Below are 72,089 nucleotides of genomic sequence, written 5' to 3' on the forward strand. Positions count from 1 at the left end.
ATTCTTTACCACTGAGCCACCTGGGAAGCCCCAGTTAATAAGTAGGTCATGTCAAAGATCATGCAGTAAAATTGATTTGTGGTAAAATGAATTTAAATATTAACACTTTATAAATATTTTTATTCTATGAGAACCATGATTAATAAAACATGCTAGTATTTATTTTTGTTTACTTAAGAAACACACGCATAACATGTCCATCAAGCCTCATACTATCTGGGTTCCTCTGAGTAAGAACTGTATAAAATATTTAATAGAAAAAAGTATAGTCTACCTGTTTGTCCAGGGAAAATAACAATTTCTCCTGCTAAATAAAAGCTAATGATTAATTTAACACAAATTTCAGACACTCTCTGTTTAAGGTCCTAGGACATGTAGTAGGCAAAGGGAATACAGAGAGCAATGAGAATTAAACTCTGTAATCAAAAGATATACTATCCATGAGAGAAGAAGAGACAAATGTAAAATTAACAACAGTGCAATGTCATTTTAAATAAATTGCAATGTGGCAACTGAGCTGAGGCTTTAAGCACTTGGAGATGTTTCCTCTCTGATTACTTGTTCAAACTTAACAATTCAGAAAATATAGAAAAGCACAGGCAAGTTTAAGGGGGAAAAAAAAAAGCACAAGTTCTCCCACCAGGGGGGAACCACCATTCACATTTTAGTTTATTTTTTATTACATGCTTTTTGGTTTTGCTTTTTAGATTTGCTTAAAACAACACATGCATATGGCAAAAAGTTCAAATTGTAAAGAAAGGCATACCATTGAAAAATGTAAAACGTTCACTCCCCAAAGATATGTCCAAATAAATTTCTAGGCCCAAGATGGAGTTGCTCCTGCTGGGGGTGTCACGTTAGCAAACTTAAAACTTCAAGTTCCTGTAAAAGGTCACCTTGACCAGAAACTCAGTACACCCAGTCAGTCAATCTTCTCAAACGCCATACTTTTTAGGCTGTATACCTATTTCCTTGTTCCTTAATCTTTCTAAATAAGGTCAGATACACAACCGCAGGCGATCAAACTCTTGATTGCCTTGCTGCTTTTAATGCTGTATTAAGCTCGTTCTTGCCCAAACTCCCTGGGGGAGTGCGCCACTGCTTGTGAGTCACCGTACTCTTCCAACCATGAATTGTTTTCACTCGAGTAAAGGACATTACACTCGTTACTAAATTGTCTTGATTTTTGCCATCTGACAGGTAGACAGTTTCCTTGTGAATCTGAAATTAAGAATTAATTCGAAACTAATGCATAAAACTATTCACAAATGCATATATTCCTTAAAATGTATAGAGTATCACATTCTCTAGATAAGTGTTCTGCAATCTTGCTTTCCCCAACTACACAGAGAAATATCCTTTATTCCTATTCCTAGCACAGCTCGCCCTTATTGCATTGCGTGCTCGGCTGCTAACCAGAGGGACTGCAGTGCAGACGACGCCAGTAGGTGGGAGACAGGATCGTTTCAGGATGCGGAGAATTAAGGGACCCGATTGTGGGTTCGGGCGGGGGAGAGCTAGCCAGTTGAACCAATTTGGTTGGCATATAGGGTATTAGAAAGTGAGATGATGATACTGGATGCTTGGGGCTGGTGCACTGAGACGACCCAGAGGGATGGTACGGGGAGGGATGAGGGAGGGGGGTTCAGGATGGGGAACACGTGTATACCTATGGCGGATTCATGTTGATGTATGGCAAAACCAATACAATATTGTAAAGTAATTAACCTCCAATTAAAATAAACAAATTTATATTAAAAAATAAATAAATACACTCCCTCAGCCTCACCACTTTGGGAAAAAAAAAAAGTGAGATGACTTGGGGCCAGAGGACGAATGCTGTAGTATCCCAGGCCAGTATTTTAGACTTTATTTACCTTTTGCAGTGGAGAGGTGAGTTAAGTCAGTTGTTTTGCGTGAGTTATGGGTTGTTTGAAGGGCTTGACAAGCTGAGAAATGTCCAGAAAGGAGCTCTAGGGTTGGAAAAACTGCAGGGCTGGTTTGTATTCTAGCTTTTAGTGCTCCCTCCCCAGTCAAAGAAAAAAATTTTTTGTCCACCCCGCGGGCTACAGCTTTTCCTTTTACCTAGGCCGGGAGCTAGGGCAGACCTTTCGGAAGTCTACCAAACCAGACCCGGCAATCTTCATCCGCCCCGCCCCCTCCCCGCCCCCTCCTCCCCGCGCCGCGGGAATTCCGAGATCCGGGTGGGCCTCCTTCTAGGCGCTCTGAAGAGTAGGGATGGGATCCTGAGACCGCCAATCAGATATCTCGGATACCCGGATGTGAAGCGGTGAGCCTTACAAAGGCAAGTTTCCACCCAGAGCTTCGTCAGGGTACAGTGGCCAATAAGCATGTCTCAGAAGATAAATGACAGGAAATATAACCAGTTACAAACTAGTTTCTCCCACGCATGTGGAAATTCTCTAGATTAGTCTAATCCACTACTGATTGTGATTGGATAGAATTGTGAAGAGCGGTAGAACTGTCTAATGAGAAGCGGGAGCGAGAAAACTCGCAGCCAATAGGAGGATTCTCAGAAGAGGGGCGGGCCTAGGCCTTCGCCTCGGCGGCAGAGGAGACTCGGGGGCCATTTTGTGAAGAGGCGAAGACTGAGCGATTGCGACCGCGTTGCCGACCTCGAGCAGCAATCGGCTTCTTCACGTAGAACCCAGGGGTAGGAGATTCAGAATCGAATCTCTTCTCCCTTCCCCCTCCTGGTAAGTGGAGGGAGCGGAAGCAGAGGAAGCGCTGGGTTCTTTGGGGAGCGCGAGGTGGAGTGGGAGAGAGGACGAGGGAACCTTCCCCTCGGTAGAGTAAGCAGGCCCCCATTTATTCTCCGGTTTGGGGGATTAGATCTTACGCGGAGAGTTTTCTAGGCCGCAGCCCTTGAGTAGATTTTTAACCCAGTGTTCTCTAGGCCACAATCGGCAGGGAAAATGCTGTTTTTCTTTTTCGCTTTCTTGTGTTAACGGCTGTCCTTTAATTTTCGGTGACCATGAGGACTCTGAGATTGTGAAACGGATGATCAAAGATGCTCATGAATGTAGTTCAAGTTAATGTAGTGCCGATGCTTCCTGTTAAATTTTAAAATTAAGTGGGGGATGGGGAAGGGTTATCAAGCAGAAATTTTTTGTACCGCAAGCCTCCAAATTCTGGAGCGTACCGCAGGGTATAAATATGAAAACAATAGTTTTAATATTTTACTGATTACTTTTTAGTTTACGCCTCTCTGAACAAATGATGGACCTCGAAATATTTTCAGTTTTATTTAAAAAATTGTAATCTGATTTACATATTAACAGTAATAATTAAAGCTGGATTTTTATCTGCAGGTTACAAATCACTTGAAATATATAAGTTAGTGGAACTTGCTTGAGGTAGGTATACTATCTTTCTTAGACAGAAACCGAGGCATGAGTGTTGATTGCCTGGGCCATATTAATCAGGCGAACTAGTAAGGAATTTGGTCTCCAGGTTAAGTCAAGTGGCTTTACCTCCCCGTTGAAATCGTAGATGTTAAAAGTAATTACAGCAAGGACTAGCGGTAACTGGAAATACCCAAACTGCTCTTGGGGAAAAGATTATGAGTATTGCGTTTATTAATGTGACGTCCTAAGATTTTGTGAAGTTTGATTTTCGGGATATCTGGCATTAATTTTCCGGACCATCCCAAAGTTGGCAAAAATGCATAATTATATGCTTTTTGTTAAGCAGGTATTATGGTGGTTACTATTTGCTAAGCCCTGAAAATTACTAAACAGTTTTTGCCAGGTTTTTAAAAATTACATAAGTTTCAAAGTATCACATTCACTTATCCAAGAAATCGCTTTTTTTTCATCTTTGTGTAAGATTTAGGTGATTTTGTTTTTCATAATGTGTTAAACATTCACAAAAAGTAATGTTAAGTATAGTTTAAGCCCATACTGGGTAAATTTGTCCCTTAGGAACAGAAGCTAAAACTGTTACTGTAGGTAGCTATGTATCGATCCCTTAGCATATAGATTTTGTAATAGAATCAAAAGCTTTGCCTTAAAAAAAATAGAAGCTTAAGCATTTAGATTGTCACATGGACTTTAAAAGGGCAATAATTGGTTAATTTAGGAAATCATACGCCTAATATTGTTGGCAAATAAAGAGAAATGTAGGAAATCAGTATTTAAGAATGGTTAAATTCTTAGATGGAAATAAAATTATTTGAAGTGCACTTTTCTTGTCTTGAGGTGTTAGAAATGGGTTCCTTAGGATCAGCATGTACCAAGGTAACAGTTTAATATCACTCATCTGGAATGATTTGGCCACAAATCAATCTGAAATAACTGTAGGTTTGATTCAAATAGATAGGCATTAGTAACATTTTCATGTTGGCTGGAGAAGAGGGATTTAAGAAGGATGGCTTAAGCTGGAGGACTCTGTTTCCCATGCTCATGCCTCCTGCTGTTTTCTTTGGTAGAGGATATAAACACACATTATTCCTGATTAGGTCTCTAGAGGGTTTTGCATAGTTGTGTGACCTTGTTTTGGATGGAATTGCTGTTAGAAACACAGAATAAGCTCCAAAATAGCTAATTTTTCTAATCTTAAAGATTAATTTATATTAACTGGTGGATGTGTGAGATGTCAAGTGGGAAGTGTGACAGTTGAAAAAACCCTGGTCTAGGAGTTAAGAGAACTGGATTTTTCCCCTCCTGCTGCTTATAAAGTCAGTTAAACTTTATGAAATTCAGTTTTATATTTATAAGGGGTCTTAACAAGAGCCCTGGGGCTTCAGAAACTCAAGGGCAAGGCCTCCAGCCCAGCCTGCCCTGTTGTCACGGGGGTGTGTGAACCCAAAGCCTCCTGTCTTACTCATGTATACCCCTTTAGCATTCCCTCCAGAGAGGGTCCTCCTGCCCCCAACCTAGGTAAATGCAAGATCCGCCTTTCCCACCAGGGCTGCCAAAAACTGGCCTGCTTTCCCCACCAGAATGATGTTGTTATTGCGAACCAGGGAAACAGGAAAAAAGGTACAGTCTCTATCCTCACGGAGAAGGCGATGGCACCCCAGTACTCTTGCCTGGAAAATCCCATGGGCAAAGGAGCCTGGTAGGCTGCAGTCCATGGGGTCGCAGAAGAGTCAGACACGACTGAGCGACTTCATTTTCACTTTCATGCATTGGAGAAGGACATGGCAAACCACTCCAGTGTTCCTGCCTGGGGAATCCCAGGGACAGGGGAGCCTGGTGGGCTGCCATCTGTGGGGTGACACAGAGTCGGACACGACTGAAGCAACTTAGACTTCTTACCTCTTAATGTCTATTTTCTGTAATTAAAGTGATTTTTTGCCAGAAGGCTAAATAGTGTGCAGAAATAGTTTTATTGTTGACAGCAGTTTTTGTATATTAGTAATTACTGTTTACTGTCTTAATAACAGTATTTCAGTCTTCAGATCATTTAATTAGTTGTCTTTGGGGAACATTATTTGCTCATACTTAATATATACTCATTCATTCTCATTGGGACCAGGGAGGCTTAAAATTTTGTACAGAATAGATTTACTAGATAGTTGACTATGGTGAAAATCAGAACTTTAAGATGTAGCATAGCTGCATGTGTTCTCTTAGACATTGGAAATCTGAGGTTTATAAAGGGAAAAGGGATTTCTGTAGGGCTTTATGGTATAGCATTTAGTGTGGTAGGTTATAATTTTCGAGTTACTATGTTTCGATCCTAATTAGGGGATAGAGATTCCTTATTAAACTCTACACAGTGGTTCTTAAACATGAGCAGACATTAGGACCAGCAAGAGGGCTGGTTAAAACATTGTTGGGCTCTCCATCACCACTTTCTAATAAAGTCAGTCTGGGGTAGACCCTGTTAATGTGCGTTTCTAGTATGTGCCGCGCTATCTTAGTTGGCAGCCCTCACTTTGAGAATACCGCTTTAGAAGAAGGTATGCAAATCTCCTAGAGATTTGACAAAGTATAAACTACAGGTGTACTATTAATTGCAAAAGTTACAATTTGGTGTTAACTTGGTTAATCATTTTTATGAGGGGTAGCTCATCAATTAAGCATAGTATCTTGGAAGACATCTTAAGTTCTTAAATTTGAAAGATGTAAATGTTTTACATTACTTTCTAATCTTATAACATGTTTGCAGAGGATTTGTTTGTAGCTGAACCAGTTATTTAACACCCTGACGTTATTGAGTACCAAATTCAGGCTGTGATTCCAAAGAAGAAAACTGAATGTCTCACCATAACTGAACATCCCTTACACTTACACATTCAAAATGTATATTTGAATGTACATTCAAATAATTGTACATTTTCTGTAACTTTTTTTAATAGTTTGTACATTTCTAACATTTAACACATCAGTTAAAATTTAACACAGTCTAAGCGTAAAAGTAGCTTATTTGGTTTGCTACTTCTCAAAAATAGATTTAATAGTACCTTTTCCATTGCTTTAGTCATTAATTTGTAATTGACTTAAGGAACACTTTTTAAAAGCTCAGCTTACTTTTTTTTAGTTCACTGACATTTGGAAAGGAGAATAAAACCTCATGGCTGAATATTAAAATGCAAGTACAGTCATTCTTATTGCTCAAAGACCTACAATCTAATTGCAAATCTTAGCCAGTCTGTTGTGACGGTATGTATCAGATTCTTAGAATTGCTGTCTTGGAATTAGCAGTATGTACTATTTGTAAACAGTGGGACCACAAAGAAACAAACACCTTTTTGCCTGTTTTTTTTTTTTTTAACATTGTGTAGTCAGTAGCCATAATAATCTTTTTTCCTTCATCTGACTTTTCATTTTGTTACTGAGTGGATTCATGTGCTCTTGATTTAAACTGTTTCCCTGACAGATTTCCCTGACAGGTTTTACAGATTGACCACTCATTGGTTTTGAGACTACATGTCATCTTTAGTATGTATCTTCAGAGTAGACCCTTCCCCTTCAGTTTGTATGGTAGGAAGAGCTACCTGGGCCTAAAATTTAAAACACAGATCTGCTTTCCGATGTTTGACATTTGCTCACTTCATCTCTGTTTATCTGGTTTTTCTAAATTCTTTTTGGCCAAACTGATTATCAAGAGGAGTGTTTGAATGTGGATATTTTTTTGAGACCCTTAAGGGAATACAGGTGCATATGTAATTAAAATAGTCACCTACTGACATTGAAGAATTGTGAAGCCAGTCACTGGTAGAGGTGATAATTCTATAGAGGCTCTCCCCATCCAGTGGGATGTTATGTTTTACCAGAATGTTACATGAAATGGACAGATGTTTCTGTCTTGGGGGTTTAGGGCACAACATTTCTGAGGAACTCTGACTCAATCTGTCCCTTCTCCTTTCACAGGGCAGCAAGGCGAACCCCATCCCTACTCACTGGAGCTCAGCTTTGATTTTTAACCTCCCTTCCCCACCCTTCCAGAACACACACATTCCCATTCCAAAATTGATTTTATAAAGACATTTTAAACATAATGATGCAACTTGGTGTGCACTACGGCAAATTTACAGGTGGTTTTTTTTTTTTCAATTGTTTCCAAAAACGGGACTTGGATTTAAGATGTAATTTTTAAATTTCTATTTCTATTTTTTCTGCAGCAATTGGGTTAGAGGAGGAGGAGCCTTTTAGCCTCTCATAAACTGACCTCTCTACTTCCTCGTGTATTTTTAAGATTGATTGATGATGTGGAAAGGGCTTTGCTTGTCTGCTACTGAGAACTTTACCCTTGCGGTTTTTGTGGAAACTGCTTTTGGAAAGAGAAAAGAAATGAGCTTTACTGACTTGACATTTTTGCACCTCCCGTTTTTCTAATCTGGGCTATTTTTATTTTTGTTTTTTTACAGTGAGATTTTTTTGATCTTCAGCTACAGTAAGTTATTCCAATTTTTTTTTTACATTTTTCCTGACTTTCCGCTGATTTCCTTTTTATTGTTGTTACTAGTTACTATTATTTATTATACTTAATGATGGTGATGATGATGATGATAATGACACTGATGATTTTTAACCGGATTAAAATCGAGTTTTTCTGAATGTTCATTAAGAATTTCTCCGGCCTCCTGATTGACTTTGGAGTTTTACATCTTGGGAGAGAAAGTGAAGGCATTAGCATTTTTAAGTGGATTGATCACATGAACCTTTTCTCTCCCAACCCTCCCCCCTTGCCCTTATCCCCTTCCCCACGCTCGAAAGAATTTTACTGGCTGTTAAGTCTGTGACCTTATTTTTCCTGATCTTTAACTTAACTGTTTTAGAGCATCTCTGGACGTCTGTATTTTTTATTTTTTTATTTTTGTTTTTTTTTATTTTTAATCTTTCATTTGTTAAATTTTTAAACTGTGCTGCAATAAAATGTGTGTGGTATTACTTAACACCTATGATGGTGATGGCATTTTCTCAGAAAGCCATCCCCCTCCTGTTTCCCTTGAAATCCCATCCTGCTTTTCCTGTACACTACCCATCATCACAAACCACAAGCTGCAGCAACATGGATGCCCAGCCTGGAGCAGCAGCAGCCAGGATGACCTGGAGCCAGGGGGGCCTTCGGAACAGATGCACACCCTTCCTGGGTGATGGTAAGAGGTGTGAGGTCCACTTGGTTTCATTGGAAAGACTAGGAAATAACACCTGTTTAAGTTGATGCGGTGCAGGTGATAGCTTCTGGAAATGTTTAGGTTAGGCTTTTGTGTGTGCATCTCAAAAGATGCTTCCTAAGGAAGGACCCTTCAGGGTTTTTATACTAATGGAATTATGAGTGTCAAACTTGGGGTGCTGAGGGTTTTTCATAAAACAAAGAGCAGCTGAAGTTTACATATATTTTAGAATGAAAATGACATGTTTTAGTGATCAGCAAGACAAAAAAGTTAGGTGTTCATTTTTTCTTAGGTTATTGCAAATTAGTAAACATTTTCTGTCATTTAGAGTAATCTTTAGATTGTGACAATAAATTTGGATTCTATTCTATTTAGGCTTTTTTATCATTAAAATTCAGCATGAATCAACCCACAAGAAACATGCTTTGATATTGAAATGCTATCTGACTGGAAGATTTTTTTAAAAGAAAAGGATAAATAGACTTTTTAACCTCAGCAGGAAAATCTGTATAATCTCTGTATCCAAACCAGGAAAGATCAAGGATTGACCTGTTTTTCAGTGATTACTTCTGGCCCAGCTACATATTAGGGAATCGACTGTGTTCCAAAGGTTAATGAGACTGAATATTCACAAGAAAAATGCAGAGATTAATAAGGATGTGGATAGTCAAAGTGTTAAAAATAATAGCAACCTGTAGAAATCGCAGAGAGTAGGATACAGCTGAGGGACTAACATACAGTAATATTTTACTGACAACGGTGAAACGCTTTGATAATTCACTGGAGAGTTGCTTTAATATTGAGCTGGGGTAAGGCCAGGGGAGAAGTAGAGTGGCTTTTAAAGGTATACTTAGCTGTGTGTACAGGAGTGGATCACATACTTGACCCCTCCCCTTACTCCTATTGAACGTAAAATCTAGTTAAAGTGAAAACTGAAGGCAGCCTCAAAGGAAAGCAAAATGGGAGAAAATTAAGTAAAATGTTGTGAGGTTACCTGGAAGAGGAATGGAAAATTTTCTTTTAGGTCCAGGTTTTATTGATACCCTTTTAGAAATCCATTATTTTACGGGTCATGTTCTTCTGGTTTGTGGAATGCAAAAAAGTATAATGGTTCTTCAGGGACTCATAACCTTTTGAGAGAGACGGATGGATGATATAATGTCACTGTGGTTAAAGGTAGGCACAGAGCCTATAGAACTGTGCAATAGATGGGCACCTCATTGACTCTTAAAAGAGGTCAGGAAAGGCTTTTAGAGAGTTATGGCCAGATTATAAAAATTTTAATACCACGCCAAGAAATTTGTACTTTATCCAGAAACTGATGACTATTAAAAGATTCTGAACTGAGGAATGATATCAGATTTTCATTTTTAGAAATGTCATTGTAATAGCCATGAGGAAATGGCCATAGAGAAGAATGAGATTGGAGTAGGTGATAAGTAAGAAACTGGAATAGAGGGAAGAATAATGAACTGGCTTTACTGGCCAGTTCACTGGGCAAATATCACTGCCAAAAGCAATGGTACTGGGATTAGGAATCATTAAATTTAAGATTTGGTGGTGGCTGTGATATGAAGAGTGACAGATTTGGGAAGATTCCCAGCTTTCAAGTTAGAAATGTTGTTTATTAAACATTTGCGTGCTTATCTGAAAATCACCACTAGGCTTGGGCATATACAGGTGAACAACACATACTGTCTCTTGCCCTCTTGAGTATTATAGACCATTGAGAGGAGAGAGAAAAGAATAGCACTTTCACAGTCTAGACCCATGAAGGAAAAGAGATGATAGTTCAGGGAGCCAGATACAGATACGGCAGTGAAAGGGTGCTGCCAGCAAAGAGACCTTAGGAGCTGGCTTATGTTGAAATTGAGGTCAGAAGTTGGATTATCTTAGAAAGCCCAGATGGGTGAGGGTGGGTTGGGTAGGAGGGAGTTGGCCTCAGTGCAAGAAATCCTACTATAAAATAAGTCACCAGGAATACAGAGAAAAGACATGAAGTTGGAAAGGTAGGTGAGAACCAAGCATAGTATATGGGCCCATGTTTAATATCTAGATTACTTCAGACACAATAGGAATTTGTTTGAGGACTTTGGAGATTGGAGAGATCTGGTTACTTTATTGAAATTTCCTTTTGGCAGTTGTGTGGGTAATGTTAGTAATGAAGACTAAGTGTAAGTAGGACTAAAGACTAGGTTAGAAGACTTGTTAAAATAGGCCACCATCTATTCATCTTTTGAAGAAGATAGTAATCCTAGGCCTGAGGGTACTTGGCCTGGTTTTTCAAATGAGATTTCTTTGTGTGTATTAATGAACAAGAGTTTGAAGAGGATATTTAGTTAGGCTTTAGAAGGTTATTTCTCTAACATCCCTGTTGAGTCAGACCTGACATAATAGCTTTCCTATTTGAAAGGAAAAATGCAATACAAAAACTTCAGTTTCTTGAAAGTGGTAAACGGGAAACTTAACCATTTGTCCATTACTGTTAAAGTTCCTGTGTTAACTTAATTATCGTAACCTTATGTAAATATTACTGTCTTTAACATTTTGGAGATGAGACTATTCGAGCACAGATTTGCATAATTTGCCCAAAGCTAGACATACCTAATAAATGTCAAGTGAGGTATGGATTCAACCCAAGCAGTTAAAACTACAGATACCAAGTCTTAATCATACTAGACTGACTACTTGACATGTGAAGTATTCTAGAAAAACATCTTTAATTTGATTAAAATGCCTAAAACAAAAAACTGCTCTGGACTTCTGTTTTTAGCAAGTTTTAAGCAAAATGTCATTGTTAAACTATTTTGTTCAGTTTACAACAGTTTAAATAGCATGAAGTATCCAAGGTAATTATTTGGGTAGATACAGGCTTGTAGTATAATTCTGAAGACTCTTTGGTTGTAGCAACATTCTTTAGGGAAATAATAAACATTTAAAAGTGAGTTTCAGTTGAGAGAAAAAAATAATCGTATAATTTATGGTTTTTAAAAATGTGTAACCCAGAGGGATTTGCTAAATCCAGTGGTCCTTTCAATCCTTATCATGCTTTTTGGTATGATTTAACCAGTAGAGCTGCCACTTTAAAACTATTTTTTACTTAGCTTCCAGGTTTTATTCTCTTTCTGGCTATTCCTTCTCCCACTTAGCTCTGTGGTTCAGTTCTTCCACTTCCCTGGGTCATTTCATTCAGTCACATGATTTTCTATACTATCTATAAGCTGATGATGCCCAAACATATATCACCAGCCTGGACTTCTCTTTATTGTCTCTATCCAGTTACCCACCTGACAGCTTCCGTGAGTGTTAAGTATGTATTAGTTTAAAAGTCCAAAACTGGGTTCCTGCTCTTTTCTCAAACCAGTTTCTTCTGCAGTGTTGCCCATTTCAGTTAATGAAACTGGCGTTTTCATGTCAAGCCAGACTTTGGTTAGCCATCCTTGACTTTTTTTTTCTCTCATACCTCATCTTTGGCATTGTAGAAAACACTGTCATTTCTGCCTTTAAATTATAACCAGGATTCACCACTCATTCTGCTGTGACTTGATCCAATTTCAAGTCATCATTTGTCTTTGGCACATTATTGCAATAGATTTATATTTCTTTTATACCTCCACCCCAGTGTGTGGTAGCTAGATTGATCCTGTTAGAATAATAATGTTTGAAAAATGTATTGCCTGAGTTTCTGGTTTGAAACTCACTTAATAGCTGCCTAGTTCAGCATTCAAGTCAAAATTGTATTGTGATCTACAGGATGTGCTGTATGATGTGTTATGCACCTCCTCCTCTTTAATTGTGTGCTACTCTGCTTCAGCCACGCTGGCCTCCTTAACTGAGATTTGGATGTACCAAATGTTCCTACCTCAGAAGCCTTTTTGGGCGGGGGCTGGGGGGGAGGTGGGTTTTCTTCCTCAGACAGGTTGGATTCCTCAGTTCATTTTCGTTCTTACTCAGAGGTCATCACCTCAGTGTTTTCTCTCACTTAGCCTTCTAACTGCTCTTTAGCACTTTTCATCAGCTCACATATTATAGAAGTTTATTTTCTTCTGTGTAAGATACAGAGAAATATCTGGAAAAATAAACGTGAAACACCATTGATGGATTACTTCTGGACAAGCGGGAAGGACTTAGGGTTAGAAGGAAACTTGTTTGTGTGTTCAAAGACCATTATTGAGCAACACAACAGTATTTTGCTTCTAATTAAACCTAAAACTCCTTATTGTTGATATACTTCAGCTCTTTGACTTTATGTCTGAATATAAATAGCATAACTGGCTTCTGTGGTAGTTTAGTAAGCGACTTTTTTTAGTTGTAAAAGCAGCCTTAAATTAGGTTTGCCTGTGATGGAATGAGTCCCATTAGCATTTGAGGATGTAGGCTGATGTATTGCTGGTGATGGAGCTTTAATAAAAATTTGAAAGAACTTTGTCATTTTTTAAGGATTTATTCTCTACTGGGAATACATAGCTATTTTTAAGCAGTAGCCATAGGAAAGGAAATGGCAACCCACTCCAGTATCATTGCCTGGAAAATCTCATGGACAGAGGAGTCTGGTGGGCTACAGTCCATGGGGTTGAAAAGAGTTGGGCATGACTAAGGACTAACACAGTAGACTAAGGGCTTCGTAGGTGACTCAGTGGTCAGGAATCTGCCTGCAAATGGAGGAGACACAGGTTCCATTCTTGGGTTGGGGAGATCCCCTGGACTAGGAAATGGCAATCCACTCCAGTACTCTTGCCTGGAAAATTCCGTGGACGGAGGAACCTGGTGGGCTTCATCTGTGGAGTCTCAGAGTCAGACACGACTGAGCACACATATAGTAGATTAAAGGGCATCTGAGTTTTTCTTCCTATCTAATCTGATTCCAGTTTGACCTTTCTGAAATACTCTTCCTGTTTATTGTTTAGATTAACCTATGGCTTTTGAGTTGGTTTCAGAACTAATATAACTCCCTGGAAATTCATTGAACCAGTCTTAGGCTTTTCTAACTTGTCTGGAATAACATTTAGGAATAGTTGAGTACATGTTAAATGAAAAATCTCCCTTAGTCCTCTTACTAAATTCTGAATTCTGAAAATTGTGTAACCATAGCGTCTTTGCCTTAGTAGTTTTGTGATAACTTTAAGAAACTTTACAGCTAAAATTGAGGTAGTAAAGTGTGCTTTCCAAGGAAAAAATTTCCCTTGTTAATCCTTGAAAGTTTGTTGGCTTCCTGTGTTGGAATTAATGGTTTGTGTTAAGATGTAGTTTTACTAAGAATTTAAAAGGAAGATTAATCAGAGGACTTGATTGATGCGGATTTTAAAAGAAGTTACCCCCATCTTTATTTTAGCCTTAATCCAAATTAAGCAATGCATGTACATATAAAATTTAGAAAATGCAATGGAGGCCCATCAAAAAGGCGTACTTACCCATCCAGAATAAAAGTTTTGATGTGTCCTTTCAGACTTTTTCTTATTTTTTTTTGGTGTATGTATGCTTTTGAAAAAGTAATGTCCTACATATGACTCCTGTCTATGGGATTTCCCAGGCAAGAATACTGGAATGGGTTGCCCTTTCCTCCTCCACGGGCTCTTCCTGACCCAGGGATTGAACCTGCCTCTCCTGTGTCTCCTGCATTGGCAGGCAGGTTATTTACCACCAAACCACCTGGAAGGCTCCCTACATGACACATACATTTAAGTAGTCTTTTTTTTTTTTTTTTTTCCAGCATGAACGTAACATCAATATAAGATGTTATTAGATACAGCTCTCCTAAAGATTTTAATAACTGCAGAGTATTACATTGCATACTTACACAATGTTCTTGCTTACTATTGCGTACTCTATTGTTGAGTTCTTAGGTTTTTCCTTTTAAAAGCAATTGAACAGTCTGACAGCTAAGATTTTGTGAATAACCCTTAGTTATTTGCTTAGAATTAAGCCCTAGAAGTATAACTTCAAGAGCATGCATGTTTTAAAAGCTTCAATCTAGGTTGCTCTCTGAAAAAGGTAAAAATAATTTACTTAATGTAAGTGATCACTGATATTTGACTTCTAATTTTGTTAATTTCTTGAGTCTTTTTCATTAGGTTTCAGGGTTTGGTCCTGAAATTTAAATGTTTTCATGTTTGATAAGTCTATTACTTGAAGAGTAACAATGTTTAAAGAGTTAATACATTTTCTGAGTAAAAGGCTGCTGCCAGGTTAATTGCTAGGAACTTGTCCAGCTTTGGCAAATTGGGGGTAATCTTGTTTTTATCTATACCTGCATCCATTCCCTTCCCTTCGTGTTATTTTGAAGTAAATAAATAATTGATTTATTTCATCTATAGCTATTTCAGTGTTTCTTTGAAAGATAAGGACTCTTAGCACACAGAAACATGTAATATATTTGAAGACCCTAAGGTACTACTCTGAGGACTGAAGAAGGCATTCTCTAGTTGTGTTTTTTCTATGGAAATGGTAACTTGGATGACTGTTTTTTTGCTTACGTGTTATGTTTTGCTTATTCCTTCCTAGAATTTGGAAACTTCTATTAATCAGAGATAAGTGTGAAATTTTGAGTGAGAAGCTTGGTAATGATTATCCTCATGTGTGATAAAATTGAGTTTTCAGGCTAGCAAAAGATGGAATTTGCTGTACTTCATATACATTTTGGGCTTTCCAAGTGGCGCTAGTGGTAAAGAACCTGCCTGCCAATGCATGAGACGTAAGAAACTCGGGTTCAATCCCTGTGTTACGAAGGTCCCCTGGAGGAAGAAATGGCAATCCACTCCAGTATTCTTGCTTGGAGAATGCCATGGACAGAGCAGCCTGGCAGGCTATAGTCGATAGGATCACAAACAGACACAACTGAAGCAACTTAGCACACATACACATTTTACTGCTAAATTCTGGGATTGTGTGTTAGTTGCTTGGATCTGAGAGATGGAGAATGATGTAGTAACTTTAAGTTGGGTTTGCTTATTAAAAATTATTTTGTTGTACCATCAGATTTTTTGTTCTCAATTCAGAAATCTGTGACAGTTTTTCATCAGTTTGATCAGAGAACCTGACTTCAACTGACATGAGATTATTTATAGTCTTTGTTATATTTAGTGACTATACTTACGTATTATTGCAGAAATGTTAATGTATTATATCTGGTAGCTGGATGCTTGCCCAGATCCCACTCGCTGTTACATAGCAAAACTATAGTATTATCTTTGCAAAATCTGAAAAGTCTTGATTTTTTTCCCCTGATTTTGTCTCCTGGTGAGACTTTAAAAAGTTTATTTGTTGTTACTAAAGGTTCAGTTTGAGTTCACTGATAACATTGAAGCTTTCTACAAGATAATGAAGTCTTATGTGTAAGTATTGTTGACCCTTGCTATTCAGACTGATCCACAGCAGTAGCATATCATTATCATTATCTGGAAGCTTCTTAGAAATACAGAATACAATGTCCTACCCTTTCACTCCTTTTTATTACTTGGGAATTGGAAATTTTAATAGACTTTCTGACAAGTGTGTTTGCTCTTCGGGGAGCATAGCTGAGGGTCATAAAGTAGCCACATTATATGTAAATGTGAGATAATGCAGTATTAAAGATGACTCTTATGTACAAATTTTGAATAATGACTCTTCCCAAATAGAATTAAAAATCAAGTAATTTCCATCAAGCAATCTGAATAAATGTCTGAGCCACTTAAGCTAGTAATCAGATATACATGCCATCCTGAAATGTGTGTATTTTGAATTATCTGAGCTCTTAGGGAAATCATATATAATGTGACCAATGTGTAATTATTTCTCGGCAATAAATGATAGCTGAAACATTTGAAAAATGTAACTTTGCAGGTCAAGGTGGCTCTTAAGTTATGACCATTTTTTTCTTTTCCCAGCTTTTGAGACAACAAAACAGAATAATGAATTTCTTTCACCTCGATTGCTGTGTTTGCTTTTTCTCAAATGTTTTGCTGAAAACAGTCAAGATTTATTGACCTTACTGAAGTAATTCTTTTGCTATGAAAAGCAGTCTCTTACATACTCCTAATGCTTACAGATTCAGGAACTTTTTTTCAAATGGTTTAAAATATTCTGAGGAAACAGTTGTTGATGGGGAGTTTTCCTGTATAGAAGTTGTTCTAGTTAAGAATATGATAGGTTTTTAAATGCTGTATTTTTCCCCTCTCCGTAAAGTGTGATGTAACACTCATAGAATAGAGGTGACTTAACATTTAATGATGGGTGAGGAGGACACATTAATAAGAGTGTGGAATTAACTGATAGAAACTACTAAACATAAAATAGATAAGCAAGGATTTACTGTTTAGTAAATATAGGCAGCATTGTTGGTGAAGAACCTGCCTGCCAGTGCAGCTTAGATGTAAGACTGTAGCCTATCAGGTTCCTCCGTCCATGGGATTTTCCAGGCAAGAGTGCTGGAGTGCATTGCCATTTCCTTCTCCAGGGGATCATCCCGACTCAGGAATTGAAGCTGGGTCTCCTGCATTGCAGGCAGACACTTTACCATCTGAGCCACCAGGGAATCCCTGTAAGGTTTGATCCCTGGGTCAGGAAGATTCCCTGGAGGAGGGCATAGCAACACATTTTAGTATTTTTCCCTGGAGAATCCCATGGACAGAGGAGCCTGGCAGGCTGCATTGCATTCTGTCACATGCATTGAACATGACTGAAGGCAACTAAGCACATGTACACAGGGAATTATACCCAATATCTGTGTGTCGGGACTGCCAACAGACATAGAATGAGAAACACCAAATTACAGAATGCAACATCTAGTGAAAGTTTTGTTGTCCTAAAGATGCCCATTTCCTTGATTTTACATAGTTCTGAATTGCATTAAGGAGGGGAAGCACTGAACTTTTCTAACTTCTGTCAAGAAATTTATAGAAAAGCATTGATGACTACACCAAGCCATATAATCATTAAATTCCAGGGTAGCATGAAACTATCTTTACAGAACAAAAAAAGTTAAGAAACTGTTACAATATTAAAGAAAGATTGGGAGAAAAGAGTATTCTAAAACCTCATGATCTTACCATATCCTGAGGTGTCTTAGCACTTTAGTGCGTAGTCTTCTAGATAATATATGTATTATGTATGCTTAACGTCTCGAAAATCTCTTGGTATCTAGTTATTTTTTTATTATTATATATAATTTTGGCTGTGCCATGCAGCTTGCAGGGTCTTATTTCCCCAGCCAGGGATGAGCTTGTGCCCCCTCCAGTGGAAGTATGGATTCTTAACCTCTGGACTGACAGAATTCCCAATAAATTTTTTTTTTTTTAAGTTGTTGCTTGTTTCCAGTTAGACCGTTGTACTGAAATTCATTTAGTCTCATATTATGTGTTTTATTTTCCAATTTTTCACTGTAATATATCCACATCCTTGATTCCTTCAGATAAGTTGTCAGCGGTAAGATTATTGAGTTACAGAATATGCATGAGGTTTTTTTTAAGAACATGTACAATTTTAAGGCTTTGATAAAATAGTCCACTTCTGAATATACTGTTAACCTGTTCATACTGTCAGAAATAACATGTGAAAATTTCAGTTTAAAATATTTCTACTTGTTTGATAGGTATAGTGTTTGGTTTAGCTTTTAATCACCTTTTGTGTCCTTGTGTCTGTGTCCCACTTTTTATTGGTATGTGCCAAGAATAGAAAATGATGTAGTAGTAAGAGCAGCTGCAGTGGCTACACTTGCTGTGTGCCAGGCACCATGTTCAGTGTTTTCTGTATCTTCACTTACACCTCATACCTATCCTATGAGAAAAGTGCTTTCAATGATACTCATTTTATGATTGAAGTATCTGGTGTTTGAAGGGATTGGCTTTCTAGAGGGAAGTCCACGCCACTTATGTGGTTAAGTTTGAAATTAGAATGTCTTTATTTTTTAATATACAGTAGTAACTTAAATTGTTGTGGACAGATACGTATTGCACACATTCATCAGTTTTTTTGCTTTTTAATTAGGGTATATTTTAGTATGGGAATGTCTCTTTTTTTTGGTATTTTCTATTCAGAAAGTTCTCATGTCAAAGTTAATTTAAATGTAGTTAAAGTAGTAATTTAAATGTAGTTCAGTCACGATGGACATGGCATGACTGGGGATAGATATTATCATTTCAAAACTAAAATACGGCATAAAAAAAACTTCTGAAAGAAAATTGTGTTAATCTTCGTTGTTCGGTCGCTAAGTCATGTCTGACTCTTTGCAACCCAGTGGACCACAGCATACCAGGCTTCCCTGTCCTTCACTCTCTCCCAGTTTGCTCAAACTCATGTCCATTGAGTCGGTGGTGCCATCCAGCCATCTCATCCTCTGTTACCTGTTCTCCTGGCCTTAATCTTTCCACCATTACAGTCTTTTCCAGTGAGTCATCTCTTATTATCAGGTAGCCAGAGTAGTGGATCTTCAGCATCAGTCCTTCCAATAAATATTCAGGGTTGATTTCCTTTAGGATTGACTGGTTTGATCCCCTTGCACTCCAAGGGACTCTGAAGAGTCTTCTCCAACACCACAGTTCAGAAGCATCAGTTTTTCAGCGCTCAGCTGTGTTTATGGTCCAGCTGTCACATCCATATATGACTACTGAAAAAACCATAGCTTTGATTATATGGACCTTTGTGCGCAAAGTGATGTCTCTGCTTTTTAATATGCTGTCTAGGTTTGTCATAGCCTTTCTTCCAAGGAGCAAGCATCTTTTTAATTTTGTGGCTACAGTTACCATCCACAGTGATTTTGGAGCTCAAGAAAGTAAAATCTGTCACTGTTTGCACTTTTTCCTCTTCTGTTTGCCTTGAAGTGATGGGACCAGATGCCATGATCTTCGCTTTTTGAATGTTGAGTTTTAAGCCAGCTTTTTCACTTTCTTCTTTCATCCTCATCAAGAGACTCTAGTTCCTCTTCACTTTCTGCCTCTTTCACTAGGGTAGTATCATCTGCATATCTGAAGTTGTTGATAATTCTGGCAATCTTGATTCCAGCTTGTGATGTTCAGCATTTCTCATAATGTACTCTTCATGGAAGTTAAATAAGCAGGGTGACAGCATACAGCCTTGACATACTCCTTTCCCAATTTTGAATCAGTTTGTTGTTCATGCCGACTTCTAACTGCTGCTTTTTGACCTACATACAGCTTTCTCAGGAGACAGGTCAGGTGATCTGGTATTCCCATCTCTTTAAGAATTTTCCAGTTGGTTGTGATCCACACAGTAGCTCAGCTGGTAAATAATCTGCCTGCAATGCAGGAGACCACAGTTCACTTCCTGGGTCGGGAAGATCCCCTGGAGAAGGGATAAGCTACCCACCCACTCCAGTATTCTTGGGTTTCCCTGGTGGCTCAGATGGTAAAAAATCCGCCTGCAGTGCGGGAGGCCTGGGTTGGGAAGGTCCCCTGAAGAGGAAACAGCTACTCACTCCAGTATACTGGCCTGGAGAATTTCATGGACAGAGGAGCCTGATGGGCTACAGTCCATGGGGTCACAGAGTTGGACAGGACTGAGCAACTTTGACTTTCACACAATCAAAGACTTAATCTTACTAAACTTTAAAATGACAGATGAACCTGCTTATAGTATGTTGAAAAAATCTGGAGAATTGGGAGAGATTGTTAATACTTCACACAACAAAATCAAAGTTTGAAATTTTCTTCAGGTTGGAACCAAGGACTATGAATTAGATAGAAGAGTATATGAAATGCAGAGCCTTGCACTTAACAGTGAATTCTACAGATACTGACAGTGCTAAAGATGGCAGACATGATAACATCTGGGTAGCATCTAGAATGGAGTTCAGAGCCTGTTAAGTTTTAGAATTGAGTATCTTTTCCAGGTTGTGAGTTCCTTGACTTCAGTGGCAATTCAAGAAGTTTAATGATTAAGCATCTTTTGAATTTGGGGACATTGATCTATGTGATTTAGTTTTTTTGTCATTGAGGTCTGTTGCACTATACTTTTACAGGAACAGTCCTCTTTTATTATTACGAAATACTTATTAAAACTTGGAAACATGCAGAGAGAGAAAATATTTACCTAACAGCATCAGCACTCAGAGGTAACCATTACCAATATTTTAATGTTTTGATCCATTTTTCCTGTCTCAGTAGCTATAGGTGTATCTATCTAACCTCTATCAGTTTAGTTCAGTTGCTCAGTCCCCTATAATGAAAAGGACATCTAACCTCTATATATGTTGTATATTCTTTTAACATCTTTACCAGTATGTAAACTTTCTACAACATGTTTTGTTAAAAAGCCAATCTTTGTTTACTTCTTTGTCCAGGAATTTACAAAACATCTTTTCTCTTTCCATTCCAAAATAGGATTACCTGAAATTTATTTAATGTCATCAGTTGCTTAATTAGTACAAATTTATTGACCTCCCCATTGCTTAGCACTTAGCTTTAATTAACATTTTGCTGGAGTAGCTTTACAAAGGATTTTCAAATGAGCTTACAGAAACATACACTAGTTTTACTTAGTTACAGCAGTGTTAGTGCCAGTTTCCTCCTCTACCCCACTGGGTGATCATTCTGCATATCTGACAGAAAAAACTATTTTGGGGGGAACTTGCTCAAGAGTGTGATGTGGTATATATATCTTTTCCATTTGCTGGAGTAGGTTCTTAAAAAAAAGAAAAAACTTGAACAGATAATGTGTACTTGTGTAAAATAAGCCATTCTTGTCTCAGCCTTCCTGTTCTTGTTCTGGTAACAACTGTCTAAATGTACCATGTTTGATCTGTGTTTTTGTCCCCTCCTGAATGATATTAAAGTTACAGGCGTGATACTTGAGATGGGAACTGCAACAAGGCAAACATTGATTCAGTATTCTCTCTCACACAATCTACATTAAATTTCTCTTGTTTTCACAGAAAAGATCTCTTTCCCATGGTGTTGCTTTCTGAATCTTCCTACTCTTGAGGAGTCCTAACAAGTTGTGTTGTATAATGTCCCCACAGACTTGAAATCTGATTGTTTCCCTGTTGTATCGATTCAAACCAAATATTTTACTAAGAATATTGCTTAGGTGACATACATTTATTTTGTCAAACAGGAAGCATATAATGTTAGATCACTTCATATAAGTGGTGACTCATATTTCTGTAGTAGTAGAGGTACTTTTTTAGTTAATAGTCAGTCATACTTGGAATCCAACACTTCTTCATGTTAATGGTTTATTATTTTATTCCCCTTTTTTGTTGCTCCAAACTTTTGGAGGGACCATTTTGTCTTACTGTTTTGACAGTTATGATACTTCCGGCGTGTAGAGTGAGATTGGTCCCTAACATTTGTTTAGATGGCTGTGGGGTACCATTTTTAATCTGTTTTTGTTTTTCAGTGTTAATATTTTTATAATTGGTTCTGGAAGTATAGCTGATTGACAGTGTTGTATTAGTTTCAGATGTACAATGAAGTGATTCAGTTCTATATAGCTTAACTTAAAATGGTCAATTTGGTATTCTTGTGGCCTGAAAATACCACCATGTGCTATTTTTTCATGTTAATAGTCTTTACATGATAGTCTTTACCTTGGGACTATGTCTGTGTTTTGATAAATAATTAGCTTTGGGAATGAGCAAATTACAGTCGCTTGGTGTTCTAGGAAGATTGATTCTAGGACCCTGGCAGATAACCAGATTCTGGGATGCTCAAGTCCCTTGTATAAAATGGTGTGTTTTATATATACCATCTGTATTTGCATATAATCTATATACATCCTCTCATATACTTTAAATTGTTTTTAGATTACTTATACTATCAAATGTAATATAATTACTTACATTAATACCTTAATGTAGTATAAATAGTTGTAAAGAAAATACAATGTAAAAAATAAATTTAAATGTTAATGCATGTGTATGGAATCTAGAAAAATAGTATAAATGATCTTATCTTAAAAGAGGAAGCAGAGACACAGACATAGAGAACAAACATGGATACTATGGGGGAAGGGGAGGTGAACTGGTAGATTGGGATTAACATATATACACTACTATGTATAAAATAGATAACTAATGAGAACTTACTGTGTAACACAGGAAACCCTACTTGGTGCTCTGTGGTGACCTAAATGGGAAGGAAATCCAGAAAAGGGGCTCTTTGTACACGTTATAGATGATTCACTTTGCTACACAGCAGTGTAAAGCAACTATATTCCAAGAAAAGGAAAATCAGTATGTGTTAAGAAGCACCAAATACAGTGCTTAGTGGGGTATTGTACATTACAGTTAATTCATTTAAAGACAGTGGCTCACTGGCTGCTTGCATAAACAAAGCAGTACCTGCTCTGTGCCAGTTCATATATTCTGCTGTTGAAAATGTTCTGAAAATAAAACATACCTGAGTTTAAAAAGTAAATATAGTGTAAATGTTATATAAATGATGTGCAGCAAATTCAAGTTTGGGGTTTTGGAACTTTATATAATAGATTTCCCCACATAATATTTTTTGATCCATGATTGTTTAGATCTACAGATGCAGAATCTGCAGATAGGGAGGGCCAGCTGTACACCAGCCAACTTTTTGCAGACATGGGCAGTTTATTGTTGCCTGCTGAAGCAGACCAGAGGGAAATAGTTGATGAATGCAATGAAGACAGGAAGCAGAGAATATGATGGGGGTGGGGAAGAATAACAGGAAAGCAGTGTGAAAGGGACTTAAGGGGCAAAATAGGAGCTTAAGTGTGTTAAAGGAAAGCAGTTTAGATCAGGTGATGTTGCTCTAGGTAGGCAGAGAAATTTATAGTATCTAAGAGGTACTGAGAAACTCTTGATAAATTGTGAAAGACAGTGTGAGATAGGAAGTCTTTGGATTCAAGATGGCTATCTAAAAAATTTGTCAACTCATTGCTGCCATCTAGTGACACCGTCTTTAAACTGCTTTAGGCATATGAGAGTTGCACACCATAACTCAAACTTCAAGATGAACAGTTGAAAATAAATTGACAGGGTAGCTTGTATTCCAACTCCATTCCAAATCTACGTGATGTAGATTTCATGAGTTTCGGTTTAGGATATGACTGATGTGGTAGCATTGGTGATAGAAACACACTTCTGTGTCCATGAATCTTGAGCAGTTCTTATCCTTGATAGAGCCACTCATTGCTTTTATTGCTTCAACATAAAACATAATCAAATGGACACATAAATCCTTTGGTGTAATCAAGTAACTCCGCATTCTTGGTTTTGACTTTTACTCGCCAATCTTAGTAATTCTTTGATGATAAAAAATTGTGAAAATAACCTGGGGTGAAAAGATAGCAAGCACATACTTGTGTATACATCCATTAAGTAGAGGTTTGAATTCCACCACCCTGTAACCTCTAGGGAAATACTCAATCTTTTTCTGTTTATATGGTGATGGGATTCTGCTTTTCTGGATACCACTTGATGTCTGTTACTGAGTTTAAACAGTTTACAGAGTAACCAAAGAGTCATTTCAGAAATATTTCCCTCTTTAGTTTTAATCTTTGAAACTAATTTTAGGAAAGAAATTGATTATGATGTATTTTTTATTCTATGTGCTTTTATTTACTTACCATCTTTAAAAAGTTAGGAGAAATTGACTTGTCCTATAAGGGTGACTCCAAAATGTAAACTTCTATGACCCATGTGAAGTGAAGTCAAGTCGCTCAGTCATGTCCGACTCTTTGCGACCCCATGGACTGTAGCCTACCAGGCTTTTCTGTCCATTGGATTTTCCAGGCAAGGGTACTGGCGTGGGTTGCCATTTCCTTCTCCATATGACCCATGAGGCATTCTCAAATATACTCATTTAGGTCTATTTCATTTCTATTTGTCTTTAAAAAAAAAAAACAAACCCAGCTTAATGAATTATTATAAAGCAAAAACCCTGTAGCGTCTACTCAGGTTGAGAAAATAGAACTTTGCCAGCAAGGTTTATAGTTTGGAATGATTCTGTGGCAGTCCAGAAGTAAATGGAGTATATTTAAGGGAAGAAAATGTGATTCAGTGATTTTATACCCAGCGAAACTGACAAAGGACACAGGCAAACTGTTAATAAGTTGCAGGAACTGATAAAACTATTTTCAAGCTCTAAGTAATAATATTAAGGATAAGCTTGAGTTACCATAATCCCTAGAGAGATCTGGTAGAATTTTAGCATGAATAACATTACAAAAAGATAATACTACTTGAATATAACCTTGCAGAAGTGTCACACATGAGTCTGATCAAGCCTTTGATCACAGCTTCCAATTTCTGAAAATAGAAAATACGTGGAATTATGCTAAGGGTATGAAATTTTGAAAAACTGCAGGACAAATGCTCAAGATTCTTCAACAGATAAATGTTAAAGGGGAACGTATCTAAAAAGAGCATTAAAAGACATCAAATTTGTATCAGTGAGTAAGACTGTTTCTACCAGGGGCACACATTAGGTAGTAGAATTATTTTAAAAGGAACAAAGTGATTTTATTGTGAGGTTAGTAGTTTTAGGAGGAGGAGGAAAGAGATGGAGAAAGGAATGCACATGGGGCTTCTGAGTATTGAGATTCTCTAGAGACTTGAGCTGCTTTAGCACCTATGGACAGTTTTACTGCAGTACCTTGTACTCACCCACTACTGACTCAGGCAAGACCCTCCCTGTTGAAACTGCTTTTCCTAACATTTGTTCTTTTCCTTTCCAGTACATACTACCTGAATATTTTGATGTTCTTCCGTTTTTTGGCCCTTCTGGGCTCCTAGTTGCTTCTTTTGCTTCTCCCACAGTGATATATAACATGCATGTTAGCTTCTGACTTGCCCTTACCAGTGTGCATTATGAAGTTTTGTTTGGGATGCATTGACACAAAGTTGTATTCTGTATGCTGTTCATAGGTTTTTGCTTTACCCACAATTAATTTCTTCTTATTAAACTCAAGGAGAGGGACTTACCTGGTGGTCCTGCAGTTGAGAATCTGCCTTCCAGTACAGGGGCCCGAGTTTGTTCCCTGGTCAGGGAACTGAACCCCACATGCTGCAACTAAGATTTTGCAAACCACAACTAGAGATCCTATATGCTGGGGCAGAGATTGAAGATCCTGCCTACCACAAATAAATAAATACTAAAGAAGAAACTCAGTGAGCTTTTACCTGTATTTATCACGTGTGTGTGTGTGTGTGTATATATATATAGTTTGTGAAAAAATTTGCTGAAAACTGGCTTATGTCTCCACTTAATAGCAAACTTTAAGAGCCACGCAGAAGTATTATTATTTGAAACCAGTTAGGCCTCTTAGTAGGTTTCTGTTTTGATCCTTCTTGGAGTTCTAAGGCTTTTTGGTGCTCCTGCTTAAGTTGAAAGGCTGTTAGTGGTCCTGAGTAGCCACTGTTAGGTTAATTTTTACTGCTTAGTGTCAAAAAAATTGTAAAGATAAACACTTAGAAACTCGAATAAAAGCAGGGTGTTTCCTGAATTTCAGAAGGATAGGAGCTTTAAAGTTTTAGACTCAGTATGTGTGAAAAGACAAGGTATTTTAAAGGTCAGAATGGTAGTGGTCATGTGTAAATGTTATACTATCTTTTTTTTTACATGTATATAAGACCTTTACATAATCTACAAGAACTAGTTTGTCATTATCTTCTGGAGGATTGGAAAGTTAAGAAATACTAGACCTTGCTATTCAGTACCTTTCAAGGGATTGAATGGGAAATAACCTTAAGAATGTTTCTCTAGATGGCTGGATCCATCTTAAGCCCTGTTTAACTTTGGTGGTTGGAGTGGGAAGGAGCAGTAGATGAAAAGCTGATAGAAAAGCTAAAGAATATCAAAACATCTTGCACTTTAAAAGACCTAAAATGACTTCATGAATCTCCACATAGTTACAGACTATGCCTCTGTAACATATATAAAGATAATTTTTGTTTTGAAATGGTCTGAGCAAAGTTGTGTTTTCTTCCTTACTGCTTCTGGTTCTTTTTTGATTAAGGCAGTGTTCTACCTTCTAGTTTTATCATCATCACCATCCAGCATTATTAAATGTCCTAGCTATATTTTGTACTGTTTTCACATAAAGAATCATTAACATTCTGTAAAAATGGTATTGATATGTAAGTATCTATTGGATGCTGTAAATCTGGAAATAAACCTGGAAATAGATTATTTCCAGAGTGAATGAGTTGGTTCTATTTATTGCCTTCATATAACAAAGTTAATTAAACTTGAAGGGCAGAGTGTCACTTGTCCACATTCATCCAGCTAAAAAATAGTTTTTGGGCAGAAACTGGAATTCTTTATGTGGTAATGAGTGAGACTCAATAAAAGCAACATGCAAAAAGGTGGAGTTATTGATAGATGGCAAGGGATGGTTCGATTAGCATAACTGGGACAGTGAAAAAACAAATTTATGGTAGAGAGATTAGGGGGTTCTGATTTGCTTGAGGAGTTTTAAACAGTGAAGTCACTTGGGATTAATAATTTCCAAGAGGATTGTGTGTATTATGTGAAGAGGAATTGTCCCCCCTTGAAGTGATAGTCTAGCAGGAGTATATTACAGAAGAGGAGGTTGAATTTCTATGAGGATATATATTCATGGGCTCAAGTCTCTGAATACTAATAAACTTGATGCTGTGAGATCCATTTTGTTTAAGTTGACTGATAACTGTAGGTAGAATGGTTCAAAATAAGAGTAGAATAGGTTTTTTATCAAGGACTATTTTGTTTTTAGCATCTTTTCACCTGAACACATTTTTTTCCCCTCTCAGTTTTCAGCTTTGTGAGGCACCGTATCATCAAAGACAATGGCCAGCAATGTTACCAACAAGACGGATCCTCGCTCCATGAACTCTCGTGTATTCATTGGGAATCTCAATACCCTTGTGGTCAAGAAATCTGACGTGGAGGCAATCTTCTCAAAATACGGCAAAATCGTGGGTTGCTCTGTTCATAAGGGCTTTGCCTTCGTTCAGTATGTTAATGAGAGAAATGCCCGGGCTGCTGTGGCAGGAGAGGATGGCAGAATGATTGCTGGCCAGGTTTTAGGTAAGATCTGGGTTGAATTAATTTTTCATTGATTATGTAATTCAGATCTGGGAGTTCTTCTGTTCATGTTTTCTTTCTCTCCCTCTCCATAAAGCTGTTATTCAGAGAGGTGTTCTGCGTGTTATGTCTTGACATCAGCCTAATAAAAAATAAAAATAAGGTTTATAGGTCTAAAGAGAATTTTAGGCCTGTAAAATTTTACCATTTGGTGTAGTAGAGACTGGATAACCCTTAGTTGGCAGTCTTGAGTAAAGTAGAGAGAGAGGAACAGTATTTCATAAGGTACTTTTGCTGCCTAAAATGTTTGTGTCATTTTGAACACAGTCGACTGGGTGAAGACAACAGGGCTTAGTCATGTGCTCTAGAGTCAGATGTATGTTAGGGCCTTACAGCTATGTGTTGGGCAGCCTACATGGCTTTTCTTCATTAAAATAATTGTGTGTGTGCGTGCACATGCTACCTCGGTTTATTATCTATTCTTACTGAAGGTAATACTACTATGTGGTTGTCAAGAGAATTTAGATAACTTGAGAGGGTTAGTTATTTAGATAACTTGAGGTGATTCATAATAAAAGGTTGTCTTATATTAGTTCCCCAATAGGGTTCGCCTCTGATCTAGCATGTTTAAATTTTTGAGAAATGAGATCTGAGCTCTATTCAGAAAATTTATATTTTAAACTTGAGATCTCATTGTATGTGTTTCAGTCCTGTGAAAATTGTTGTTTGAAACTCGAGATAGCTCATCTTTGGCCAGTGGATAGATCACCTTTAAGTTGGTTCCTGTGTCCTGGAGACCTTTCTCTTGTGATAATGCATTTCCCTTGCTTACTGCACCACAGGATATTCTGGGTCATCTGTGTATCTTATAAGAGTGTTGGCTCCTTTTGATGGAAATTATTTGGAAACCCACTCCCTGTATACCAGGAGTGTTCATTGAATTTTAATTGCATCTTGTTAGTTTCAGTGGGCAGAATAGGGGACACTTAGGTTTTTAAGAAAACAAAATGTCAGATTTTTATGTGTGCATTGTACCACAGCCTCAAGCAATCATATCTCTGTTTTTATTAAAATTATTCAATTTTGGATATTGACTTAATACAGTTTTCCCTTGATGGAATAACACATGTTTGAACTGCATGAATTCACATCTACGTATGTATTACATTACTATAAGAGCATTGGTAGAATCCTAGTGCAAAACCACAGATAATGGAGGGGCAACTGTAAATTTAATGCAGATTTTCCACTATCATGAAATAATTCTATGAGGTTGTAAAATCAGTTGGATACATAGTGTATTTAATCTTGTTACTACATTTTTTAAACTGCTTTTAAAAAGTCTACCTTTAGTTTTATAAAATGTTAACGATTCCAAAGTCAAAATTGTAAAAGCAGGGTTGTTATAAACATTAATTACTAAAAATTAGAAATGAGTTTTTAGTGAACTACAGACTCTGAAGATTATTCATACTCTGAAGATTATTCATAAATGTAATGGTGTTTAGCAGATAAGACAATGTACTTAAAAGTCTTTTTCCAGTGGTCACTTGATGAACTGAGTTTTGGAGAGCTGGCTAGCTTTTATTTAATTGTTTTTTGAGAAATCGTCTCGTCTGTTAAAAGGAACATGAATTCTTTGATAGGTAGTGGGTGGCATGGTGAGCAACTGGGCACTTTGGCATAGGTGTTTTAAAAATTATGTTGTATATGGAAACTAGATTTGTTTTCTTTTAATTCTTTCCCTTTTCCTGGAGTGTGTGCATGCATATGAAGATTGTTTACTTATAAGCAGTTCACTGTACAGTGTTTATTTTTTTATGCAACTTTTCAGTTTATCCTATTTGTAAGGAGAATAAAAATCCCCAGTTTCTCATTGAGGTATTCAAGTCGAGGGTAAAAGGTACTAAAGACAGACTTCGTATGTTTTGCCTTTCTGTTTTGTTGGTAGAGAACAGAGGACAAAGAAACGGAGGATTAAGTCCTAACCTTGTAAAAAAAATCTCGAGCCGATTTTATATAACAAGGAAAGATGAGATACATCATTTGACTTTTGTTAATTATATGGCCGTGTACACTCTAGAAAGATGCAGTTTGAGACACCTCCCTCCCAACAGAGTTGTCATTAAAGTTTTTTTTCCACCCCCAGATATTAATCTGGCTGCAGAGCCAAAAGTGAACCGAGGAAAAGCAGGTGTGAAACGATCTGCAGCGGAGATGTACGGGTCAGTACCAGAACACCCTTCTCCGTCCCCTCTACTCAGGTCCGGAACTTTATTATTTATAACTGCATTGTGTCCATCAGTGGGCATCTTCTCTATCTGTTTTCTGGATGTGGGGAGGGTTAACTGTAGTATGTTTATGTACGTGAAAGGACTGCTTTATTAATTTTGTGTTAATATACTTCATTTTACCCCATTTCCCAGAGAGTTGTTGGAATTCCTGAGATTTTTTACTATTAAAGAGTAGTTTGTTATTTAAAGTGTTAGTTGCTCAGTCGTGTCTGACTCTCTCGCTACGCCATGGACGTAGAGCCTGTCGGGCTGCTCTGTCCATGGGATTTCCCAGACAAGAATACTGGAGTGTGTTGCCATTGCCTTCTCCAGGGAATCTTCCTGACCCAGGGATCAAACCCGGGTCTCCTGCATTGCCGGCAGATTGCTTACCATCTGAGCCACCAGGGAAGCCCTACTAGTATAGATTAAATTCCTTCAAAAGGAGTTACTTAGCTTCTGAGAAGCTGGGGAGGGAGTAAGAAAGCGAAAGAGGATGACATAAGAATGTTTTAATTTACTATTGTGTTTTTCCATATTCTTACTTTAGCTCTTATGTGTTGGCATTTTAGCCATCTTATAGCTAAATTTGTAGTTTGGCCACTACGTCCAGTGGCCTAAAGTGGTTGGAATTTAGTGATCTGTTGCTTAATGATTGGGCATTAGTCCATGCTAATCTGTTGATCTGTTTGTTGGGTTGGTTTAGGGTGGGGTTTTTTTTTTTTTCCATCTGCTGTTGTCAACAGGTCCAAATTAATCCTATTTGGTATTTGTTTTTCAGCTCATCTTTTGACTTGGACTATGACTTTCAACGGGATTATTACGACAGGTATGTTTAAGATGTTTTCTCTTCCAATTAGAGGCTGTCTAGTGAGAACCATTTATTTTTCTATTTTGTGGTAATGTTCTATTTTGTAGTAATGAATAACAAACATGTTTTTAAATAAAGCCCCCTCTTTTCTGTCAGAACATAATGAAAAAAAAGTGTGTGTGTTGCTCAGTCGTATTTGACTCTTTGCAGCCCCATGGACTGTAGCCATCCAGGCTCCTCTGTCCATGGAATTCTCCAGTCAAGAATACTGACTGGAATGGGTTGCCATTCCCTTCTCCAGGGGATCTTCCTGATCCAGGGATCTAACCCAGGTCTTTTGCATTGCAGGCAGATTCTTTACCATCTGAGCCACCAGGAAGCCCAATGGAAAAATAACTTCCTGCAGATCATTAGAGTTAGACTAGCTAAGGGTGATTTTTTTGTTGTTGTTGATTTTATAGAATCAGTTTATATATATATTGACAGGGCATATGGAGACATGTCCAATATTTTCTGGACTAACGCTTTTTCTTGACAAGTCAGTTTTTTTGTTTTAATTTGTGCCACATAAATGTAAGGACTGACTTGCCCAATGATAAAAGGAATTTAATTAGCAGTCTCATTTCTCTATTTTTTTTTGCATATTAGCTGCTTAGATTTGCATTATAGAAGATTACAGCAAAAATATAAAAAATGATTCCTTAAAATTTCAGTAGTCTCCTTTAAGCAAACCAACCAGAATAGGGTACAATAAGCATATGTAATGAATTTACAATGCAAATTGCTTTAGGCATTCATGTTAAGTGTTAAGATTTGTATTGTAGATTGGAGATGATGATACAGTTCTAAAAGGCAGAGGGGTTGGAATAATGGTTTCTTAGGCCCCCAGAATAGCATTTGCATTTGAAAAATCATGAGAAAGTTGATACAGATGCATCGTCTCATTCTAAGTAAGTTTGGGAAAAGTTGTTTTAAGTGATAAATTTTGAAGTAAGTTTGGGAAAAGTTGTTTTAAGTGATAAATTTTGAAATTGAGTAAAAGAGACAGCAAGGAATAATGAAAACACTGAGATGTTTGCAGAAATACCTTCATAGATCTTACCACTGCTATTTGGTCTTAAAAACTGGTAACACCACCACTGTTGGCCTCACTAGTTTTTCAAGAGCAAGAGAATACCTATAGTTGTTAACTGTATTGCTTGATATTACAGAGTGACAGTGAAAAGTAATGTTTTTGACCTTCCATTCTACACTTGGCCAGTAAAAGAAGATTTCTGATGCCCGAGTAACCAAACAGTGGCTTAATAAAGAGCTCATTCAAATAAATACTGAGGTCTAGTAGGGAAAACAAGCATGTTTACTGAAGAATGGAAAAACTCAGGAAAATGGTAGTATCAGTTTTCTCAGAAGTCATCCTGAAGATACTTTATTCACAAGGTTAAGATATTTATTAGCCTTAATAACATCATAAATTAACTTTTAGATTCTTTACTAAAAGAAGATGGGAAATTGGCTCTGAGATGTGATGAAAGCTCTGTGTCCTGTTATATAAATGGGGGTTAAATCAGTCTGCTTGGTCACACTATTAAGAACATGAAATTCACATGAATATTTTAAGACATACATTTGGCATTTCTATTGCCTATTGTTACATTAGGGCGGCAGCTGATAGAAAAATACAAAGGCTTAGTCACTTAGCAGAAAGGATTATGACCAGAGTCATATATCACTTCAGTTTTCTTACCCCTAAAATGACAATGCCTACTAATTGAGTTGTTACGAAGACTAAGGAAACGTGGACAAAGGTTGCATTATGTATGACCTTCAAATACTGTTATGCTTTCAGTTAATCAAGAATTAATCTTGGGTTTCCCTGGTGGTTAGGTGGTACCTGCCAATGCAGGGAACACCGGTTCAGTGCCTGGTCTGGAAAGATCCCACATGCTGCACTGTTAACACTGACATACGTTATTGCTTATGCATATACTGTTGACGCCCTTCATTTTAAATGAAGGGAATCATGGACCCCACCATTCCTTTCCACAAAATCTAACATCTTTAGCTTGCAGTTCCTTATGTGACAGAAGTCTAAACTAATGCATAGTGAAATGAAGACTGGTGTTTATCTTGACATGTTTTTTAGTAGTTATTTCAAGTTTTTTTGTTTACTAATATAGAACATTTTAATTTATGTAAGAAAGTATCAGTGTAAGATAAAGACTGCTTTTATAAGCATAATGACATATTATAAACACAATGACAATACCACTTATACTTCAGATAGGGAGATTCCTTAATCATCCAAGTTTTCCAGACTTGATTTTGCAGGTTGTATTTTGCGTTGTTTAGCATGTTAACCTGTCATCTGTATTTCCTTTGAACTAGTGGGGTAGATTTGGAGCCTAGTTCAGATTCAGGTTGTTTTCTTCTTTTCTTCTGTGTACATAGGGGAGGTCGGAGAGGAGACCAGAGTATTTTATTAAATACTGCCCAATGAAATACTCCTGCCCTGCCCCTTCTGGTCTAATGCTCCACCCCTTCCGGTCTAATGCCCCGCCCCTCCTCTCCCTCCTGGAGTATTTGATTGTATTATGCAATTTAATCATCATTAGCCTGACTTTTGTCAGAAACTTTAGGAATGTAAGCATTAGGTGTTTCTTAAGGAGATACATTTTCGATATGGGGGAGTAGGTGATTAATGACGTTTTGTTAGGAGAATTAGAGTGATTTTTTATTTTTGCTTGGGTTTTCATGGGTTTTGATGCACCAGTTCCAAAGATTGTAAATACTTTTCATACTGGAGGATGATCAAACATTAAAATTTGAGTCACTTATATGTTAATATATGCTATCTCTGAGGAGGCAACAGAGGACTGGATTCTATAGTCTTAGTGCAAATTACTTTTTCATAAACTATGTAAATTAGGCCTGTCATTTTATTTGTTCTTAAGGCCATTTCTGATATAATATATGTTGGAAGTTCTTAAGTGAATTTAACAAATTACCAACATGTGTGAAACTGCCATTTTAGATACTTCTTAATGTTTCCCAGATGCACTGTCACCTCTTTCAAATGGGCTATAAACTGTCATACATAGTTTATAATTACTCAAAGATTTGTTAACACATTTTTTCTGGTAGGAAGACAAGCCCCAAAGTAGCTTTCTGAGTTAGGGTGACTACTCATGATAGGGGCTGGTGGACATGCTCAGTCCTGTCTGACACTTTTCACCCCATAGACTAGCCTGCCAGGCTCCTCTGTCCATGGGATTTCCCACACAAAGAAGACTGGAGTGGGTTGCCACTTCTTCCTCCAGGGGATCTTCCCATCTCTCATCTCCTGCATCTCCTACACTGCAGGCAGATTCTTTACCCCCTGAGCCACTGGGGAAGCCTTCATGGTGGAGGAGGATCTCTGCATCAGTTACCTTGATGTTGAAAGTCTCACAGCCTGTAAGCTGACAGAGATCCATTTCCACTTGGATCCTGTTGAGTCTTGTTGCTTCTAGGGAAATTGTTGCTGGAGTAGTTGCTGTTGGAGGACTTCTTGTGTGAAGCAGTTCCTTTGAGTGATTTTTCTTTGAAATGCTTAAATGAATTTCTCTCAATTTCTCTTTCCATGTAGATATTTAGTCATTCACTTTTCATATTAATGCCAATTAGAAAGCAGGTTGTGCTCTTGTGCCAGAAGTGCTATAATAAAAATAATCAGTACATTGTTGGAAATAGGCATTAAAGCTTTTTCTTTCCCTTACAATCACCCAGGAAAATATTTTGGAATTACAGAGTTGTAATGATGCAGAAGTTTGTGAGAATACTAAAAATCACCAAGTTGTATATACTCAAAGGGTTTCTATTGGTTTGGTATGTGAATTGTGTCAATTTAAATTAAAGAAATAGCACTCAGTTATGACAGTGGAGTAGTTCTTTCTCAGTCATTCTTCTGTAAAGAACTTTGGAACACAAGAAAAATCACATGCTTACTTAGATTTGATAATAGGCTATGGTATGATAGCTGAGACTTGGCAAACACCTGTTAAGCAGGTTTCAAAAGGACCCTGAGTTTAGTTCTGTGGTCTTTGAGGACTTTATAATAAATAACTTGTCAGAAGTTGCATATGTTACGTGGATACCAATGTCAACAGTGCATAAGGGACTGAACTGTGAAGTTGTTCCACTAGAGATTTTTCAGAGTGCTGTTATTATGGCACATATAAGTACATTGAGTATTGCTAGTATACCATGAAAGGAGGAGGGAAGTAAGTCTACAAGCAGATCAAATATGGCACATTTATGATGAGCACTATGTTATACAGTGAAGAAAGTGCTGTGAAATTAATTGGCTGCTATGTGTTCTGCTTTATACAGGATTGTCCCATAGAAAGACAAATTGTGTGCCCTTGGGGGAAGTGTGAGCTACCCTGTTAAAATTTAGAGAGCTCCAGGTTGTTTCACAAAGGGCAATATTGTACCTGCCTTTGATATTAAGTAGGAGGTTTTTAGACAGACAGAGTGAGGATACAGGGTTATGAATATGCCTAGCATATTTGGGGAAGCAGCCAGCTGTGATTGGAAAGAACACATTGAGTAGTTGGATCCTATTAGCAGTGATACCTTATTAACAACCCCATGACTAGAAAAGAGAAAATGGAGGGGGAAAGACATTTACCATTGTAAATGTTGGAATGTGGAGAAATTTCTGAGGTAGACTAATCTCGGCATGATTTATTGGGTCACAGTTATCAGAGCAGGTGCTTTCTGGGGCTAAAATAATAAGTCAAGATGGCTAAAATAGTAAGTTGAGATGAGGTTTTTATTTTTATGACTAGAATTATGCCATTAAAGGTGTAATCTTTTGCTAAGTGACAGGTCTGTGAAAGGTTTGAGTTCTTAGAATTTGGGGAAATAAGCAATTCTGTTGATAATTACCCTACAGATTTTTCCAATAAGATATGCTTACAGAAAGTAGAGAAAAGAAATTGAAGTGGGGGAATCGCCATTGAAAATGCAAGACAAATGAAAGATGGTAACAACCATCATAATTGTTAAACTAATATCTGAGCTCTTATTTTGTTTTAGGCAAACTATTTTAGGCTTTGAATTAGTCAAAAAATACAGTATATGGATTTCAGTTGCCAATGCCCTTATTGATATTAGAAGAGCTGTCTTCTTGGCTCCCTCCTTTTCTTTCAATTTTCTGATATTCCTGAGCAACACTGGACCTGAGAGAGAGAGGTTTTGGATGTGTGTACAAAAGAAGAGTACGCAAAATATTCAGGTTTGGAGAACTGTGAGATCATCTGCTTGGAAAGGCGTGTGATTCAGAGAACCAGAGAGTTCTTGGCTACTTGGGAAACCTGAGGAATGCTTCTTTAGTTGACAGTTAAAATCTTCATTTTAGGCAAAGGGTGAGAATTTTCATTTGCTAATAGCCCTTCTGTTTGTTTCTTATGGGAAACTAAACATGTTCTCAGATTTTAGATTAATGTGTAGATTTGTATGATTACGCTTTGAGCATAAATATGATACTGTTAGACTTGAATTTGTGTCCTGGACTCTCGTTGTGAAAGTGGGAGATATTTATTTGAAAGGGAAGCTTTTGCATCCATATCAGAGAATCTGTTTTGTGGCTCTGAATTAAGTGGTGTTCTGGGTACGTTATTACCTAACCCGTCGGTGACCTCTGCTGTTTTAGGACTCTCCATTCAGATATGCTTTGTCAAGCTCCTTGATGTTAATATTTTTTAAAAAACCTAGCTTTGTTGAGATGTAATTCATTTTAAAGTATACAGTTCAACATATATTCAGAGTGTGACTACAACCGTGATATAATTTTAGAACATGTTATCACTCTAAAAATAAACAACTTACTAGCAGTCATTCCCTATTCTATCCCCAGGCCTGGCAACCACTTTCTATATTGTCCTTTTAGTTACTAAATCGTGACTCTTGTACAACCCCATGGACTATACCCACCAGACTCCTGTGTCCATGGGATTTCCCAGGCAAGAATACTGGAGTGGGTTGCCATTTCTTTCTCCAGGGGATCTTCCTGACCAAGGGATTCTCGTCTCCTGCATTGGCAGGTGGATTCTTTACCACTGAGCCACCAGGAAGGCTGCCTTTCTATGTATAGCTTTGCTTATTTTGGACATTTCATGTCAGTGGAATCATGAGGTATGTCTTTTATGACCCGTTTCTTCCATGTTTTTTTCCAACAGTTAAACCATGTTACACTCTGTATTAGTACTTCATTCCTTTTATTACTACTGCAGTATGTTTATCCATTCATCCGTTGGTAGATTTTTGAAATGTTTTCCATATTTTGAATAATGCTGCTCTGAGCACTGGTATACACATCTTTGCCTGGGCATATGTTTTCATTTCTCTTAGGTATGTACCTAGGAGTAGAATTGCTGAGTCTTACTGCCATACTGTCTTCCAAAGCAGCTGTACCATTTTACTTTCCCATTAGCCATGTATGGCATGTATTTCTTTGCCAGCAAAGGTGCGTCTGCTCAAGGCTGTGGTTTTTCCAGTAGTCATGTATAGATGTGAGAGTTGGACTATAAATAAAGCAAGCTGAGTGCCAAAGAATTCATGCTTTTGAATATGGTGTTGGAGAACACTAGAGAGTCCCTTGGATTGCAAGGAGATCCAACAAGTCCATCTTAAAGGAAATCAGTCCTGAATATTCATTGGAAGGACTGATGTTGAAGCGGGAACTCCAATACTTTGGCCACCTGATGCGAAGAACTGACTCATTGGAAAAGACCATGGTGCTGGGAAAGATTGAAGGCAGGAGGAGAAGGGGATGACAGAGGATGAGATGGTTGGATGGTATCACCAACTCAATGGACATGAGTTTGAGTAAATTCCAGGAGTTGGTGATGGACAGGGAGGCCTGGAGTGCTGCAGTCCATGGTGTCGCAAAGAGTCGGATACAACTGAGCAACTGAACTGAACTGAGCCATGTATGAGGTTTTTAATTTCTCTACGTCCTTGCCAACATCTGTTTTGTTGTGTCTTTGTTATTTAAGCTATTCTGTTGTGAGGATTATCTTTTTGTGGTTCTTATTTGTATTTTCTTAAAACCGATGTTGAGTTTTCATGTGCTAATTGGTTGTTTCTCTTTGGAGAAATGTATTCAGACAGATTCTGTGGCCAATTTTATATTGGGAAAAGCTTTTTCATATATTTTTGGTATAAGATTATGGATACAGTAACTGATACTATCATTTTTGAAGTTTATTACTCTTAGTTTTTTTTTCTTTTAAATATCATAGAATTCTAGACTCTTTGGAAATTATATATAGAAAGTAAGTAGATGTCTGGAAGGAACAAACTAGAACAATGCTGTCCAGTAGAACTGTGTGATGAGGTCAGTATTCTGTATCTGCAGTATTGGTGTCATAGACAGCCACATATGGAAAATGTGGCTAATGTAACTGCAGAACTGAATTTTAAATTTGTTTTAAATAGCCACATGTGGCTAGTTACTACTTGATTTGATAGTACAGATCTTAGAGTGCTACAGACTTAGTCCTAAGTATAAGAAAGAAAAGGACCAAGGACTGCTCTTCAGAAGTTAGGGAACCCAGACTAGTTTTAGGACAAGCTGACAATGTTGAAAGAATATCCAGGAAACTAATGTTATTTTTCAAGGTCGGGGCGGGGAGAGAGATATCCTTTTGATAAATAGGATAAGATTATACTTCAATGCAAGGACTTACCTGGTGGCTCAGATGTAGAGAGTCTGCCTGCAATGCAGGAGATCTGGGTTCAGTCCCTGGGTCAGAAAGATCCCCTGGAGAAGGAAATTGCAACCCACTCCAGTATCCTTGCCTGTAAAATCCCATGGAATTAGGAGCCTGGCAGGCTACAGTCCATGGGGTCACAAAGGGTTGGACACTACTGAGCATCTAACACATACTTTGATACCTTCTTAAACTATAATCCAGAGGAACAAGAAAGAAGTCCACCAAATAGAGTTTGACTTGTTTAGGTGGATAAACTTCTTTTCCAGGACTTTTATTTTACCAGGGATAAGTATCTTATTACTATGAGATAGAATAGTTTAGCAAGAGGAACAGATTGATAGAGTACAAAATGTATACTAGCAGGAGCTCATCAATGGAAAATTGTGATGTCCTTACAGGGAGCATGACATAATAGTCTTAAATCATATATATTATAGGCACAGGATCTTATTTTTATATTGTTACCAATAGTTTGAAAAAGGATTCAGTTTTGTGGTTAAATTATTATTGAACTTTTTTCAATAATAAACTAATTTTCTTAAGGGAAAACTCCCAGTCGTTTTTATAAAACTAGAAAAAGGGGAGCTGAATCCTACTGGCTTTCCAGTTAAATGATAGATTGGTTTGTTATTTGTTGTTGATAATATGACTTGTGATAAATTCTTTCCATTAGGCCAGTTTAGGAAAATTTATTTTCTCAATAAATATTTGTTAAGATCTTACTATGAAATATTGTGGGTATCATGGGTACTAGTGGAAAATAGATGGCCTCAGAGAGGATGGACAGGTTGAACACATACAGAGCATGTTAAGATACTGTTTATTTTTAGTTTTTACCCTGAATGGGGGTATGGCTATTGGAGATAGTTGAACAGAAAGGATCTTTTTTATTATTATTATTTTAACTAGATCATTCTGAAAGGGGCTGATGGAATTATGCAGACAGTCATTTGGGGAAGGACCAAGGAGGTGACAGTGGGAGTGCTGAATAGTAGTTGTATTTGAAGTTAATGCAGACATGTATTTCTTCCAGATTTTTGTGAGGGCTGAGAGAAATCACTGATGTCACCAAAGTTTTGGCTAGGAATTTATAGGAACAGTGATGGGGAAAGAACATAGAAGGAACAAAGGTTTGGGGTGAATATAACAGTTGAGTTGTGGATATGTTAATTTAAGTTCCTTATTAGACATCCACTTTGAGAGATGTAATTAGGCCAGTAGCAGGTGTGGAGTTCATTGGGGTCAAGGGTAGGTTTTCATAATGGAGGGGGCACAAGACTTTATAAGGCAATTCAAGAGAGAATGGAAAGACAAATTGTGGAGACATCATGTTGTTTAGTCATTATTAAGTCATGTCAAACTCTTGTGACTCCATGTAGCCTGCCTGGCTCCTCTGTCCATGGGTTTCCTAGGCAAGAATACTCAAGTGGGTTGCTATTTCTTTCTCTAGGGGATCTTCCTGACCCAGGGATTGTCCTCTGTTTTGGCAGGCATATTTATTCTTTACGACTGAGCCAACAGGGAAGCAGAAATATCATACAAAACTTAAATTTTACTCTTTTGGATGTACAGTTTCTACCTGCATAGCCATGTATTTACCAGTGCAATCAAGATATAATTCCATACCTCCCAAAAATTTGCTGTGAAGCTTTCTTGTAGTAAACTCCTTCCTCCACTGTGTCCCCTGGTGATCACAAATCTGTTTTCACAGACACCTCCTTTAAAGAAATTTTATTGTAAGTGAGAGAGGTATACTCTGACCTGGCTTGACAACATGAGAATTTAATAATGAATGGTCTTAACGTGTTTTCTAACTTACTGTTTATAAACAGTATTTTTCATAAATGTTGTTCATTTGCTCAGTTGCTGTGAGCGCATGGACTGAAGCTAGGCTTCCTTGTCCTTCACTATCTCCCAGAGTTTGCTCATACTCAGGCACATTGAGTCTGATGCCGTCCAACCATCTCATCTTCTCTCGCCCTCTTCTCCTGCTCTCAGTCTTTCCAGCATCAGGGTATTTTCCAATAAGTTGGCTTTTCACGTCAGCTGGCCAAAGTATTGGAACTTTGGTGTCAGTCCTTTGAATATTCATGATTGGTTTCATTTAGGATTGACTGGTTTGATCTCCTTTTGTAGTTTTCACCTTTTTAAAAAAACAAAAATTGGACCACACTGACAGTTTAAGACATTATCTTTTGGAAAGATCCAAAGTGATATTTGGGAGTGTTTATTGAGTACATCATGACAATTGAGTAATAGTGTAATTCTTTGAAAATTGAGCAGACTTGAAAAGATTTCCACCCATCACATGGATGGAAAGTTTTATAAGTTATTTTTCCTAATACTGTTTTGGATCTAGTCCTGTTTCAAAGGACTCAAAGCAATCTATGTTCTATCACCCAGATAATTTTATTTTAGGTAAATTTTCAAATTGCCCTCCCATGAAACATAGTTTTACATTAACATAGATTACCAGTGAATCCATGCAGAAAATTCAATATAGTTGCTTAAGTGGCTTTCATATTTTAACCAAATGTATCATTGACTTCGCAAGAGTACCTCTAAATACTTATATCACCAATACTTTTCAAAAGAAGATTACAGAGCCAATTATTGATTGCTTTCATTGATTCTACAAATACAGAGGTTATTGATTCCTGCTCTTTGTAAGTATCTGTGCGTGTGGTGTTCCCCAGCTTTGATCACTGTTCTTTGTGCAAGGTTCCTAAACCTTACAGAGGTACTGAGAAACCTTTGTTTTTCTGGGTGTGTGTGTATTTCTGTTTGTTTTTCTTTAGCTCAAAAAAACTTAGTTAAAATTTGATGTTTCGGTGCCCTTATATATTGAATGAATCCTGCACAGCAGACCTGTTTATCATTAAGTCCCTTAATCATTTAGTTGAGCAGTACTTGCTGTAAAAACAGTAATTAAACAGTAATTAAAAACAGTAATTTTAACTGTCGTACAGATAAGCTGTATCCTTAATGGACCAAAAGAGCAGTTTAAAGAAAGTTAAGGACCATAAAGTACAACTGTAAATTTACATTAGTAATTGACACTCTTCCTTATGTTATCAAAACAAGAGTTTATAGTCATATCCAGTTCCCAGACTAGTCAAGGGAACATTTGTGGAGGGGTGCCTACAAATAACAATTAGAAATTATTTCTTAATATAGAAATAAAACACAAATTATAAGAATTTCACTAGTGGATTTATTTTAAAGGTCAACAGGGTAAATTTTACATCATGAAAATGGGGGGTTTGAGGGTAAATATTGATACATCAGCTTTATTTTAATGTAAACCTGAACTAAACATGTTACATAGGCATGAGGGTAGAGCTTCCCCAGTAACTCAGACCATAAAGAATGTGGGAGACCTGGCTCTGATCCCTGGCTTGGGAAGATCTCCTGGAGTAGGAAATGGCAACTTACTCCAGTATTCTTGCCTGGAGAATTCCATGAACGGAGAATCCTGGCAGACTGTATATAGTCTATATTGCAAAGAGTTGCAAAGAGTCGGACATGACTGAGTGACTGATACTTCATAGTCATTTTTAGCACTTTTCCCTTAAGTAATTAAAGGCAACAGTCTATTCATTCATAAAATAAAACTGAGATTAAAAAAAATATGTACTATTAAAATTTTATTATGGTAGATTTTAAAATTTTTTGGTTCCTAAATTATGTATTTAAAAGAATTTTATACCTTAGACTTCAGTAATAAGTTTTAAGATAATTTCATTGTGTTAATTACTAAAAAGCAATTTTAAGACATAAAGTCTACTGAGGGTATTGTGCTGTCAATCCAGTCTAGTGAAAAATTTGGTAATTTTCTTAAAAAAGATCAGAAGACAGTTAACCTAAATCATTCAAATAAGGTTTTTCAGATGGTTTTCTAAAGAGTATAATGTTCAAAGATGCCAATTACTGAAGGTCTTGATTTTTTAATAATTTCATTTATTTTTAACTGTTAGGTCTTACTTGTAGCGCATGGAATCTTTCCTAGTGGCACGTGGGCTCTGTAGTTGCAACATGTGGGTTTTTAGTTCACTGACCAGGGAATTGAGCCTACATGCACTGCATTGGAAGGCAGATTCTTAACCACCAGGGAAGTCTAGAAGATTTTGATTCTTGAACAGTTCCTTTAAATTCTGGTATTCATGAGTATCAGTAGTTGATAACTCTGCTCATCCAGTGTACTGCTTCATCCACACAAGGCCAGATAGATAAATGCTGTAAAACTCCTTTTCTTTGTAGAAAATCTGTACAGCATAATGTTACATAAGGGGTGTGTTGTGAAGGTTTACTGTGGATGATGTATTGGGAAACTTAAAATTGAAGTTGTATAAGTTGTAGATTGTTGTAAATTGAACCATTCACGGAATTTTAGCAGACAGTTGGAGGGAGTGTCTGACATCCAAAAGCCCCAAAATACAGTAGCCTATAAAACCTGACCCTTTTCTAGGAAAATCAAAGATAATCAGGAAGAAACTTCATCTTGACATTTTTCTGTTGCAGATGAAGAATAATGTAGTGGGAGAAAAAATATTTCCTAACCCTTGAATGAAATTATAATGAGATTGTGTGTTTAAACTGAATTTGATAAGTCAGTATTGTAAGGGGGGCAGTAATCTTAATTGATTGCCTGCTGCTGCTGCTGCTGCTAAGTCACATCAGTCGTGTCTGACTGTGCGACCCCATAGACGCCTGCCCACCAGGCTCCCCAACCCCTGGGATTCTCCAGGCAAGAACACTGGAGTGGGTTGCCATTTCCTTCTCCATTGCATGAAAGCGAAAAGTGAAAGTGAAGTCGCTCAGTCATGTCCGACTCTTCGCGACCCCATGGACTGCAGCCTACCAGGCTCCTCCGTCCATGGGATTTTCCAGGCAAGAGTACTGGAGTGGGGTGCCATTGCCTTCTCCTAAATCTGTCCAGTTTTTAGGACCAGAAACAGTTATGGTTCATTAAGTAAACATTCTGGAGAATATAGGTTTTTGCCAATACTTTATTCTAGTTGTTTCTACTTTGATAGTAGTTAAGATGTATTACTAATCAGGTTTTCTGAGGCCAGAGGTCACTGTGTTACATTCAGTCATTGAAGAAGCTTGCCTTTGAATGCCTGTACATTTAATAAAGGCCTTGTAATACTCATGTTTTACCTTGGAGGTTAGGGTAGAGGGTTTTTGTTTTGTTTGTCTTATCTGTTAGATTACTAGTTAATGTGTGTCCAGAAGTGTTTTGATTTATTTAAAATGATATTTTAGTTTCCTTTTTGACTAGATTTTATACTAACACTTAGTGTCCAGGTTCTGAACTCAGTGGAGTCACAATTCTCTTAGTGTTCAGTGCTTGTTCTCTAGTAACAATGTAACTTCCATGAAGACTTTCTAGTGGCTTGGGCTTTATAATTAGAGAATTCAGCTCTTTCATTACCTCCTGTGATTTACTGTATAACTTTCTTGTGGGGGAAGTGGTTACTTAGTTTGTACCTGGTTCTTAAAGCTGTTATAGGAAGCATCCAATTATCTATTCTATAACCAAAAAGATTATCTCAGTAGGTGTGGTTTTTCTCTTGCTGTTTTCTCTTCTCATGTTTTCACATTGAGCTTTGGCATCTTATAAGGCATGGTCTACTTAAACTTCCTTGGAGAAATGTTGGTGAGTTTTTTGAGAGGCCATTTTTTGCTTAAGCAGCAGTTCTGTGACCCTAAAAGCCCTTCAGCATAACCAGTTGATCATTTTTCTTCAGAGAACTAAAGCGTTTGACTTCCTTTGTGTTCATGATACTATTGCATAAATCGAAAATACACAGTGTGTTTCTTCATTTTTGTTACAGCGATATATACCCTGGTAAGATGAAGTAGTATGGTTCAAAAAAGAAATTACAGTGCCTTAGAGGATAGGGAATCTGGAATGGCTAGTTCATTGGCTTGGAGACTGATGCCAGTGAGTGAGTAAGTGGGTTGGAAAGTAGGTTAGATCTCTAAATCCAGCAGGGCTCAGGCATGAGCTATTTCATGCCTAAAGGTGTGGTAACTCACTTTTTTACTCTCAGAAATTGTACAGAGCATCACAAAGGAAAGTAGTTTCTGAACACTGATATTTTATAGTTTCTGGATCATTATACTTTGGAAAATTTGGGGCCAAAAGACAAACAGCTTTATGTAAAAATGGAAGAAAGTAGTTACAATAAAAAGTTACTAAGTAGCTCTTTTGGTAATTCCCATAAATGGATTAAAACTGACAAACAGCTCCCTTAATACTCTTCTACTGAGAAGAAACCTGCAGAAGCATGAGCCTACTTTCTGAATCACAGGATCTTAAATTTTCCTATTTCCTAGGATTCAAACTTCTTATTGGAACGTAAAACAAAACTGTTTTAATAACTTACCAAGGGTTGATTCCCTCACTTATTTGATAGTACACACATACTCTTAAATTAGGAAAATGTTCCTGTCATACCTACTTGCCTTGTTAAAACAGAATAGAAACATTTTTATATTGTTAAGGTTGAGCAGAAGAAAGAAAAGTCTGTGAGACTGCAGAATCAATGTTCTCACTGCCAGGATTGGAGACTGTTAGCCACTGATGAGGCGTATAAGAGGGAGACGCATCACATTATATAAAGGTTTTAAAATTTCAACGCTTTGAAGTTAGGTGGGGGAACAGTTGGTGGATTGTTCCTTGGCCTTGGAGTCAGTAGCTAAAATGGTTCAGAACTAGAATTATTAGTTTTTTTCCTACTGGTACGTCTTAACTTATGCCCTACAGGCTTTTGTAAAAAGAATAACATGGAATAAAAAGACTTTCTGGAACTAATGTCCTTGTGGGAAGGTTTTTGTTTTATTTTTTTCTCTTTACAAATGTAAGCACCAGTACCATGCCATCACTTTGGTATATCTTTAGCAGTCACAGGAATACTTACTCAGTGGAAGCAGCAGTTGAAAAATATGTAATTTTTGAGAGCTAAATGTGTGCTGAGCAATGAATTTAGGCACTAGTGAATGGTGAACAAGATAGACAATATCCTCTGTTGGAGCTTTGAGCGGAGCTTATGCTAAATGTTGTTAGAATTGATAGTGGTATGTACACCCAGCTAATACATATGAAATGCCTGTTTCTATAGGTCAAAAGCAGTTAATCATGGAAGTTTTATATGGTTCAACCTAATACTATAAACTAGTGATAAATATTTGTATGCTTCTGTGGGTGAAAATGCCAGGGATTTAGCTAATAATAGCACTGTTTGCAAAGTTGGTTAATTGTAGTCATTTGTGAGTACTTTATTTCCTTATAATACTGTAGCACATATATGAAAGGAATAAGATCAAAGGCAAAGGCTATTCATTGCAAAAAGTAAGGTTCTATCAGTAATGCCATTGTACACAGGAACCTTTATGTCCAGAGCTTAAGGCAACCATTGTGTGTATGTGTGCAGTTGCAGTATTAAAAAGAATAAATTGGCCTTATGAATGAAATTAACGTAGCAAAAAGAATTAATTGCTAGACAATTGACAATAATATATATCATTTTATAAGGATACAGTTGTTGGAATCTTCCTGACTTCTTTGTGAAGAAATTGTTTTCCTTTTATCCAATAGGATGTACAGTTACCCAGCACGTGTTCCTCCTCCTCCTCCTATTGCTCGGGCTGTAGTGCCCTCAAAACGCCAGCGTGTATCAGGAAACACCTCACGAAGGGGCAAAAGTGGCTTCAATTCTAAGAGTGGACAGCGGGGATCTTCTTCTAAGTCTGGAAAGTGTAAGTATTATTACTGCAGCTTTCTGGTTCTGATATTTCTTGTAAGTTGAAATTCAGAGATCAACGCAGTTAATAATATTCAAAACTTTTATGTTTGTACAAATAACTGTTTAATCAAATAATGGAAGACGAGAAAACAGTGATTAAGGGGTCAGCTCTAGGCAGCCTTTGTCCTTAAGGCCTTGGTAATTTGAAAAAGTCATTAGATTTTAAGGAGTTGCAACACCCATTCAGTGTATAAAATAATGTTGCTAAAACTAGAAAATGCTTTAAAATAGAATTGAGGGTTTTTTTTTTTTTTAGCAGGCTTACAAAAGTAATAATGCTGCTCCTAAGGGAATAGATTGATTAGATTCCATTTTCATCTAATAATCGAAAGATCAGTGAGGCGCCCCCCCACCCCCACCCCCACGTCATTACTAGGACAGTCTGGTATAGGCTCCATTTCTCTTCAAGGATCTCATGTTGACTACTATTGTATAGTCTAGAGGGGGAATGTGTTTGGTTATCTGGTAGCTTCTAGTACATCTGATTTTAATCTAGGTTTTTGTTTGTATTAAGTGAAAGGAGATGACCTTCAGACCATTAAGAAGGAGTTAACCCAGATAAAACAAAAAGTGGACTCTTTACTGGAAAGCCTGGAAAAAATTGAAAAAGAACAGAGCAAACAAGGAGGTAAGTGGTCCTATTGCTTATTGGGTGTAAAGTAGAGTTAGTTACCTAAGCTAGTTGCAAGTACATGTTGAAATAGTGGGGTATAAAGCAATTGAATATGAAACTTGTGGAATTTGAATTGGGAAGGGCATTTTGTGGGAGGATTTAGATTTGTGCTGCAGTTCTATGATCTGTTAGTGGGGATTGTCTACATCCTGTGGACATTACTTGCCCCTAGACAGACTTGTCCTTCTCATCCCCAGTAGAGATGAAGAATGATAAGTCAGAAGAGGAGCAGAGCAGCAGCTCCCTGAAGAAAGATGAGACTAATGTGAAGATGGAGTCTGAGGGGGGTGCAGATGACTCTGCTGAGGAGGGGGACCTACTGGATGATGATGATAATGAAGATCGGGGGGATGACCAGGTGAAAACCACGGGAAAGGAAAGAAAGAGGTGGTGGAGGGGGGATCAGGGACACATGGAGTGCCTCTAACTCCATCCTATTTGTGTCTGTTTCTCACAGCTGGAGTTGATCAAGGATGATGAAAAAGAGGCTGAGGAAGGAGAGGATGACAGAGACAGCGCCAATGGCGAGGATGACTCTTAAGCACATAGCGGGGTTTAGAAATCTTGTCCCATTATTTCTTTACCTAGGCGCTTGTCTAAGATCAAAATTTTCACCAGATCCTCTCCCCTAGTATCTTCAGCACATGCTCACTGTTCTCCCCATCCTTGTCCTTCCCATGTTCATTAATTCATATTGCCCTGCGCCTAGTCCCATTTTCACTTCCTTTGACCCTCCTAGTAGTTACGTTAAGTCTTACCCTGTAATTTTTGCTTTTAATTTTGATACCTCTTTATGACTTAACAATAAAAAGGATGTATGGTTTTTATCAACTGTCTCCAAAATAATCTCTTGTTATACAGGGAGTACAGTTCTTTCCATTCATACAATAGTTGCTTCCCTAACTACAAAGGCAGTCTCATTAGTTGAGTAGAACCTGAGAGCAGCTTTGAGTTAGAGGTATGTGTGTTATACCCCACATAAGAGTGCTGTGTGGGGCTGTTCAACACAAATGTAACAATGTATTTTTGTGAATGAGAGTTGGCATGTTAAGTGCATCCTCTAGAAAAATAACTAGTGTAATAGTCTTAAGATTTGTTTTCTAAAGTTGATACTGTGGGTTATTTTTGTGAACAGCCTGATGTTTGGGACCTTTTTTTCTCAAAATAAACAAGACCTTATTAAACCAGGAATTTGGAGAAAAAATAAATACCCTGATTTTTTTATTTTTGTATTTGATAATTGTTTACTTCAAATTCTTTGTTTCACAGCAGCCTTCACAAAACCCCTAGAATGTACTAGATAAATATCTTTGAGTCATAATTATTATGCATACCAACATACACTTCAACTTAGGTTTCATTGGGGTGGGTGTTGAATCAAGGAGACAAGTAACTTGGATTGAAGTGGAGATTTGTTTGCAAAAATGGCTTTTAAGGCCTAATGAAAAAGTTTGGGAACTTCCTTAAGCCTTTTTGTCAATGTTTTGTGATCCAGTTGGCACCTTTTTTGAGATTTTTGTTGTGTGCTGAATTGTTTCATCCTTAAGTAGAAGAGGTTCAAACATGTCAAGAGTGAAACAGCTGGAGAATGAAACTTGTCTTTTCTTCCATTTTGTTTTTTAATTGCCATTTATAGCCCCAGTAACCGAATGGATTCTGAGTCTGTGCCTCAGTGTTTACTGAAAACTGTAGAGCTATTTCCTGGTCTTCTGTAGTCTGTTCCTTCCTACCAGACTGTGAGGACAGAGTCAAACATTTATTTTACTTTCAATTAATTCAGTCCATTCAAGCTAATTTTAGGCATGGTACTAATTAGCACCCAAACTTGGACTTATTAAACCACTTTCAGGTTTATGATGCTTGCCTTGTCCTGAAAGGCCCTTTTTATTTATGTTTCATGCTTCAGTTTTTCCAGCAGGACAGGACAAAAACATGGTTAGTTTGGGCTGTTAAAACTTACGTGCCCCTTTCCCAGAAAGTTGCTTCTGTTTCAAAGGCATTTATATACAACTTGGTAGGGACAGAAGTCATGTCCTATTTATAAAGGTTCCATAAATCACTTTATCTAACAGGTGACAAAGTAGGACAGAAGGGAGAGGCTGGACTATGGACTGCCCTTGTAGCTCATGTCACTGTATATAAGTAGGTTTTGTTAGGACCTTGGTCAAAAGTACTTCTAACTGCCTTGTTTCATATGTTCTCATATGTTACACAAACTCAGAATTTAGCACATGACTGGTGACAAAATAAACTAGATCCTTAGAAGAAGGGTCAAATTTCTAGGTCAAAGTTCCAAGATGGTAATAAAAGCTGTTTTGAGATTGTTAGCCATCAGTATTTTAAAATATTGGACTACTTAGCTCAGGCATGAAAAGTGTCTGTTTTTCATTCCATTTGAAACCACGTATTGAAAAACCTATGGAAAGCTCAAAACAAAGTAAAATACAGTGTTGCATTTGCTTGGATATAAAATTTAGAACAATGGGTTTTCTCAGTATACCATGAAATCTAATGCCCTTGAAGCTTTAGGGTACTTTTATTTAGAGATCAGTTTTTAAAGTGTTCTTTTTCTGAGAACACATGCCTGGCCTGTGACCACACTGACTGACCATTGTTTAGTCGCTAAGTTGTATCCACTTCTTGGTGACCACATGGACTGATCATGGATGAACTAATTTTATTTTCAGGAGAGAACCAGGAAGCATCATTACTGACTATAACCTGGGAGAACGAAGGACTTAGCCACATTAAAAAGTTCTGTACAGTTGACCTTTTTATTTAGTGTGAGGAAAATTCAGCTGCACCAGTATAAAGTGGGGTTTGAATTTTGGGACCCTAGTTAAGATCACCTTGACCAAGAAAATGCATTTCAGTTGAATTCAGAGAGGTCAAAGAAAAAGAAGTACCCTGCTTACTTGCAGAAACTAGTTAACAGTAGTGAGCGTGTGTGACACAGAAATGAGGGTGATGAGTAAATCTTACAATAATGCAGAGTGGGGATACTAAGTAACTTTAAAGAGGCTCACTTGCTTTATCAGTGCTGTAACTCACAGAGAACAAGTATTTCTACTGTGATGTTTGAATAATAAGCGACACTATGTTGGAGGATGTTTAGTGTTTGGAGGAACATTAGGGATAAAGTAAAAATTTGGCCAGTTAAGCTGTAGAGAAAAGGCTGGGTATAGATGGCTACCTGACTAGAATGGCAGAATTCCAAATGTTAGGGATTTTGAAGGTTCCAAGTTATTCTCTCTCTAAGTCGCTTCAGTCCTGTCCGACTCTGTGCGACCCCACAGATGGCAGCCCGCCAGGCTCCGCCGTTCCTGGGATTCTCCAGGCAAGAACACTGGAGTGGGTTGCCATTTCCTCCAAGTTACTCTAATTTTTATTAATCAAGGAGAAAGCCTCAAAACCATAGGTTGTGTCAGTAACTTTCAAGTTTATAAAATGTAGAACCCCAGTTATGAAAAACAGGACCTGTTTAGAGAGTGTTAAAGAATTAAAACTCCTATTGTGAGCTAGAGTGGGACTCTTCCCCACCACTTGAATTAAAACTATAAGACAGGTTAGGAAGAGAGAAGGGATAATGTAATGAGGAATATGCCAAAAAGACAAAACAAGTAAATGGGAAGGAGTAACCTAAGACATATAGGGAATAAGAAGCTGCTGCACAGTCCACTGGAATTTTCTGAGATGATGGAAATGTTTCATCATGCATTGACCAATATGGTAGCCTTGTGAGTGAGCCTTTGAAATGTGGCTAATGTCCCTAGAACACTGAACATTACCTAGAACATCCCTCGACCCTAAATTGAGTATTTCCCTAGCATGAGAACATGTACAACCGCAAGCCTACTCTGTTGTGTAATCCACTCTCGAAAAAAATCCACCATTTTTCTTTCCATCTGTCCACCGAGTACTGGAGTGGTTCATAGATCTAACCATTGGAAAAGCGCATTGTTGAAAAATGCCTGGATAAGAGCTAAATAATTTGTAAAAATTACTTTGTTAGAATAGAACAGTGACTGCATTCTTTGACCCTGTACCTTGAGGCTATGTGTGTGATTCATGAGAAGCACCTGGCAGTACCATTGCAGGAATGTCCTAAAGAAAAGTCTCTCCCAAAAGGACTTCCTAATGTGGAGGGAGTTAGATGACACAGATTGACCCAGACAAGCCACAATCATGAATTGATGGTGCTACTGTGAGACATGTTGGGGGCAGGAGCAAGGTGAATCTGGTGATTCCAGCTTGGTCCTTGGGTAACAGCTTTACTAGTTTTCATCCAGACTTAGAAGTCTTACATTGGACTTTGGTGTATGGACATTTTTTGGGTTTAGGGTTTTTGGGGGCCTGTTTTTGTCCCTGCCTTGAAGGATACTTGCTCCTTCAAGCAGAGTTAACAGTGTCATACTTCAAACACCCTGTTGTTGGTCTTTCTGGGAGAAATCAGCCTAACCAGAGTTTGGAGTGGACCAGGTAGTCTGCTGAATAGCAGGCTAGAGCCAGCTGCCAGCCCAGCCTCACCCACAAGATTTCTCTCCCTCCTTGGAACCTGTTTTACTTTTTGTTAGTTTCCTCATCCAACCAAACCTGACCTTTCATCAAAATTTTATACGCACTCTTCACAAAAGTTGTTGGGTAGCAGCAACTAGGTCATTCCCAGAGTCCCGGAAGTTGGCTGGGGTTTAGTTGCCAGGAAGTTGTCTGCATAACTGCAGAAAGTCCTGTGGTGGCCTGTACTGTCCTTTACAGGTGCCCCGTGTTGGACTGACCTCCCAGCTACAGGTGTTTTGGCCCTGCCTTGGGCAGAGGAGCAGCCTTTGACAGCATCCTCACTGTGTTTTCTCATGACACACTTGGAGGTGGGTGACCTCAGTGTTTGCTGTCAGTGTTTTCATTCTGTCTTAACCTGGGCATACAAACGATGCATTCTGGTGGGGCCCTGCAACACCTGGGTACATACCCAGGGCTCTACCATCTCCCCTCCACCTGGAATCAGGCACGTGGCGGCACACCCTTGCAGTTGTGCTTTCTTGTCCTGTGTCCACCTGAGTGTAAGTATGTACATCTTTCTTTGAAATACTAACACTCCCAGCAGAGTTCTGCACTTGAAGGATTCTGCAGTCTTCACACAAGGGACTCGAAGGTTTGTTTTCCCTAAATCTCTACAGAACTTGGAAAGCTCTGTCTTAGCTTTGGTGTATCTGGAGTCATTTTTCAACTTTTCCACCAAGATGGCAGCCTCCTGCCTGTCTTCTGTACACTTGGTTTTCATTTTGCCTCCCTCCGAATGCCCTTTGGATGTTTTTTATCATTGGTTCCCTAGCCATGTTCTCCCCCTGCTCTCTTTTTGGGCAGTTTTATGGCAGTCTTCAGTTACTTCCCTTAAGCAGTATTGACACCTATCAGTTTCAGAATATCCTGGCACAATTGAGTTGCAACATGGTCACACCTTTTTTTGTAAGAAATGTGCTAATGAAACATCAATCAAGGTTAACAACACATGTACATTTGCATCTAGCTCATATAAACGCATAATTATTTGCTCTGTTTAGAAATAAAGATGATACACCATATATTAGCTGGTGTTAAAGCCCATGTGCCTTCTAAACAACTGTTCAGTTTTTTTCTCGCCATCTTGACTGCCGCCATCCCAGGCCAGGCTACCGTCACCCTTCTGGCTTGCTCAACACCCTTGTGTATAACCATACCCACTCTGGTCCTTGTCTAGTCCAATCACAGTAGTGTTTTCAAAATAAAATGATGGCACTCTTCAGCTTGAAACGCCCCTGGCCTTACTTGCCCTTAGGCTAGTGACAAAACTGCTTAACAAAGTGTTCAGTTCAGTCACTTAGTCATGTCCTACTCTTTGTAACCCCATGGACTGCAGCATGCCAGGCTTCTCTGTCGATCATCAACTCCCGGAGCTTGCTCAAACTCCTGTCTATTGAGTCAGTGATGCCATCCAACCGTCTCATCATCTGTCATCTCCTTGTATCTTCAGTCTTTCCCAGAGTCAGGGTCTTTTCCAGTGAGCCAATTCTTCACGTCAGGTGGCCAGAGTATTGAAGCTTCAGCGTCAGTCCTTCCACTGAATATTCTGGACTGATTTCCTTTAGGATTGACTGGTTTGATCTCCAACACCACAGTTCAAAAGCATCAATGGTCTAAACTTGCCTATCTGTCCAGCTGCTCTACCATATGCCCCTGGTCTTTGTCTTTTTCAACCATATGGAACTTCTCTTTGTCCCGCCTACTCCCCCTGCTCTTCTCCCTCCACCTTTACTCGTTTGTCCATAGTTAACTTCTATTCATCCTTAGAATTTAGCTCAGGTGTCACTCCAGGAATCCTCCCTACCTTTCCTAAGTAGACCAGTAGGCTCTCAGAAACAGGAATCTTTGTAGCACTGATTACACAATTTGTATGATTATTTGATAAGTTTTAGAGTTGAAACAATGAAAGCAGGAACCATATCTATTAATGCTCACCAATATATCCCAAGTGCTTAACACAGTATCTGACACAAAAATACATGTTTGATGTATGAATGAAGAAAGGAAGAAGTGGAGGAGAGTTAGCCTAGTGTAGGGCAGTCTTAGGAACAGGCAGCAGGAATGCCAAGCAAGGCAGAACTGACTTCACAACATACCTGGAAGGATGTAATGCCTATGCCTGTCTCAAGGAGGCGCTTTCCTAACAGGTGAACTTCAGTGCCTTTGCTTCCACTGTTTCACAATCCTCTCCCAATGCTAGCCACTAACAAGTCCCTTAATAATTCATCTGATGCCAAGAATGAGAGAGAGAGCATTTTCCAGAAAGATGGATAGACCCATTGCAATTAACTTGTGTTTATCAATATTAAGTCCAGTTTTTCTTACATAGCCCACTCTCACCTTAGTAAGCAGCTCTGCTACTCTTCAACACCTGCATTTTTTAATTTTTAAAATTAAAAGTATACACACACACACACTATAAGGTGCATACATTTTAAGCATATAGCTTGACTGTAAAGTGAACGTGCCTGTTTAAACACCACCCTGATCAGGATATGGAATGATCCCAGTACCCCAGAAACCTTCATGCCCCCTCCAGTCATTATACCACTAGGTAACCACTATTCTGACTTCTGTCACCATTAGATAGGTTTTGTCTGTTTTTGAAGTATGGATGGATGGAATAGGTAAAAGTTTGGGCTTCCCCAAGAAAACACTTGGATGCAGTAGTTTATTGAGGGATTGATCCTGGGAGATGAGTAATGAAGTGGGGAGAGTTAGTTAAGGAAAAGCCAATATAGAGGTGTGTTATTGAGACAACATTTAATGCTTTCCAAAATTGTCTGAGAAATGGGAGAAGAGAGGCTGGAATACTCTGGCTCCTGTTCCCCAATAACTTATACGATTCTAGGCTATAATCAATCTTAATAGGCTCCAGCAGCATTGAAGGACATTTGGATTATTTTCAGTTTGAGATAGTCCTGTTGTGAATGTTCCTAAACCTGTCTTTGGAGAACACATATGTACACATTTCTGTAGGGTATGTAATTGGGTGGAATTTGGGGGTCATATGGTATGTGTATATTTAGCTTTAGTAGATACTGCAAAACACTTTTCCCAAAGTTATTATACTAGTATATATTCTTACTAACTGTAAATGATATTTTCAATTCTCCACATCCTTGCCAACACTTGATATTGTTTGTCCTCTTAATTTTAGGTTTTTTAGTGAGTATGTAGTGGTATCTCGCTTTGTGTTTCCTTTTTAGTAAACTTTTTATCATAATTAACAGAAAAATGCACAAATCGTGTGTAGCTGTTAACTTTTCTCACACTGAAAACACACAATAGCTAGAAGTCAAGAACTGGAAAATCACCAGCATTATAGCCCCATGCATGCCATCTTCTGATCACTATACCTCCATCCCAGGAACATACTATCCTGACACCATAGATTGTTTCTGCCTGATTTTGAACTGCAAAATAAATGGTATAATATGTAGTTTTTTGTGTCTGGCTTTTTGATTCAACATCATGTGCAATTCATCTCTATTGTTGCATGTTCATACTGTGGTAGACTACTATGCTGTAAAAATATACTGCAATTTATTCATTCTGTGAATAGGTATTTGTACTGTTTTTGATTTTGGATGTTATGAATAAAGCTGCTATGAACATTCTAGAGCATGTCTTCTTGAACACATGTATCTATTTCTTATGGTTATGAAACTAAGAATGAAGTTACTGGGATAAAGAGTGTTCTCCACACCCTTGCCTACCTGCTATATTCTCTCTCTAAAGATGCCTAGTGGTATCACATTAAATTTTTCTTTTATAAAAAATAAGACTTCAATGTTTGATTTACAGGAAAGTTGCAAAGATATACAGAGGACTCCTTGTGTATCCCTCATCCCTCGTTAAGTTTCTCTTAATGTTAACATCTTAACACTACCATGGCACATTTGTCAGAAATAAGAAGCCAATACTGGCATATTACTGTTAAACTCCAGACCTTATTCAGATTTTACCAGTTCTTCCCTGTATATGTGTGTGTTTCTGCACAGTTTTGTCACATGCATAAATTCATGTAACCACCACCCCAATCAGTATTATAAAGAGCTGTCCCATTACCACAAAGGGACGCTTGTACTATTTATCACTTCATTGTGCGCTCCTCCATCCTCCACTACCATCCCTAACCTGTGGAAACCACTAACCTGTTCATCACCATAATTTTAAAATTTCAAGAAGTTATATAAATGGCATCAGACAGTATGTAGATTTTTGAGTATGGCTCCTCCCCACCCCAACAGCAGGATGCCCTTGAATTTCATCCAAGTTGTTACATATATCAATAGTTTGTTCCTTTTTATTGCTGTGGATATTCAAGTTTGTTAATTGTTCATCTGGCTAAGGACATCTGGGATGTTTCCAGTTTGGAGCTATTACAAACAGAGCTGCTATGAATAACTGTGTATCAGTTTTTCTGGACATTTTATGGTGATTGGTATGGTAATATGTACATGTTTATTTTTATTAAAAACTGCCAAACTATTTACCAGAGATGCTGTATTGTTTTACATTCCCATGGACAATGTATGAGACATCCAGTTTCTCCACATTCTTGCCAGGATTTGGGATTGTCACTTAATTTTATTTTCACTTTTCTAATAAGTTTGTAGTGGTTTTCTGTTTTTGTTTGTTTGTATTTCCCTAGTAGCTAATGGTATTGACCGTCTTCTCATGTGCTTATCTGTTATCCAAACATCCCTCTTTGGCAAAATAGCTGTTGATGTTCTTATCAATTTTATCATTGACTTTTTAAACTGTTAAGTTTTGAGAGTTCTTTATATTTTCTAGCTACATGTCCTTTGTTTAGATGGCTTGCAAATGTTTTCCCCCACTCTGTAGCTTGGCTTTAACAGAGACTTCGTGGAAAAAAAGTTTTAAATTTTGGTGAAGTCCCATAATCAGTTATTTTTCTTTTATGATCATGCTTTTACTGTCATTTCTAAGAATTCTTTACCAGGATTTGAGCCCCGCTGATTTTCTTCTATGTTTTTCTCTTAAAAATTTTAGAGTTTTAGCTTTTATGTTAAATCTATGATTCATCTAAAGTTATTTTTTGTATAAGATGGGAGATTTAGACTGAAGGATTTTTTTAACTATGGCTATTGCCAACATCCGCTGGATCATGGAAAAAGCAAGAGAGTTCCAGAAAAACATCTATTTCTTTATTGACTATGCCAAAGCCTTTGACTGTGTGGATCACAACAAACTGTGGAAAATTCTGAAAGACATGGGAATACCAGACCACCTGACCTGCCTCTTGAGAAACCTGTATGCAGGCCAGGAAGCAACAGTTAGAACTGGACATGGAACAACAGACTGGTTCCAAATAGGAAAAGGAGGGCATCAAGGCTGTATATTGTCACCCTGCTTATTTAACTTACATGCAGAGTACATCATGAGAAATGCTGGGCTGGAAGAAACACAAGCTGGAATCAAGATTGCCGGGAGAAATATCAATAACCTCAGATATGCAGATGACACCACCCTTATGGCAGAAAGTGAAGAGGAACTCAAAAGCCTCTTGATGAAAGTGAAAGAGGAGAGTGAAAAAGTTGGCTTAAAGCTCAACATTCAGAAAACGAAGATCATGGCATCTGGTCCCATCACTTCATGGGAAATAGATGGGGAAACAGTGGAAACAGTGTCAGACGTTATTTTGGGGGGCTCCAAAATCACTGCAGATGGTGATTGCAGCCATGAAATTAAAAGATGCTTACTCCTTGGAAGGAAAGTGATGACCAACCTAGATAGTATATTCAAAAGCAGAGATTACTTTGCCAACAAAGGTCCGTCTAGTCAAGGCTATGGTTTTTCCTGTGGTCCTGTATGGATATGAGAGTTGGACTGTGAAGAAGGCTGAGCACTGGAGAATTGATGCTTTTGAACTGTGGTGTTGGAGAAGACTCTTGAGAGTCCCTTGGACTGCAAGGAGATCCAACCAGTCCATTCTGAAGGAGATCAACCCTGGGATTTCTTTGGAAGAAATGATGCTAAAGCTGAAGCTCCAGTACTTTGGCCACCTCATGCAAAGAGTTGACTCACTGGAAAAGACTCTGATGCTGGGGGGGATTGGGGGCAGGAGGAGAAGGGGACGACAGAGGATGAAATGGCTGGATGGCATCACAGACTCGATGAACGTGAGTCTGAGTGAACTCCGGGAGATGGTGATGGACAGGGAGGCCTGGCATGCTGCAATTCATGGGGTCGCAAAGAGTCAGACACGACTGAGTGACTGAACTGAACTGAACTGATTCAATTATTCCAACACCATTTGTTGAAAATACCTTCCTCCACTAAAATGCTCCTGCACTTTTGTCAAAAATGAATTAAGCATAGTTGTATGGGTCTATTTCTAGGTTCTCTCTTTTGTTCCATTGTTCAATGTATTAATCCATTTGTCCATATCATATTTTTTTTTAACTGCAGCTATATAGAAAGTCTTAAAATTGGGTAGAATGTTTATTTCCTCTTTAATATTTTATGTTTTCAAAACTTGTAGTAGTTATCTCCTTTGCATTTCCATATGCATTTTAGAATACGCTTGTATGTTAAAAATCTTACTTGGATTATGATAGGAAATGTACTAAATCTATAGATCAATTTAGAAGAATCAATGTCTTTAATCAATGTTGAATCCTTTAATCCATGAACATGGTATGACTTTCCCTTTGTTTAGGTCTTTTCTTTTCATCAGGGTTTTGTAGTGTTATCTTGATCTTGCATCATCTTGCAACCTTCTTGAACTCTTATTCTAGTAGTTTCGGGTTTTTAATAGCTTCACTGGGAAATGAATTTTCTCAGTGCATTGAGAATTTTATAGATTAATCTCCAAGGTAGCCATGCCATCTGCAAATATGAATTTTCTTCCTTTCCAGTACGTATGATTTTTGTTTTCTTTCATTCTTGCACTGGCTAGGATTTCTAGTACTGTGATGCATAAGGGTGGTAAGACCAGACATCCTTGCTTTGTTCCCAGTTTGTGGGGGGGAAATACACACTCTTTTACCATAAGTATGATGTTAGCTGTAGATTTTCCACACATACTCTTTATCTGGTTGAGATAACTTTCGTCTATTCCTAACTCACTGAGAACATTTTTTCATGAATGAGCGTTGAATTTTGTCTGTAGATTTCCTTGGGTAGTATAGTCTTTTTTTTTTTTGGCTGTGCCACACAACTTTATTTAGTTCCCTGGCCAAGGATCGACTTGTGCCCCATGCAGTGGAAGCATGGAGTCCCAACCACTGGATCACCAGAGAATTCCTGGTAATATGGTCATTTAAAAAATATTGACCCTTCCAATCCAAGAACATGGTCTATCTTTCCATTGGTTTTTGTCATCTTTATTTTCTTTCATCACCATTTTACAGTTTTCAGAGTACAGGTCTGCCTCCTTATGTAGATTTATTCCTGTGTATAAACAAAAGTTTATCCACCTACTTAATGGACACTGATTTGCTTTTACCTATGGACTGTTGTGAATATTGCTGCTATGAACACTATTTACAAATATCTATTCAAGTTTCTGCTTTCACTCTTTTGGCTATGTACTTTGAAATAGAATTTCTGGATTATATGCAAATTCTATTTAATTTCTGAGGTGTTTGTTACACCATTTTCTACAGTGGTCACACCATTAATTTTCTGGTCACACCACATGACTTGTGGGATCTTATTTCCCCAGCCAGAGATCAAACCCAGGCCCCTGGCAGTGAGAGCACTGAATTCTAACCTCTTAACTGCCGGGGAATTACCTTGGCTGCACCATTTTAAAGTCCTACCTGCAATGCCATATGTTCAAATGTCTCCACATCCTCCCCAATACTTGTAATTTTTTTCTTTCTGCCATCCTAGTAAATGTGAAGTGGTATCTCAAAGTGGTTTTCATTTGCATTTCCCTATGGTTTTTCCAGTAGTCATGTATGGATGTGAGAGTTGAACTGTGAAGAAAGCTGAGTGCCGAAGAATTGATGCTTTTGAACTGTGGTGTTGGAGAAGACTCTTGAGAGTCTCTTGGACTGCAAGGAGATCCAACCAGTCCACTCTGAAGGAGATTAGTCCTGGGTGTTCTTTGGAAGGAATGATGCTAAAGCTGAAACTCCGGTACTTTGGCCACCTCATGGGAAGAGTTAACTCATTGGAAAAGACTCTGATGCTGGGAGGGATTGGGGGCAGGAGGAGAAGGGGATGACCGAGGATGAGATGGCTGGATGGCATCACTGACTCGATGGACGTGAGTCTGAGTGAACTCCGGGAGTTGGTGATGGACAGGGAGGCCTGGCATGCTGCGATTCATGGAGTCGCAAAGAGTTGGACACGACTGAGCGGCTGAACTGAACTGAATGATTAATGATGTTAAACATTTGGCTGTGTTTATTGACCACTTTTCTATGTTCCTTGGAGTACTGTCTATTCAAGTCCATCATTTCTTTATGGCTGTGCTGGGTCTTCAGTTGTGGCCAGTGGGGGCTGTTCTTTGATGTGGGGTGTGGGCTTCTCACTGTAGGGGCTTCTCTTGCTGCAGGGTGCAGGCTCTAGGTGTGCAGGCGTCAGTAGCTGACTTGGGTTCAGTAGTTGTGGTGCACGAGCTTAGTTGCCTCATGGCATGTGGGATCTTCCTGGACCAGGGATTGAATTCACGTCCCCTGCATTGGCAGGCGGATTCTTTACTACTGGACCACCAGGGAAGTCCCTTTTGCCCATTTTTAATTCCAGTTGTTTCATTTTTGTTGGGTTAAAGAAGTCCTTTATAAATTCCGGATATCAGTTCCTCATGAGTTACATGATATTCAAATATTTCCTTTCATTCTGTGGGCTATGTTTTCATTCTGTTAATTTTCTATGAAAGTGAAAGTGAAAGTTACTCAGCTCTGTCTGACTTTTTGCAACTCCATGGACTATACAATCCATGGAATTCTCCAGGCCAGAATACTGGAGTGGGTAGCCTTTCCCTTCTTCAGAGGATCTTCCTAACCCAGGGATCGAACCTGGTCTCCCACATTGCAGGTGGATTCTTTACCAGCTGAGCTACAAGGGAAGTCCTAATTTTCTAGAGTGTTTTTTTTTTAAATTTAATTTTTAGTTGAAGGATAATTGCTTTACAAAATTTTGTAGTTTTCTGTCAAACATCAACCTGAATCAGCCATAGATATACATATGTCCCCTCCCTCTTGAACCTCCCTCCCATCTCCCTCCCCACCCCACCCTTCTAGGTTGATATGGAGCCCCTGTTTGAATTTCTTGAATCATATAGCAAATTTCCATTGGCTATCTATTTTACATATGGTAATGTAAGTTTCCATGTTACTCTCTCTATACATCTCCCTCTCTCCTCCACTCTCCCCATGTCCATAAGTTTGTTCTCTATGTCTGTTTCTCCATTGCTGCCTTGCAAATAAATTCATCGATACCATTCTTCTAGATTCCACATATATGCATTCAGTTCAGTTCAGTTCAGTTCAGTCGCTCAGTCGTGTCCGACTTTGCGACCCCATGAATTGCAGCACGCCAGGCCCCCCTGTCCATTACCAACTCCCGGAGTTCACTCAGACTCATGTCCATCGAGTCAGTGATGCCATCCAGCCATCTCATCCTCTGTCATCCCCTACTCCTCCTGCCCCCAATCCCTCCCAGCATCAGAGTCCTTTCCAATGAGTCAACTCTTTGCATGAGGTGGCCAAAGTACTGGAGTTACAGCTTTAGCATCATTCCTTCCAAAGAACACCCAGGACCGAACTCCTTTAGAATGGACTGGTTGGATCTCCTTGCAGTCCAAGGGACTCTCAAGAGTCTTCTCCAACACCACAGTTTAAAAGCATCAATTCTTCAGCGCTCAGCTTTCTTCACAGTCCAACTCTCATATCCATACATGACCACTGGAAAAACCATAGCCTTGACTAGACGGACCTTTGTTGGCAAAGTAATGTCTCTGCTTTTTAATATGCTATCTAGGTTGGTCATAACTTTCCTTCCAAGGAGTAAGCGTCTTTTAATTTCATGGCTGCAATCACCATCTGCAGTGATTTCGGGGCCCCCAAAAATAAAGTCTGACACTGTTTCCACTGTTTCTCCATCTATTTCCCATAAAATAGAGCTATTTCAGTTGAGCTATTTCAAATCCTGAAAGATGATGCTGTGAAAGTGCTACACTCAAGATGCCAACAAATTTGGAAAACTCAGCAGTGGCCTCAGGACAGGAAAAGGTCAGTTTTCATTCCAATCCCAAAGAAAGGCAATGCCAAAGAATGCTCAAACTACTGCACAACTGCACTCATCTCACACACTAGTAAAGTAATGCTCAAAATTCTCTAAGCCAGGCTTCAGCAATATGTGAACCATGAACTTCCTGATGTTCAAGCTGGTTTTAGAAAAGGCAGAGGAACCAGAGATCAAATTGCCAACATCCTCTGGATCATGGAAAAAGCAAGAGAGTTCCAGAAAAACATCTATTTCTGCTTTATTGACTATGCCAAAGGCTTTGACTGTGTGGATCACAATAAACTGTGGAAAATTCTGAGAGAGATGGGAATACCAGACCACCTGACCTGCCTCTTGAGAAATCTGTATGCAGGCCAGGAAGCAACAGTTAGAACTGGACATGGAACAACAGAGTGGTTCCAAATAGGAAAAGGAGTGCGTCAAGGCTGTATATTGTCACCCTGCTTATTTAACTTACATGCAGAGTACATCATGAGAAACGCTGGACTGGAAGAAGCACAAGCTGGAATCAAGATTGCCGGGAGAAATATCAATAACCTCAGATATGCAGATGACACCACCCTTATGGCAGAAAGTGAAGAGGAACTCAAAAGCCTCTTGATGAAAGTGAAAGAGGAGAGCGAAAAAGTTGGCTTAAAGCTCAACATTCAGAAAATGAAGATCATGGCATCCGGTCCCATCACTTCATGCGAAATAGATGGAGAAACAGTGGAGACAGTGTCAGACTTTATTTTTGGGGGCTCCAAAATCACTGCAGATGGTGATTGCAGCCATGAAATTAAAAGACGCTTACTCCTTGGAAGAAAAGTTGTGACCAACCTAGATAGCATATTAGAAAGCAGAGACATTACTTTGCCGACTAAGGTCCGTCTAGTCAAGGCTATGGTTTTTCCAGTAGTCATGTATGAATGTGAGAGTTGGACTGTGAAGAAGGCTGAGCACTGAAGAATTGATGCTTTTGAACTGTGGTGTTGGAGAAGACTCTTGAGAGTCCCTTGGACTGCAAGGAGATCCAACCAGTCCATTCTGAAGGAGATCAGCCCTGTGATTTCTTTGGAAGGAATGATGCTAAAGCTGTAACTCCAGTACTTTGGCCACCTCATGCGAAGAGTTGACTCATTGGAAAAGATTTTGATGCTGGGAGGGATTGGGGGCAGGAGGAGAAGGGGACGACAGAGGATGAGATGGCTGGATGGCATCACTGACTCGATGGACGTGAGTCTGGGTGATCTCCGGGAGTTGGTGATGGACAGGGAGGCCTGGCATGCTGCGATTCGTGGGGTCGCAAAGAGTCAGACACGACTGAGTGACTGAACTGAACTGAGGTGGCACTAGTTGTAAAGAACCTGCTTGCTAATGCAGGAGACATAAGAGATGCAGGTTTGATTCCTTGGTCGGGAAGATCCCCTGGAGGAGGAAATGGCAACCCACTCCAGATATCTAGCCTGGAAAATTCCATGGAGAAAGGAGCCTGGTGTGGTGCAGTCCATGGGGCCACAGACAGAAAGACATGACTGAGCACACACACAAATATTTTATTTAGGATTTTTGTCTCTATATTCATGAGAGAAATTGACCTGGGGTTCCTTTCTTACTGTGTTGTTTCCAGGTGTTGGTTGTCAAGGTTATATGGGTCTCTTATAATAAATTTAACAGAATTTCCTCTTTTCCTACCAAATGGAATTTTCCGTGTAATATCGATGTTATTTATTCTTTAAATATTTGAGAAATTTTACTGATAAAGCCATCTGAGCCTAGAGTTTTCTTTGTAGGGAATTTTTAATAATGGATTAAAATTTGTATTAGCTTTAGGACTATTCTGATTATTTCCTCTTTGTTTTGCTCTTTAAGGATTATGCTCTTTAAGGATTTTTTTCTATTTTATTTAAATTCAAATTTATTGGGATGATTACTCATAATATTCTTGTGTCTTTTACATCTTTGTTGTATCTCATTAACATTGTGATTTCTCTTTTAACTCCAGTTATTTAGAAGTCAGTCTGTTGCTTAATTTCTTAAGTCTATTATTTAATTTCTAAGCAGGATTTTATAACTATCTTTTTTATTTATAGTTCAATTCCACTGCATTGGAGAGAACATACTCTTTATAATTTCATTCCTTTGAAATATGTTACTGTATTGCCAGGTATATGTTCCATTTTGGTAAATATCCAAAGCATATATTGCTTTAGAAGAATGTGCATTCTGTGATTTGTAGGTGCACTGTTTTATTTATATCAATTTCATTAGCTGTTTATTCACATCCTTTATATCCTTTGTGATTTTCTGTCAGCTTGTCCCATCATTTAGTGACAAAGATGTGTTAAAATCTCCAACTATGATTGTAATTTAATCTGTTTCACCCTATGTTCTATCATTTTGCTTTATATATATTTGAAGTTGTGTTATTAAATGCATATTAATTTTAGGATTATTACATCTTCCTGTTGGATTCGCCCTTTTGTTATTATGAAATGCCCTTAGTCTCTCCTAAAGCTCTTCCCTTTAATGTCTACTTTAACTTATATTAGCATAGTTAAACTAGATTTCATTTTGTTAAAATATGCAAGGTATATATATTTTTCAGTTTTTTACTTTTGAATTTTCTTTGTCTTTATATTTTAGATGCGGTAGCTCACATAGGAAATGCAGAATAAATGTTTGATTCTTTCCCTTTAAATCCTAGTTTTCAATACACTGAATTAATTCCCTGTTAGCTTCCAAATATGATAGCCAGCCATCTTGGCCCTTACCAGTCCTTAGTAGGGCTGACCTGAATAACCATCAGAATACTGTGAAAGTAATAGTGTGTGCTTTCTGAGGCTTCCAAGGTCTTAAAAAACACTGTGGCTTTCTCCTTGCACTCTCTTTGTTCACCTCCTCTGCAGGGAGGCAGTCATCATGTCAGGAGGACACTCCAACAGTCTTGTGGGGAGATCCATGTGTAGAAGAACTGAGGTCTCCTGCTAACAGCATCAACACCAGTCAAGTGAGTGAACTGTCTTGTAAGCAGATCCTCCAGTGATTCGACTGACAACAGCTCCAGTTGACATCTTAACTGCAACTCCATGAGACAGCCAAGGACTCTCCAATTTTTGACCCATAGAAATCATGTGAAATACTAAGTGTTTATTGTTTTTTTTTAAGCTGCTAAATTTTAGGACAGTTTATTACAAAGGAATAGATAATAAAACAGTCTTTGGTAAATGGAAATGAGACGTGGATTTAACAAAACCCTAAAAAATTATAAGCATCTTTTACAGTGCAGTGGGAGGAAGCTGAAAGAACTTTGAGGAGAGGATTAGTGAAAGTTTAAAATGCCTTGAAGAGACTGTTAGCAAAATTCTAATAGTCTTTGAGAAGGCTGCCAATAAAGATAAACATGGGACTTAGATAACTATGAGGAAAATGTTATTGGAAACTCAGAGGGGAAAAAATCTCTGTTATGCAGTTGCAGAGAGTTTAGCAACACTGGTGCCTTCAGTAATGTAGACGGTAGAAAATATGGATTGCCTAATGAAATTGGCAATCTGGGAATTCCCTGGCTGTGCAGTGGTTAGGACCGCATGTTTTCACTGCTGAGGGCCCAGGTTCAATTTCTGATCGGGAAACTAAGATCCCTCAAGCGGCTCATGGCCAATAACAAAGATGAAACAGAGGGTCAGTAAGATCTTTTGTTAAGACTTTAGAAAGATCTAAGGTAGTACTTCAGAGAATGGTTCAGTTAAATGATAGGACTTCCAAGAAGTTTCAGGGCAGAAGCCCTCAACAGTCTCAGCAGAGGTTCAAGGCAGAGGGCTGTGTCAAGAGAGATTTATTAATAAGAGTCACAGAAGACGCCCAAGTTTTTAAGAAAGTCACGATGACAGAACCACCACCAGACTGAACTGTAATAAAAAAATGAAGAGAAGCCTTTCAATTCCCAAACTCCTTCAGTCAGGAAGCAAGCTAAGAAAACTACTCAGCTTACAAACACAGGCTAGCTTTCATGTAAAGTGAAGGATAATTTAGTGAGGACAACTATAATCTCCAAGTGGAGCCAAGAGCCACAGAGAATTATTCTTAGGATTTGAGTCCTAATCAAGGACTTGCCAACAAGTGTCTTACTGGATTTTAGAATTTTTGTGATTCAGTGACTCTTGTGTGCCCCACCTCCCATTATTTCCTACAGAGGTTATCCCAGACCTGTCCTGCCATTATATGTTTTGTGTGTATAGAAGCCAGATGTAACTTCTGTGTGTAGCTCACCAATCTTAAGATTGGGAGGAACTGTAGTCAAGATACTCTTACAGAGGGACCATACTTCAGTTATACCTGATTTAGATGATGTGACTGTGGACTTTGAGCTGATACTGTAATGGAACATGATTTTTGGGAGGTATGAGTATATTTTGCGCATATATTCGTGTATAAGTTGGACAAGAATCAGTGAGGGCCAGAGGGAGGACTATGATAGCCAGCCTTCAAGATGGCCCCAGTGATTCTCAGCTCCTGGTCATTTTATAGCATGTGGGAAAATTTATCAAGAGGACATAACAATCTTAAATGTTTATATACCTCATAACAAAACTTCAAAATACATGAAAGCAAAACTGAAAAACTGCAAGAAAAAAAAATTCACAATTATAGTTAGATTTCAATGTACTCCCCTTTCAATTCTTGATAGAAAAAGTAGGCAGAAAACTAGAAAGGATATAGGAGACTTGAACAACACTATTAAGCAACATGAGGTAATTGAAAGTGATAGACCACTTGACCTAATGACAGAAGAATATAATTCTTTTCAAGTGGTCATGGAACATTCATCAAAATATACCATATTCTGGGCCATGAACAAGTCTCAATAAATCCAAAAGTGTTCAAGTCATACAAAGCATGTTCTCCGATGACATGCTATTAAATTAGAAATTGATAACAGAACTATCCCTAGAAAATCCCAAGTATGTGTTAAATAAATCACATACGTCTAATTTTATTATGATCTTGATGGACAGAGAGGTCGCTCTTCACTGTAGTCTAAGTCACTGTATACATTGGAAAACTGGAATAGAGGAAAGAAAAACTATAAAAACTTATTTCTCCAGCATAGAAGAAATACAGTTAATAAGTACATAAGAGTTCAATTCGGGGTTGAGATAGAGCGGTCCTTTGGGGCTACTGATCAGTGTATTGGCAGGGATCTGGTACGGATCTGTTCCCTTTATTCCCAGTGTCCCAGTCACCAGATTTCTCAAGGGTAGAAACTCAGCAACTTTGCAAACGCATTAATGGATCTATATGGGGCCAATTATTCTTACTTCTTCACCTGCCTGCTAAGCCCTCATTAATGAAGGCAACATCCTCCCCAGCTGTGAGCTAATGGGCCACCCATGGGAAAAGATGGCTCTGGGGTGCCTCTTCCCAGTACAGGACCAGCTGTGAGTGCCTCTCAGAGTGGGGGCTGCCTCCCTCCCCTCACCACGTGAGAGGTTAAAGTCAGTAGCAGGCTCTGATCCCCAGACTCAGCCTATGGACCCAATGAGTCTGGCTATGTCATCACTGTTTTTCTAAGGAAAGATTGTGTTCTGACCTCCAAGAGCAACAGCTCTGCCACCAAGTCACATGCTCTGTTGGAATTAAATGATTTTCTTATGAACATGTAAAGCAAACTTGAAGGACAAAATTCGTTGGTGCTTGACTATCACCAAGTAATACTCAGATTTCTGGGAATTGTTAACTACTGATATGTCTTCTGGAAGGAAGTGAATGTCCAGGACAACCACCTTATCGTACAGGCTGGTCTGATTTTCCAGGACATGGAGAAATCTAGCAACTCAGAAAAGGATATTTATATGTGGCTCAGGGGAAGATACTCCATGGTTTAGTGTTCCTCAAAGTGTGGTCAGTGACCACCTGTTTCAGATTCACCAGATTTGGGGGCCTGGCTTTAGATTTACTAGATCACATTTTCTGAGGTTGGTACCTAGAATCTGCACATGCAGCAGGCTTCCCCAGGGAACCTTGGGCAGAGTGCCTTAACATTTCAGAACCATTGTTCAAGGTCATTGCTGCTCGCTGTGTGGGGTCATTGCTGCTCCCTCTGGCTGCCTGCTCTCCGTTGTACTCCCACTCTGTTATCCCAAGGAGGAAGGCAAAGAAACAGGTATAATAAAACCCTTGTTTATTCCTCCCTCATCTACAGGCCCCTGGCTCTCACTCCTTAACACTCCACTCCAGCATGACCAGACTAGACCACTCAAGTTTCCTTCCCAGTTTCCATTGACAGGTATAAACTACAGCCAACAGAAATAGTTGTTACTCCAGCATCCTTCCCCCTCGCCCCAAGATGAACTACTTCCGTTTATTTATTATTATTTTGGCCATGTTGCGTAACATGTGGGATCCTAGTTCCCTGATCAGGGATCAAACCTGTGCCCCCTGAATTAGAAGAAGCAAGGAGTCCTAACCACTGGACCGCCACGGGGACCCCACTCCAGCATCCTTTGAAAGGCTGTCAGAGATGTCAGTTTGTCCACAATCCCTTGCTTGACTCTCTCTATACTGTGAATAGTTTTGAATTTAGTGCAGACTGGAGAAGAGGGATGGCAGAGGAAAGGGGAGAAGAAGAGAAAGCGGGTAGACATCAGTTCAGTTCAGTTCAGTCGCTCAGTCGTGTCCCACTCTCTGCGACCCCATGAATTACGGCACACCAGGCCTCCCTGTCCATCACCAACTCCCGGAGTTCACCCAGACTCGCGTCCATCGAGTCAGTGATGCCATCCAGCCATCTCATCCTCTGTCGTCCCCTTCTCTTCCTGCCCCCAATCCCTCCCAGCATCAGAGTCTTTTCCAATGAGTCAACTCTTCAGTGAGTAATAAATCAGAGGCTCTGATCAGCTACCCATTGCATTACCCACTACCCTACCCTTTTCCATCCCACCTCCCAGCCTGCGTGTTGGCCACGTTCCTACTCTTCTCAGCTTTTATCTACTCTTTTAATCAGAGAAGTACTTGCAGACCTGTTACTCACATTGAAACCACCTATTGAAGAAGGTGTGAACTTGGGTCTTAAGTTCTGCTTCACTCATAGTAAGCATTTCTCAATTTCTTGAAGTCGCTGTAAGTAATTTCATCCTGAGATTTTTACAGTTAATTCTTTAAAGTCCTTGTAATTTGCCTTGAAACTGGGTTGGCTTTCGACACCAATAGGGCCAATGACATTTGCAACCCAAATCTGGGGCTGTCTGCAGTCCTGCATAATAGGGTTTATTATAAACTAGCAACTGTTGGGTTCAGAATGGCTGAAATGTTATATCTCAGTGACACCAAATAAGTCAGTTATTCTCCATGTGCTCTAAAAGATGTTACCAGTACCCTGTGTTCAAATTTGCCCTCTTGGGTTTTGTATCGCAACTTTATTAGGGCATGTTATCCCTTTGGGCATTACTATGATTTCTTCCAGTCACCACTCACAGTGTTCCATCAAGAGCCATAGTGTCTTCAGTATCTACTTGATAGCTAAAATTTTTTTAAAATTTTATTTATTGATTTGGCTGTGCCAAGTCTTAGTTGTGGCATGTAGGATCTTTAGTCGCAGCTTGTGAGCTATTAGTTGCAGTATGTGGGATCTAGTTCCTTGCCTAGAGATCAAAGCCAGGTCCCCTGCATTGGGAGAACAGAGCCTTAACCACAGGATCTTAACCACTGGACCACCAGGGAAGTCCCTCAACAAATTTATGTATAAATTTAGTTATCCATATTCCAGAGTCTTCCCCTGCTCTGGCAGTTTGCTGATTCTGGAAAGTTTGCCAATGGGACAAACTAGAATCTTTTGCCTGTTCACGACAGCTCTTTCCTCTCTGGAATCTTCCCAACATCTTTCATAGCTCCATTATTCATTTATTCCTCAGGGCAGGAGGAGGGAGCTCAATTTTTTCCCTTTCTAGCCTCCTCTATCACATCTGCTGGTTTCAACATCTTCACAACTGAGGATCCTCACCAAAGAGCACAGGATACTTAGCTGACCCCAGAGCCCAAGGTAATTCAGGAGCTGGCAGCCAATGCAGCAGGAGAGAGTGTGGTGTTCAGGTGGTGCAGTTCAGTTCAGTTCAGTTGCCCAGTCGTGTCCTACTCTTTGTGACCCCGTGGACTGCAGCACGCCAGGCCTCCATGTCCATCTTCAACTCCCATAGTTTACTCAAACTTATGTCCATTGAGTAGGTGATGCCATCCAACCAACTTATCCTCTGTTGTCCCCTTCTCCTCCTGCCTTCAATCCCTCCCAGAATCAGGGTCTTTTCATATGAATCAGTTCTTCGCAGCAGGTGGCCAAAGTATTGGAGTTTCAGCTTCAGCATCAGTCCTTCCAATAAGTATTCCGGACTGATTTCCTTTAGGATGGATCTCCTTGCAGCCCAAGGGACTCTCAAGAGTACATCATGACTTTATTCATTCTCTGTGTGTAAAAGGCATTTTTACAAAGCCCTAGTCCTGGAGAGGGGCTATTCCTTCCCTGCTGGCCCCAACATCCCTTGAGAAGAAGGTGATTCTATTCACTGGAAATGATAGTGCCTTCATGAAGGATGGGCGACGTTTTCCCCTTGGCTGATGCTCTGGAGTGCAAGGCCTCAGTGTACACTCTGCAGCCTTATACCACCCCTATTTCTCCACATCCCAACCCCCATCACCTTTAGAGTCCACAATAGTGCTTGACTCGTGCCAAGTTCTGAGAAGCAATTGTATAGCTGAGCCAACGAACCACCTTCTACTCCTCTAGAATTCTCCAGATCCTCTGAAGGCTTGGTTAGTCACTCTCACTTAATACACGTTTCTCTTCTATTTTGTTTGGTGGTAGGTTGTTTGCTAAATCTTGTCGCTGTTTCATTTATTTATTTTTATTGTTTAGTTTTGTGTTAGATTTTTCTCTCCAACAAGAATAATCAAGCTAACATTCTTTCTCAAAGTGCCAGGCTTTGTTCAAGTGCTTTACATGAATTAATTCATTGAATTTTTACAATAAACTTTTGAGATTAGTGTTGTTATTCCTATTTTACAGAAAACTGAAAATCAGAAGAAAGGTTAAGTAACATTCCCAAGGTTACCTAGCTGGCTAACGATGAGGTCTGTTTGGAACCTTGTCAGTCTGATGCCACAGCATGTGTGCTTAGACACAAAATGTATAGTCTCTAGAATATAGGCTTCTTGAAGTCCGACATACTTGAATTCCTGACAGGAAGAACATAGAGCTAAGTTTATAGAAGATGGTCAATACATTTTTGGTAAGTAATTGTTTCATTATTTAGAATTTTTTAAGATCCCTAAGAGACCAAATTGTGTATATTTCGTTTCTATTTTCCATTGCTGCTCAAGTAATACTTCCTAAGTGACTAATCAGCCAAGTTGAGGAGAACTTCTCTGTGACAGAATCCCACTGACAAAAGCAGACTTCCTCATTGAGAGCAATCTTCAGAAGGCTGTCCTTAGGGCAGAATTAAGCCCGTGAGAGCCTCTGGGTGTTTCACTTCTTTCCGGTGGTCCTCTCTTTCCACGTCACAGAGCATTGAAGAAATATGGAAGGGGCCAACCTGAGCCAAGAGACTGAGTTTGAGCTTTTGGGGCTCACCAGTGACCCCTGGCTGCAGAAGCTGCTCTTCGTGGTGTTCCTGGGCATGTATACTATCACACTGCTGGGGAATCTAATCATGTTTCTTCTGATCCATGTAAGTGCCACGCTGCACACACCCATGTACTCCCTCCTGAAGAGCCTCTCCTTCTTGGATTTCTGCTACTCCTCCACGGTTGTCCCCCAGACTCTGGTGAACTTCTTGGCCAAGAGGAAGGTGATCACCTATCTTGGCTGTGTGGTTCAGATGTTTTTCTATGCGGGTTTTGCCACCAGTGAATGCTATCTCATTGCTGCCATGGCCTATGACCGCTATGCGGCTGTTTGTAACCCCCTGCTCTACCCAATTGCCATGTCTCCTACGGTCTGTGCCTCTCTGACTGTGGGATCCTATGGTGCAGGATTTCTTAATTCTCTGATCCACACAAGCTGTATCTTTAGTCTGAAATTCTGTGGTACTCACGCGGTCACTCACTTCTTCTGTGATGGACCACCCATCCTGTCTCTGTCTTGTGTGGACACCTCACTGTGTGAAATCTTGCTCTTCGTTTTTGCTGGTTTCAACCTTTTGAGCTGTACCCTCACCATCTTGGTCTCCTACCTCTTAATTCTCATCACCATCCTGAGGATGAACTCAGCCCAGGGCAGATTCAAGGCCTTTTGCACCTGTGCTTCCCACTTCACTGCTGTGTGCCTCTTCTACGGCACAACACTTTTCATGTACCTGCGCCCCAGGTCCAGCTACTCCCTAACCCAAGACCGCACAGTTGCTGTGATCTACACAGTGGTGATCCCACTGCTCAACCCCC

The 72,089-nt window shown here is 38.7% G+C and overlaps 2 protein-coding genes across 5 annotated transcripts in view; both read left to right on the forward strand.

Moving 5' to 3' along the window:
* Positions 1–2,580: 2,580 nt before the first annotated feature.
* HNRNPC (heterogeneous nuclear ribonucleoprotein C) lies at positions 2,581–48,084 on the forward strand. 4 transcript variants are annotated; one of them, XM_052647276.1, is made up of 9 exons: positions 2,581–2,717; positions 7,841–7,866; positions 27,288–27,564; positions 29,711–29,825; positions 30,616–30,663; positions 46,012–46,172; positions 46,734–46,847; positions 47,090–47,250; positions 47,350–48,084. In XM_052647276.1, the coding sequence occupies exons 3-9, from the start codon at positions 27,324–27,326 to the stop codon at positions 47,431–47,433; spliced, it is 924 nt and encodes a 307-aa protein (XP_052503236.1). In that variant the 5' UTR covers positions 2,581–2,717; positions 7,841–7,866; positions 27,288–27,323; the 3' UTR covers positions 47,434–48,084. The 4 variants fall into 4 exon arrangements, with proteins under 4 accessions (XP_052503236.1, XP_052503237.1, XP_052503238.1 ...); XM_052647277.1 differs by having other exon boundaries at positions 47,093–47,250; XM_052647278.1 differs by having other exon boundaries at positions 29,711–29,786.
* A 22,996-nt stretch (positions 48,085–71,080) lies between these two features.
* Positions 71,081–72,089, forward strand: part of LOC128054646 (olfactory receptor 5AU1) — a 1,083-nt gene continuing 74 nt past the window's right edge. The window contains exon 1 of the mRNA XM_052647290.1: positions 71,081–72,089. This exon is cut by the window's right edge and continues 74 nt beyond it. Within this exon, the coding sequence (XP_052503250.1) occupies positions 71,228–72,089 (862 nt within the window). The 5' untranslated portion in view covers positions 71,081–71,227.

The sequence above is a fragment of the Budorcas taxicolor genome, chromosome 10 (genome assembly GCF_023091745.1).
Source record: "Budorcas taxicolor isolate Tak-1 chromosome 10, Takin1.1, whole genome shotgun sequence".
NCBI classification, from domain to species: Eukaryota; Metazoa; Chordata; class Mammalia; order Artiodactyla; family Bovidae; genus Budorcas; species Budorcas taxicolor.

Coding starts and splice junctions, on each gene's coding strand:
- HNRNPC (XM_052647276.1), top strand. CDS start 27,324: ATGGCCAGCAATGTTACCAACAAGACGGATCCTCGCTCCATGAACTCT. Junction 27,565..29,710: donor GATTGCTGGCCAGGTTTTAG/GTAAGATCTGGG, acceptor TTCCACCCCCAG/ATATTAATCTGGCTGCAGAG. Junction 46,173..46,733: donor TTCTTCTAAGTCTGGAAAGT/GTAAGTATTATT, acceptor GTTTGTATTAAG/TGAAAGGAGATGACCTTCAG.